The sequence below is a fragment of the Martes martes genome (genome assembly GCF_963455335.1).
Source record: "Martes martes genome assembly, chromosome: 4".
NCBI classification, from domain to species: domain Eukaryota; kingdom Metazoa; phylum Chordata; class Mammalia; order Carnivora; family Mustelidae; genus Martes; species Martes martes.
Window position 1 is genome coordinate 119,728,031 of NC_137891.1, and position 72,089 is coordinate 119,800,119.

The 72,089-nt window shown below is 36.2% G+C and overlaps 1 protein-coding gene across 1 annotated transcript; it reads left to right on the forward strand.

Annotated features, from left to right (window-relative positions):
- Positions 1 to 19,258: 19,258 nt before the first annotated feature.
- ODF2L (outer dense fiber of sperm tails 2 like) lies at positions 19,259 to 55,436 on the forward strand. The gene is made up of 17 exons (XM_080802140.1): positions 19,259 to 19,401; positions 21,091 to 21,187; positions 24,689 to 24,858; positions 27,347 to 27,479; positions 28,206 to 28,334; positions 29,979 to 30,038; positions 30,166 to 30,237; positions 30,757 to 30,873; positions 34,498 to 34,683; positions 37,365 to 37,474; positions 38,434 to 38,569; positions 43,391 to 43,501; positions 45,161 to 45,265; positions 48,790 to 48,875; positions 48,958 to 49,120; positions 52,011 to 52,136; positions 54,605 to 55,436. Exons 2-17 carry the CDS (start codon positions 21,158 to 21,160, stop codon positions 54,731 to 54,733), a joined length of 1,863 nt encoding a protein of 620 aa, XP_080658266.1. The 5' UTR covers positions 19,259 to 19,401; positions 21,091 to 21,157; the 3' UTR covers positions 54,734 to 55,436.
- Positions 55,437 to 72,089: the final 16,653 nt, after the last annotated feature.

Genomic DNA, 72,089 nt, shown 5'->3' on the forward strand with positions numbered 1-72,089 from the left:
TCAATGATGAGAGAAGAGTTTCTTCTTGCCACCGTGCACAGTTGTGTGAGTCGTTCTCTGGCTGAGGGCTGTTGAGGGCTGGCACAGAGCCCTCTCTCCATTTGTTCGTGACAATAGTTACAATGACCGCTGTAGCACGAGGAGCAGAATGTTGGCTTGGGATGGCATGCTGCTTTATAAAGAGCGACTCCAGGGAGCAATCTTGTCCAATTTCATCTGAACAAGTGCACTCAGGTTTTGCTCCTCCTAGACTGAAGGTTGAGATATGTCCATTTTTGTCTACCTGCTTTTTGCGTCTTTGGGTTTAGAATCCAATGCCTGGATCTGGCCACTCGACTGGCATCCACTTTCATCATCTGTCCCTAGCGGATTCTGGTCACTGACCCATTCTCTGACCGTGTCTGGGGTGTCACATTCACTCCTGAAAGCCTTTTCTCCCACTTCTGTTTTGCCCTCAGCAACTAGGCCTGAGGCTAGGCCAGCTAAAGATCTCTTCTTTCTGCCTTCTGCTTTGACTGGGCCAACCTGATAGGAGACAAAAGTAAAAAGCTCTTAAAATTGACTTGGCTGGGGTGCCTGGGTGGCTCAGTGGGTTGAGCCTCTGCCTTCGGCTCGGGTCGTGGTCTCGGGGTCCTGGGATTGAGCCCCACGTCGGGCTCTCTCCTCGGCGGGGAGCCTGCTTCCACCTCTCTCTCTCTCGCTGCCTGCCTCTCTGCCTACTTGTGATCTCTGTCAAATGAATGGATAAAATCTTTAAAAAAAAAAAAAAAGACTTGGCTAAGGGACTTAAAAGTCATTCCTGAGGTGAGTGTCCATTTCTGATAAAGTGTGACTTTGTAACCCCAAATCCCACAATTTATCCTTTCATTCCCCAAATATTCACCACTCATATCTATGGTATTTTATTATATCTAAAAAATGAAATATACCCAAAGTGAAGAAAAATGGGAATGTAATGTTCAGGCATTTATTTCGAGTTGTAGTAATTCTAGGAATCTGCTCTGCTTTTATCTGTTTTCAAGAAAGTAAGAGTTATTCCATTTCAGTAACTGAAGAATCTAGAGCACATCTTTGTTCTTTTTCTGAATTTGCAGCTCTTCCTGGCCCCAGAAGACCTCTCTGTTTTCAGGGAGTCTGTAGGCAGAGACCCACAGAGTGAGCGAAACATGCAGTTGGTATCGGAGAAGTCAGAAGATCTGATGTCTTGAAGAGTCCAAAGAAGTTTCGAGTGATTTCTTCTCAGGCTTTTGTTTTGTCTCTTTAGCAGTCCTGTTTAGAACAGGAAAGCTCACGATGGGGCAGGGCTACAAAGCCCGTGGATCACTTTAGTTTTGCAACATTTATGAGATAAATCAAAATGGAAGTGAGACAAATTGTAAAGAGTAAGAAATTGAATAAAGCACAGTTTGCCAAGGACTTGGATGGCACATTTCATGGCTCCCTTATTCCATTTTCTTTAAACTTACATTCATTTTCAAAGCAAGTGAGTGAAGTGGGTGGTCCAGATAGAGTCCGGGAAGTCACTGGAGTTTTGCTGAGTCACCACCGTGTCAGAACTTGAAGCACTTATACTTCTACTTCTTTTAATTCTCGTGATGCAGTCTTTCACCCCTAGGCCTGCTGTTAAGCCTCCTCCCCATCCTCACTGTGCCAAGAACCGTGCAGATGACTTCATGCATGAAAAAACAAAAAACCTCTAAAATTTGCCAAAATGAATGGAAAACAAGAACTACTTTTAATGATAACCTAATAAAGAACATGGGAGAAAGTGTATAGAATATTTCTCATTTGCAAAATGGGCATAAAATTGTGCTCTATAAAATACTCTTATATCTATTATGTACCAGATAGTATATAGCATCATGTGGATGTAAGATATTATCATTATTATTATCATTATGTTCCAGGGAAGAACAAAAAGAAAAAGCAGACATGTAGTGGAAATTTTTTAAAGAGATGAAAAATAACCAGGGAGACTCAGAGGACAATAAATCAAAGTAGAAGCACAAAGACTACTTAGTTCTTCCCTAGTCTCCCATTCTGTTTCCTCTCTGCTCTGAGTCTGTCCATCTGTGAACCTCTAAGGCTCTGCCAGATTCCCTTGCTGCCCCCAATCCCAGCAAGGGGTAGCAGGTCTTTCCGTCTTCCTCCTTCTCCTTGTGCTGCTTCTACTACTCCATTTCACTCTGCCAGTGCTGCTAAGAACAGGAACAACGCCAACCCGTTGAAAGACCTGGAATTTGGGGGATTAGGGCTCCCCCTTCTGTTCTCAGGAGGCAGGTACCTGGGGCTCTGAATCTCCAGATAAAACTCTCAGCAAGCAGAATTGACCTGTACAGAACATACCAATGTTACTTACAGTAGTACTTTTCAAAGTTTAATGTACCTAAGAATCACCTGTTCAAATTAAACTCCAACTCTGTAGGTCAAGGGGAGGCCAAGCTTGATTCTGCAAGTGTAACAGGCTCCCAGTTGATGCTGAGGCTGCTGGTCCTTGATCCACGCTTGGAGTGGTCTCCTGGGGTATATCCCGGGCTTTACTTTCTGATTAAAGCTTCTACACGACAAAGAGACAGTGTATGTAGTCTTTACAGATATTTTTTTGCTTTATAATGGGAAAGGCCTCTGCTTTCCTCAGATCTCAGGAGAAAAGCATTGCATTAATTATGCATTTTTATGGTGACACCATTGTTTAAATATTCTTTGTAAAGAAAGAGCTACAAAGTTCAGAGTTAAAATTTAAAAACCAACAGCACAGGCGTGTAGGTTTTAGATTCTTGAAAGTCACAATCACCTTTCTATGATCAGACACTCTGCCTTAAATTTATCTATTTTCTTATGGATCATTATGTGAGCCGTGGTAAGATTATTTTAATGATCTCCAAAATGTAGCCTCAAACAAGAAATTGCCAAGGATGGACCTTATTTAAACAGGGGATCGTTTCCTTAACTTTTAGTTTTCTTTTTTCAATCAGTTATTTATTCAAAAATAAAACTGTGTCAAATACACCTCAATAATACTGTTCAGAACATAAAATCGTGTTTCTGCTAGATACTCGGCACCATTCTAGGTGCTGGATATGTGTGAATGAAATTGAGTTTACATTCTGTCCTAATGAAGTTTATATTTGAGGAAAGGGAGAAAGACAGCAGGCAAACATAATGGGATATGTAATGAAAGTATATGGAAAATAAGAAATGAGGTAAAGGGGAGGAAACAATAAAAGGGTGGGAGGCGAGTTCTGTTATTTTGTATCGGGTGCTGGGGGAAGGCCTCTCAGGTAAGATTATCAGGAGTAGGGAAGGAAATAGGCAAGCATCTGAGAGAGAAATGGTTCAGGCAGAGAGAAGGGCAAGTGGGAAGCCCCTGAGGCTGGAGGGGGCCTGAAGTGAGAGACGCTGGGGACAGGTCCCTGGGCCTGGGGGTCTGTGGCGTAGAGGCCATGTCCTGTGTACAGACCTCACAGGCTGGTAGATCATGGAAAAGACTGCAGTTTATCTGTGAAATGGGAAGTCAGTGGTGGATGCAGAAGAGTGATACAATCTGACTCTCAAATTTCCTTTCTGTGAGGAGGCCAAGTGTGGAAGCAGGAGCCAGTGAGGGCTATCGCTGAACACAGGTGAAGCAGTGGAGTGGACAGAGCTCAGACGACACTCTTGCTTGTCTTCCCTTAGCCTTCCTTCAGCTTTCTAGCAGTTTCCTTTCTCCTCTCCATCGAATATTTTTTGCCGTTAAGGTAAAATAAAAAGCCCTTCACCTTGGAAGCTTATTAAGAGAGGACTCAAGGACTGTTTTGCTTGTCCAGGAATGTGGAGCGTAACGCTGACTGACAGTAGAGGAAATAAAATAAGAAGCAGTGACATGAAAATAATCTGAGGTTATTCATAGAAAAATGACATGAAAATATAGTCCAAGTTTATAACAGAAAGCTGTGGTTCTTGATGTTTTGTCCACAGATGCTCCATAAATGGTAACTACCGTTATTATGAGTTTAGTTATCTTCTGTTGTCAGCTGGGACCCCCTTGTTCCTCAGAGACCTCCATACAGTTGGTTTTTATCAATGTCAATTCCATGACCTGTGGAAAACAAGTCCCCCTCTTCGATTTCTCCAACTACCTGCACGCTTGGCTCCTTAAAATTCCCGTTTCCTAGTTCCACAAGAGCTGCTCCCGTGCTTTGCTATATTGTCCCAAATACAGTGTTATGAGTTTTCCAAAGAAACATGTACATATCGTGTTTGTGAACAATTTAGACTTTATTGAAGGGTTAATAGGTGGAACTAGAGAAGGATTTGTGTCACTGAAAAATAAAACAAAACACTTCCCAATCACTGAAAGCATCAGCCTTCTTGAAATAATTTTCCACAAATGTGGAGCATCCTTGGCCCCCCAGTTGTCTCAGTGTCTTTCTATCCCGAGGGATCTTAGTTTCTCCTCCTTTCTCCCTTCTCCTTACTTTCAACAGTGAAAGGAACCAACTAACTACCACCAACAAAATCCCTGCCTGGCCCCATATGCAGCCAGCGTGCCACTCCTCAGAGTCCTCAACACCACTCAGAAACAAAGCAGCATGGGAAGATTGGAAGGGCTCTCCTTCAACCTCAGACAGTTATAAAGTGCTCTTCCCAGGAGGAATTCTGACCAACGGGGGTTTTTAAAGACTCTTCTGGCTTAGTCACTCATCTTCCCAAATGGCTTCAAAATTCACTTCAGCTCATTTCTATTTCTTCTCTAAATTGGAAGTTAAAATATTTATTCTTCTACCATTCTTTTTCTTGTGACATGTCATTTCAATTCTCTAAAGTTGCCATTTTCCCTTTAACTCACTGGGCCTAGCTAAGATCTCAGAGTTCTTCTCATATCCCCCAGCGCCTAGCACCCTACTTGGATCGCAGTTTTCTTGAATAACCTACATATTTGTATCAAGAGTTTTGGCTGTGACTTGTTTGACAATCCCAATAAATGCTCTGCTTGAACTGAGACCATCTTTGATCTCCTTTCTTTTTCCTTATTATTCACCAATTCTTTTTTGTCCCCCATTTGAATATTTTCTCTCCTGCCTTTTTCTGTTCTCCTCCAAAAAGAATAGGGAGCAACTTTCTTTTTTTTTTGTAAGATTTTATTTATTTATTAGACACAGAGAGAGAGACCACAAGTAGGCAGAGAGGTAGGCAGAGAGCGAGGGTGGGGGAAGCAGGCCCCCTGCTGAGCAGAGAGCCTGATGCGGGGCTCAATCCCAGGACCTGAGATCATGACCTGAGTCGAAGGCAAAGGCTTAAGCCACTGAGCCACCCAGGCGCCTCTAGGGAGCAATTTTTAAAAAAATGATTAGAGCAGTATATGTCTTTTACTACATAGCTGTTTTTATTTTTTTTTCTCTATTAGAAAGTATTTTTTTTTAGTAAGGTCTCTTTAGAGTCACATAATTAGGAAAAAGGAAAAATCAATCAATTCTTTAATATAATGCCATAATTGGTTACTAAAAATACAATAATCTCTTTTTAAAAATTTTATTAACATATAATGTATTATTTGCCCCAGGGGTACAGGCTTAGACATTTCACAGCACTCACCATAGCACATACCCTCCCCAATGTCCATAACCCAGTCACCCCATCCCTCCCCACCACCCCCCAGCAACCCTCCATTTGTTTCCTGAGATTAAGAGTCTCTTATGGTTTGTCTCCCTCCCCCGTCCCATCTTGTTTCATTTTTTCCCTCCTTACCCACCATGACCCTCCACCCTTACTCTCAAATTCCTCATATCAGAGAGATCATTATGTCTTTCTCTGATTGACTTATTTTGTTTAGCATAATACCCTCTAGTTCCATCCACATCATTGCACGATTTCGGTTTTTTGATGGCTGCATAGTATTCTGTTGTATATATATACCACATCTTCTTTATCCATTCATCTATTGATGGACATCTAGGTTCTTACCATAGTTTGGCTACTGTGGACATGGCTGCTATAAACATTCAGGTGCATGTGCCCCTTCGGATCACTACATTTGTATCTTTAAGGTAAATACCCAGAAAAATACAATCATCTTTAAAACTAAAAATGTACAATGGATGCTACATTTTAGCTAAGATCAGATGTTCATAGTATAAAAATATGAAGAGTATTTTAAAAGCAGTGGTTATAAGAAGTGACAAATTTTTCAAAAGAAACTTTTTGGGAAGCATTTTGTCTTTTTCAAAGAAGAATAAAAGGATGAATTTTTTAGTGTCATAATTTATCCTAAGTGTCATTATATCATATACATGTTTTATCTCCACTTGGATGAGTTATCATAATATAAATTATTGGAATGAGTCACACACTGTAAATTGCTTACTGAGTAGGGGATAAAGCCAAAAGAGTAAAATTCCAGAATGTAAGAATAAAATTTTCTGCCACGCCTGTTTTCAATTATATACACTGTTATTGGCATTCATCTTTAATCTTGTATTATAATAATCATGTATAAGCAGCGATTAAATCATTAAGTTTTTGGCTTTGAACGTTAGGCTGATGAGACTGACATCCCAGCTCTGGCTTTTACCAACCGTGTGGCCTTAGGTAAGTTATTCAACATCTCCATGTCTGACTTTCAGCATTTGTAAAATTGGTGTAAAATTTAAATAGTACATGTGGTGATTACAACTTTGTTTAGGTCACAGTAAGGGTTTAATTAATATTAACCCATGTTAATTTATGGCTGTTCTTTGGTGTGCTTGGCACCTGCTTAGGCACTGTTGATTGCCCAGCTAGAGGCTTGCCTCCTTCTCTTTCTTGCGGGCAGAACCCGTCTTCTGTGACAGAGGTCAAACCTGTCTGATGTTCATTTTTCCAAGCCTCCCTTATACTGGGGCACGACTGTGACCTGACTCAAGCCAATAACCAGGATTACTCTGCTAGAGAAGGGAGGTGGAGGAGATGGTGATGTTGAGATTGTTCATAGATAATATTTTCCTTCCTGTAAAAAAAGAGAGAGAGAGAGAGAGGAAGAGAATTACCTAGGAAAATCCCACCCTTCTTTCCTACAAGAGTGCAGGAGCTGAGGGGGACTCTGTGGCCCTTAGCTGGAAGGTGAGGAGGGTAGCCAAAAAGTGAAAGTTAGTAGAGCTGAAGGAAAGAGCCATGTCCCTGATGACATTGGTGGCAGCTGTGCCAGCCTGGAGAGTGCCTAACTCCAGACACCTTACTGTGTGAAGTAGGATGTATCTTTAAGCTGCTGTTAGTCGGCTATTCTGTTACTTTCAGGCTAAAATGTAATAACTGATAAAGACACTTCAAAAAATAGCATTGATAATTTCTAAAAAGTGCCGATCAATATTTGGAAACACGTATATAAAGTGGTTTAACATATAAGTTGTATGATATTTTGAGGAAAAAAATATTAATCTCCTAGATAAAATTTTGGCCAAGCAATTTGCTCTTCCATACAAAAGGGTCAAGCTGAACTTCCATAAACCAGGGGACATAGACCTATTGAAAAAAGCCCATCCAAAGTAAAGAAGCTTAAAAGAAAATAACTTTCTTTAAGATTTTATTTGTTTATTTGAGAGAGAGAGACAGTGCAAGTTGGAGGGAGAGAGAGTCTGAAGCGGACTCTGGGCTGAGCACAGAGCTGGAGGTGGGGCTTGATCCCACTAAGCTGTGAGATCATGACCTGAGCCGATATCAAGAGTTGGCCACTCAACAGACTGAGCCACCCAGGCACCCCTAAAAGAAAATAATTTTAATTAAAAATTTTTTTATTATGTTCAGTTAAAAATAATTTTTAAAAAAGCAAACAACAGGGATGCCTGGGTGGTTCAGTTGGTTGAGCATCAGAAACTCTTGGTTTCTGCTCTGGTCACAATCTCAGGGTCCTGGGATTAAACCCTGTGTCAGGCTCCATGCTGAGAAAGGAGTGTGCTTGAGATTCTATCTCTTCCTCTCTCTGCCACTCCTGTTCATCCTTTCTCTCTCTCTCTCTCTATCTCTCAAATAAATAAATAAATAATTTTAAAAAATTTTTAGATTTTATTTATTCATTTGAAAGGGAGAGAGAACAAGTAGCGGGACCGAGCAGAGGGAGAGGGATAAGTAGGCTCTGCGCCACATAGAGCCCCATGTGGAGCTGGATTTCAGGATGCTGAGATCATGACCAGATTGGAAATCAAGAGTCGGAGGCTTAACTGACTGAGCCACCCAGGCACCCCAATAAATAAATCTTTAAAGAAAAAAAAAAGCAAACAACAAAGCTAATCTTTCAGCTTTTTTAAGATTTTCTTAAAGTGTGTACTAGATGATAATGTGCTAACTTTTCCAATTTCATATTATTTCCCTGCATTATTAATATTCTATTTCCAAAGGATCACATTCTGTTTTCTTGTGAATATTTTTTCTTCATAATTGACACCTAGGAGTTCATCATTTTCAGAGTGTTTCTTACTTTTTGTGGGGTTTTTTTTCTGTTTTAATTTATTATTGAAATATAACTCACATACAATACTACATTAGTTTCAGGTGTACCACATATTATTTTGACAATTCTATACATTACTCAATCTTCATAAGTGTAGTCACAATCTGTCAACATACCATTATTACAATATTATTGATTATATTCCCTTTGCTGTACTTTTGATCTCTGTGACTTATTTATTTTATAGCTGGAAGTTTGAAGCACTTAATCCCCTTTACCTATTTCACCCATCCCCCACCTACCACCTCTCAGGAACCACCAGTTTGTTCTCTAGGACAAATAGGACAAATGTCCTCTGTTTTTTACTTTGTTTGTTTGTTTCCTTTGTTTTTTAGATTTCACATGTAAGTGGAATGATATGGTATTTGCCTTTCTCTGTCTGACTTATTTCACTGAAATCCATCCATGTTGTTACCTATGGCAAGATCTCATTCTTTTTTATAGTTGAGTAATATTCCTCTGTGTGTGTGTGTGTGTGTGTGTGTGTGTGTGTAGCACTTCTTTGTCCATCCATCTATTGATGAACACTTGTGTTGCCTCCATATCTTGGCTACTGCAAATAATGCTGCAACAAACATAGGGATGTATTTATCTTTTTGATTGGCTGTTTTCATCTTCTCTGGGTAAACGCCTAGTAGTAGAATTACTACCATATGGTAGTTCCATATGGTATTTCCATTTTTAATTTTTTGAGAAACCTCCGTACTGTTTTACATAGTGGTTGCACCAATTTGCCTTCCCACCAGCTACAAGGGTTCCCTTTTCTCCATATCCTTTCCAACACCTATTTCTTGTCTTTCTGATAGTAGCAATTCTGACAGCTGTGAGGTGATACTTCATCGTGGTTTTGATTTGCATTTCCCTGATGACTAGTGATTTTGAGCATCTCTTCATGTATCTATTGGCCATTTGCATATCTTCTTTCAAAATGTTTATTCAGTTCTTCTGCCCATTTTTAAATCGGATTGTTTGGTTTTTGGTGTTGAGTTGTGTAAGTTCTTTGTATATTTTGAATATTAACCCCTTATTGGCTATATCATTTACAAATATCTTTTCTCATTCACTAGGCTGCTTCTTTTGTTGTTGTTATTTGTGGTTTCCTTTGCTATGCAATTATGAGTGTTCTTTAAATAGTTAACTAACTCTCATATAAACTTCTAGTTATATTAGTAGATTTTCAAACAATACAAGAATAATAAAATAGTGTCTATACTCTTTATGACCACACAATATCTTTATGCCATGACACCTAAATTGCTTACATTTATTCTTAAAGCCTTTACTACCTAATCAGAGCCAAACAATAATATGTTTTATAAAGGAAACTTCATACTCATGTGCCATTTTCCCTTGGTGAGTCAAAGAAATGTTAACATCTGTAGGATAGAATACCTAGCTTACAACATAAAGATAAGCAGTGTTATTTTCTGCATGATAGTAAAACAAATTTTTTATTTAAAAATTACCTGTATAATATATTAAATGTTCCATACATGAAATAATTCTACTGAGAGTAAATATTGAACATATGCTGCAACTTGGGCTGAATTTGATGGAGTTTATTTAACTGGTCAAACATACTAGATTTTTGCAGTTTGTGGTAATTACTGGAATCACTTATAGTTTAGAAGGAAAAGTAGATTCACATATGCTTACTGTGTTTTTTTGTTTTGTTTTGTTTTTAAGGCTCATATCTGAAGCCTCAAATTCTATGGAAGATATCAGGGTGAAAAGAGATAATCAGATCCAGCAATCCCACTCCTTGGTATTTACCTAAAGAATTGAAAACATATGTCCACACAAAAACCTCCATGCAAATGTTTATAGCAGCTTTATTCATAATAGCCACAATTTGGAAGCAAATGAGATGTTCTCTGGTAGGTGAATGGATAAATAACTATGGTACATCCAGACAATGGAATATTGTGGAAATGAGATATCAAACCATGGAAAACATGGAGGAAACTTAAGTGCATGCTACCAAGTAAAAGAAATCAATCTGCAAAGGACACATACTGTATGATTTCAATTATATGACATGCTGTCAAAGGCAAAACTATAGAGATAGCAAAAAGATCAACGATTGCTAAGGGTTTGGGCACAGGGAAAGATGAAAAGGCAGAGCACAGAGAATGTTTAGGGCAGTGAAAATACTTCTTATGATGTTGTAATAGTGAATACAACATCATTATGCACTTGTTGAAACTCATAGCATGTGCAACACCAAGAGTGAACCCTAACGTAAACTAGGGACTCTGGGTGATAATAATGTGTCAAACCAGCTTCATCAATTGTAACACATGTTCTGTCTGATGGGAGATGTTGATAGTGAGGAGACTATGTATGTGTGTATGTGTATGGACAGGGAATATATAGCATGTCTTTGAATTTTTCCCCCAATTTAGCTGTGAACCTAAAACTTTTCTTAAAAAAAAAAAAATCTAAAAAAAAAAAAGCAAGAGATAATCATTCTTGATTTTTTATCATGTGCTTCACACCTTAGAGCAACCATTTGTACCAATAGTACCACCTATAAGACTATGTGTTCTGTAGATATAACCTCAGTCATCACAGCAATCCTATCAGACAGTAGTAGTCTTAACTTTTTTTTTTTTTTGAGAAAAACACAACTTAGAGAAGTAGAGTAACTTGCACAAGACTTGTAGCTAGAAAACATGTATACTGGTTGGTATGGTCCCAAAGCCTTTGTTCTTTTTTTTTTTTTTTTAAGATTTTATTTATTTATCTATAGACAGAGATCACAAGTAGACAGAGAGGCAGGTAGAGAGAGAGAGAGGGGGAAGCAGGCTCCCCGCTGAGCAGAGCACCCGATGAGGGGCTCGATCCCAGGACCCTGAGACCATGACCTGAGCCGAAGGCAGAGGCCCAAAGCCTTTGTTCTTAACCACTGTTATTATAACAACCCATTTCAACCTCACCCCACACTTATGCTCAGCCCAACCTATAGTGGTTTAAATAGTTAGTGCAGAACTGGAGTAGTTGCCTGTCTCAGTGGTTCCTGGTAAGGACCACTTTCAACAACAGGTAACAGGTTGTCTGCTCCTATAGACTAAATGTTTATGTTCTCCCCAAATTCATATTTTAAAACCCTAATCTCTGTTGTGATGGTCTTTGAAGGTGGGGTCTGTGGGAGGTAATTAGGTCATGAAAGTGGAGCCCTCCTTATGGGATTAGTGACCTTATAAGAAGAGACATGAGAGAGCTTATCTTGATCTTGGACTTCCCTGACTCCAGAACTGTGAGCAATAACTTTCCTTTGTTTAAGTCACCCAGTTAATGGTACTTTTGTCATAGCAGCCTGAACTACACTTTCTCTCTAGGAAAAGAGATGCCTTTCTGTTCCTCAAGACTTTTCTCAGTCTTTGACTTACCCGGTGGACAACCACCCTTACAATAAATGGAGTCTACCTAATTGTAAGCCTTACATAAAACCACAGTAATTAATATGTTGGTTAACTGAACATAATTTAAAAAGAGAGACTATGATACTGGCATGTGTTTAGATTATCCATTATTAGAACAGAATGGATGGTCTAGAAGTAGATCCATTCAGGAATGGTCTAATCATTTTCAGCAAAAGCAGTAAGTTAATTCAATGTGAAAGAAAAAGTCTTTCAAATAAATGATAATAGAATGACTGGATATCTATATGAAATGAAGTAAACCTTAATACCTGCTTCATTCCTTAAAAAAAAAAAATGAATGCAGGATGGGTAGATCTTACAGTGGGTGCCTGGGTGGCACAGTCAATTAAACGTCTGCCTTCAGCTCAGGTGATGATCTCAGGGTCATGGGATTGAGTCCCACATCAGGTTCCTGCTCAGCGGGGAGTCTGCTTCTCCCTTTGCCTCTTCCTCTGCTCATGCTCTCTCTCTCAAATAAGTAAATAATTAATCCTTAAAAAAAAATAGATCATACATTTAAATATAAAAGCTTAGAATCATAAAAACTCTAGAAAAAATACAATTATCTTCACAAAACTATAAAAGGAAAAATGGATAAAGATATTAGATTGTATCAAAATTTAAAATTTCTGCTCAGCAAAAGGTATCACTAAGGAAATAAATGGTCAAGATACAGAGTGGGAGAAAATATTCATTATATATATTTCATAAAAGATTTTTTCAGAAAATATAAAGAACTACAAACCAGTAGTAAAAGGACAACCCAATATTAAAAGACTGAGTAGCACTTCATAAAAGATACACTTACGGTTCATAACCATTAAAAAGGTGCTCAACATCATTAGTCATCAGGGAAATGTAAATAATATCAAAATGAGATGCCATTTCATATTTATTAGAACAGCTAAAATTTTTTTAAGAAGTGGCTATAATAAATGTTGGCAAGGATGTAAAGCAATTGAACCCCACATACACTACTGGTACAACCATTTTCAAGATGGATATAGCATTTTCTTAAAAGTTAAACATAAGTATATCTCATGACCCAGCAATTCTACTCCTAGATAAGAGAATGGAAATGTATATTCATAAAATGCCATTTATAAAATGGGCACCTTGGTGGCTGGGTGGCTCAGTTGGTTAAGCATCTGCCTTTGGCTCTGGTCATGATCCCAGGGTTCTGTGATCGAGCCCCACATCGGGCTCCCTGCTCAGTGAGTGGGGGAGGGTCTGCTTCTCTCTCTCCCTTTGCCCCTCCTTCCTGCTTGTGTTCTCTCTCTCTCTCTCTCTCTCTCAAATAAATAAATAAATAAATAAAACTTTAAAAGGAAATGCCTTTTACAAGAATGTTCATAGCAGCGTTATTCATGATAACCCAAAACTGCAAACAACTAAAAATCTGTCAACAGGAGAATTGATAAATGCATTGATATATTCAGATAACTGAATAATACTATTCCACAATAAGAAGGAATAAACTACTAAAATATGCAACAACATAAATCCATTTTAAAAACATATATATTGAGCAAAGGGAGGCAGATGCAAAGGAATATATATTTTAGGTCTGCATTTATATGAAGATCAAAAATAAGTACATTTATCTCTAATGACAGAAATTAGAAAGTGGTTGTCTTGGAGAGTGCATGTGTGAAGAGTGAAGGTAGTTTTGGTTAATGGGCTGGAAAGAAATGCAAATAAACTTTCTGGGTTCATGTAAATGTTCTAGGTCTTGTAGTTAGTAGCTTTATGGGTTGTATAATTATCCAAACTCATATTCTGAACATTTAATATCTGCGCACTTTATTGAATGTAAATTATACCTCAATTTAAAAGTGGCCTGTAGGCTTCAGGAATTAAGAAATTATTGAAGGAAGTCTTTGATGCGAATGGCAGAAAAAAGAATAAAAGATGGAGGGGTGGGTTTGCTATTTATAACTGCACTAAGACGCTTAAAGAAAAATGTGATAAGCTCAGAAGTTCAGAGAGCTTCTATGATTGCCTTAAAAATGTATCTCTCTGAGTTGCTAGAATGACACATCCAAATCAAGGATTAATGCCGTGAAAGGTTAAACTACAAGGTAAGTTGAATAAACAGACTCACCAGGTCTTTCAGGTAAAAAATTAAGGCATTGATTGAGAAGTTGGATCTTGAGAATTGCAGAATCTTTGGGTCAATTTGCATCATTCTATCATCTTGATAGACAGACCCTACAGAGCTCTTTGCTTTCTGAAGAAGTCTTCCTTCTTGTCTTACAAGGCCGGTCTTGTCTTCTTTGAAAATTCTGAAGTGATTTCAATCTAAGGAATTTACCTTGTGAGGAGTTTGTGATTCTTTTCATAACTCACTGCTATCACTTCTTTATATTTCTAGACTAGCATCACCAGTAGAAATAGAATTTTAGTAGCAAAATTAAAAACTAAATTTAAAAAAGAGATCAATTTAAATTTTAAATATCTTATTTAACTCAACATGCCCAAAATATTATCTCAATGAATGATTATTATAAAAATTAATTTTTTTTCTTTTTTCATATGCAAATTTAGTGTTTGTTTTGCCCATAAAACATGTCTCAGTTAATACTCAGTTAATACACTTTATTTTTAAAGATTTTATTTATTTGAGAGAGAGCGAACACAAGCAGGGGGAGTGGCAGAGGGAGAGGGAGAAGCAGGCTCTCTGTTGAGTGGGGAACCTGACATGGTGCTCAATCCCAGGACCCCTAGATCATGTCCTGAGCTGAAGGTGGATGCTTAGCCAACTGAGCCACCCAGATGCCCGAAGACTACTTGTATTTTAAATGTTCAGTAGCCATAGGTGGCTAGTGGCCTCTACATTCCCTATATTGGACCAGAATTTATTAATGTTAGAACTGTTAATATTTGGACTGAATATTTTTTGTTGTAGGGGCTGTTCTGTGCATTGTAGAATGTTCAGCAGCATCCCTGACCTCTACCTACTAGATGCCAGTATTACAAAGTCTATATATCTATTGAGTTTGAGCTCATATATTCCAGGGTACAAGTAAAAATTCTGACTTTGGAGAAGTGTTTCATACTAAAAAAAGTGTGCATGATTTTGCTGATTTATGTTGGCAGAAAACTATGGAATATGACAATGAATTCCAGGAGTGTTACACCAGGGACAAAGGAATATAATTTTTGATGAGATTGAAATGATCAATATGGATATATTTATCAAAGATAATGGACACATTGTGCTTGCCTGAGCACCTGGAAGTGGTTCAAGGTTTACTTGGTTGGTTGAAACCCAGATCCAATGGTGTTCTGCACGAAATAAAGTTGAGATGCTAGAAATCCCATGATATATTTTAGAGGACTGACTTAAAAGACTTAGGGAGGTAGGATGTTAGAATGGATTTATCATGTGTAACTCAGTCACCTATCTCCAACTGTATCCTGAGAAGGCCTGGAGGACCTTCTCTTTGCTAATGCCTTGGGAAAATATTGGGAGAGGAAGTTGCTGTCCTCTAAGCCCAGGGATGAAGTTAGAAGGTGCTGCAATTGAATAGGACCTCTAATTACCTAATGGAAATAATAGGATCTCAAAATGGGAGTGATCGCACTAAACTATCAGGGATGAGATAACAGATTACCATAATAGGCAGCAGGGCCAGAACAGTAATCATAGTTGTTTGACTGGGAGGGATCTTTAGTGGTGCAAAAGTGATTATGGTGTTCCTGTAATTGAAATGGATGGACAGCCTACTAAGATCTTACTTGATCTATAATAATGAAAAATTGCTGGATCTGATAGAGATCAGAACTTCACTACCTTAGTGGAGATTTACAGCACCTTGACCTTGCTTCTTAATTCATGGCTATTATAATAGGAAGGTCATGGAATAGGTAGGCCATGGAATGGCCCTTTTCTACTGAAAGAGTTAACCTAAGTCCCATACCATATTTCTAGAGGAATTCTAGTGATTAATGCCACCATTAAAGACTTGAAAGATGCAAAGGTGGTGATTCTCACCGCAATCCCTTTTAATCTATCTGGCCTGGGTAGAAGATGAACGGGTCATCTAACATGTGGATCCAGATATAGTCTTTTTATCAGGTGAGTAAGTACAATTCCTAGCATCTACTATGCAGATATCTCTCTGGCAAATATCTTTTATTCACCCTAATATGTGTAGAACAACTGAATTTTTTTTTAATCTGGAAGTGAGAAAACGTGAGAGAATTTATTGCTTTATGTAAGAGATATGTTAGTTCTTTAGTTCTCTGTCATACTATAGTGTGCAGAGACCATGATCATTTCATCGCCTTATGGGACATCACTTTTGTCTAATGCATTAATTGTATTGTGCAGACAGACCCTGATGATCAGAAAATGGCACATACCTCAATGCCTTGTGTAGTAAATTGTGTTTCCATAGATGCAATGTGATTTTGACACTATCCCAACAAGAGATGGAATCTTTTACTTTTTCTCTTCTATTTGGGCTGGCTCTCTAATATATTTTAGATAGCAAAAAGCAGCAAAAGTGGTTCTGTGTAATTTGGGTGGCCTTAGATCTGCAGCTTCTTCCTTTGCTACTGGGGACACTCACTCTTAGGACACACCTGCCATGAACAAAAGCTCAAGCTGGCCACCTGCAGAGCCACATGGATAGGGTGAAGGAGGACTTAGCCTTCCAATTGAGCCCACTTAGTCACCAAACACATATTTTGGATATTCCAGCCTCAGCAGCTATCTGGCTGCAACCCGATGAGAGACACAAGCAATTGCCATACGGAGGAAAAACCCACCCAGCTGAACCCTGGCTGAATTTCTTACCACAGAATAATGAACAAATAAAATGGTTGTTCTGTTAAACCCTAAGTTTGTTAAAACAGCAAAAGAAAACCAAAACATGTTGGAAAGAACACAAGTAAGGGGAATAAAGTGGGGAATAAACCCTAAGAAAATAATTTATTATACAACCAAAGTATTTTTTTAAATTGCTTTTTTATTTTGTTAAATTTTATTTGTATTCATCAAGTATCTTTAAACTACTATTTCATTGTTTACTACTATTTCATTTTACTGTTTACTACTTTTCATTTCATTATTTCAGCTTACTATTTCATGGCTCCTTTTACCATTATAGTATATATTTGTTCCTATGAGGAAGAAAAACAAAATTACTATCCAACATTGCACCTTGCATTCTACACACAGATGTACCACTAATGATGTTTTAAATGCTTTGTATCAGAGGTCTGTATACTCTGTCCTGAGCCAAATCTATCCTGGTACCTACTTTTGTAAATAAAGTTTTTATGGAACACAGCCAAACCATGGGTTTATGTATCCTTTATGACATCTTTATGCATCAAGGACAAAATTAAATATGACAGAGACTGTATAATCCACAAAATCTAAAATATTTACTATGTGGCCTTTTACAGAAAAAAGTACGTTGGCCTCTGCTTTAAATTATGAGAAAATCCTTAATGTGTTATTTTGTAAGTAGTCAAGTATTTAATGATATTTGGGGAAATTGACTGGCATTTTTGATGGGCTGGATGAATTTTTTTCCATTTAAATAATTTAAAATAAGGGATCTTTCTATCCAAAATTTCATTATCCAACCAGATTTCAAATTCAAATTTAGATTAGATTAGATTTAGAAGATGAGAGATGCCATATTTACCTGGGCAGTTCAAATAGTCAGTTTGAGAATCTAATATAATCATCTTGAGATTTTGTAACTGCTTTTCCTTTTGCATGTCTTACAAAGGTGGTTATATCTAACACTGATGCAGTTTAATTAAGTATTTTTCATAAGAGAAGCCTAACTTCTGTGTACAATTATTTTATTATGACAAGCTAGTAAGGTTAGCTAGAATCCCAGGTAAGTGCTGGAAAAACCCTCAAAATTACTTTCCTTGCACCGATTCCACGTGTCCACTTCCTTTTTTTTTTCTTAAACAAGGAAGACTAGCCCAGAGTAGCCGTTAGTTGACTTGCCAGAGCTCATGATCCATCAGTAAGAGATGGATCCGGTCTCCACAGCTTCTTAGCATTTGCATATACGGAACAGTTATATGTTCTTTATGAATGAACTCTTAAACTGCCATGAACTTCTTGCTGGACAAGCAGTACTGGAAAACAAAACAAAACAAAGATAGCTTTGCTGTAATCATCAATGGAAAATGTTCTTAAATAAAACCAATAATGGGGGCACCTGTGTGGCTCAGTGGGTTGAAGCCTGTGCCTTCGGCTCAGGCCATGGTCTCAGGGTCCTGGGATCCAGCCCCACGTCGGGCTCTCTGCTCGGTGGGGAGCCTGCCTCTCTGACTACTTGTGATCTGTCAAATAAATAAGTAAAAATCTTTAAAAAACAAAAACAAACAAACAAAAAACCCAATAATGAAGTATGCCAAGGCGTGGCTAAACTGCTCAACTGACATGAAATTCGCTCTATTTGCTTATCTTCCATGATGGTGCACGATTCTTAACACGAACTTCAAGGTGAGGTGGAGACTTTTTTAGTTTCCCAGGTAAAACCTCGCCTGGCCTGTTCAGGAGCGTAGAGATCATACTCGTTGCCTGTCGTACAGATGCAAAGAATTTGAAGTCTGAAAGTCGCCTTAGATCACCGTCCAGTCCCTAATTTAACAGAAGGAAAGGCCTGGAGAAGATCTCAGCTAAACAGCAATACTATATATTTAAAACAAAGTTCTTTTGTAGTCGCGGTTGCTTGGGCTTTTTCAAATGTCCCCTTTAAAAAACAAAAGCAGGGCAATTCCAGGCCAACTGTTAGAAAATGCGGAATCTATCGGTCTTATTTCCTTTTCTAGGTTGAGCTCAATTGATATTTTTGGTAACGATAGGAAAGTGAGGCCTCCCCCGTAAAACAAAAGGTTTGAAGGGCTGGCGGGAAAAGTTTACCCAGAGCGGCAACTGAGAGACAAAGAGCCTCTCCCAGGCTCCGCCCCCTCATTCCCGCCAATCGTAACAGACGCAGGCCCTTGGTTTCCTGAGCCCGGCCAATCGGCTGCTTAGGCTGTGGCCCGACGCAAAGGGCGGGGCGGCCGTTGCCAGAGAAGCCACAGGAGGTTACTAGCGCGGCTTTCGTTCCACTTGCTCCAGGGCGGGCACCCTTCCACTGCAAGCAGTTCTAGGGATTCGCGTCTTTTGGCTTCCTTTCTAGCTTTTACCTGCGGCACTGCCCCCTGCGTCCCTCTCTCTCCTAGCCGACCCAGGGCCGGAGAGCACAGGTACATGGCAGTGGTTTCCACTAACGTTCGATGAGGCGTCATCTTCGCCGCCCCTTTGGACCCCTTCCACAGCCGAGCGGCACCGGGCTGACGTCACGGCGGCGTGCTGACGTAGCGGTCGGGGCGTAGGCACGCTTTTGGGAGGGGGAAGCTTGGGCTCGGTCCGCTTCCTTGTGGTTACCGCGGACGCATTTGGGGGTTCTGGAGATAAGGGCTGTGGTGGGTCCCGGAAATGAAAGCCTTCACGTCCACCCAGAGCTAAACCGCAGCCCCTTTCTGCCTGTACGTGCCACTTCCCCAAGAGTTGACTGCCTGGCCTGGGGAAAAGGCAGCGAGGCTCGTACTCCTAGGGAAGATGCGGTTCCCAGGACCCCGGGGTAGATCTTAGTTGATGGGCTTTTCCAGAACGAAGCCCTTTTCTGGCCGGCGTTTCCTTGTGAAACAGTTCTCTTACCCATTTGGCTTTCAAGCGACCACCATATAATATATACCCGATTGTGGTAGGCCCTGGGGCCCCTTTAGTGAATAATACTATGGGAAGCCTCGGAAATTAAGTCCTTCTCCAGGTTCCTTCTAGGTCTCCAGACTCTGTAGGAAACTCCTTCATGTGTGTGGCCTTGGACTGGTCACTTAACTTTCCTGGCTTCAGTTTCTTTAACTGGAAAACGAGGGCAATAATAGTCATTTTGAGTGGTTGTAATAAAAGTGATTAAGTAAACCAGTGTCAGGTTTTGAGTACATTTGGGTGCATTTTTTTTATTTTTTTGAAGAATATATTTATTTATTTGACAGAGATGACAAGTAGGCAGAGAGGCAGGCGGGGGGGGGGTGGGGAGGGAGAGGAGCAGGCTCCCCGCTGAGCAGAGAGCCCCATATGGGGCTCAATCCCAGCAGCCTGGGATCATGCCCTGAGCCAAAGGCAGAGGCTTTGGCAGAGGCTCAGGTGCCCCAGAGGTGCATGTTGATTGAGAAAACCATTACCACACCGGGGCTGGTATTTAGGATGTCTATTTCAGAGACAAAGTTTCCCTGTCACCTCACGCATAGTAAGGTTTCGGGTGTTTTTTAATTAATGAGGTGTTTGGAGTAGTTTTAAGCACTACTTGGTTAGTTAAAGGAACAAACTACAGAAAACCTGTTTTTGAAATTAGTTTGCTTTCCTTCTGCTTAGGATAAGAGTGTCATGGTCATGTTCCTAATTCTTCAACAGCTAGGTATCCATTTTCTGCTTCTCTTTCTTCTACCTTCATGGTTAATGTGTATAAATAATATGGTTTTTGTATCCAAAAAACCCAAAGGTATGAGAAAGTGGCTTTGTTTATATTGCACGGATGAATGAGACCCAAGGAGCTGAGTATAGCAGTGAGGTTGACATAACATCTATCCACTGAGGTCAATTCTTTTGGAAGTCCGTTGTTTTCCCTTGGGCTCTGGTTTAGTAGTCCTCAACTTATGACTACTTTGGTGATGATTTGTAATGATTCTGTAAAGAAAAGATCTTGAAGGAATTGTTTTTAAAAGTTGGTTTTATACAGATAACTGAGGCCTGCAAATAATTTAAGGAGTGGGGATTGACTCAGTATGGTTTTTTTTTTTTTTTAAAGATGAAAAAATTTAAAGAGAAGACCTGGTGGGAAAGCAGTCCCAAAAACGAGTCAAAGGGACCCCAAATTTTATTTTATTTATTTTTTTAAAGATTTTATTTATTTATTTGACAGACAGATCACAAGTAGGCAGAGAGGCATGCAGAGAGAGAAGGGAGGAAGCAGGCTCCCTGCTGAGCAGAGAGCCCGATGCTGGGCTCGATCCCAGGACGCTGGGATCATGACCTGAGCCGAAGGCAGCGGCCTTAACCCACTGAGCCACCCAGGCGCCCCGAGACCCCAAATTTTAAAAAAGCCACTCAAGCAAACAAACAAACAAAAACCCCACCTGTAAGTGCTGCTTCATTCTGTTCAAACCTCCCCACAGCTTGGCTAGCAAAGGTTTCTCTCGTGTAGAAGAGGCATCTAAGGCCCACTGTGCCTGAGAGTTGTCCATGTCAGGTGGTTCTAAGGACCAAGAACGGGTGAGTCTGGCTCCGTATTTCATTTTAATATGCTGCCTCTGGGTCAACAAGGATTAGTTAAATTATTTTCAGGCTACCTGTACTCTGAGAAAGAAGAAATAATACTTTCAGGAGATTTTCTTCAAGCTCAGAAGTCACTTTTGGTACGTAAAGGGATACGCTGTCATTTTCTGGAACAGGTATGTGGAGCAGTCCATTCAGATCGTCATGGGTAAGTGAGGTGTTATATTTGGTCACTTTCTCTACTGATCTCTTGCTATTCTAATTCCTTCATTGCTTTTCAAGTTTTTTGGTTTTTTTTTTTTTTTATCAGCAGTGGAAACACCTTTTGATTGCTTTAAAATTTTTTTTAGGAAAAGAATGCTGGAATTTAATCTCTCTGGGACTCGAATAACCAGTTTTACTGCTTCTACTCTTCTCCCCTCCATATGCATGGTCCAGTCTCCAAAATACCACTGAATTTATCCTTTAAACATGCACTTTTGATCTGTTATTATCTTGCTTAAAATGATTTAATGGTCTGTCTTAACCTTTAGGAAAAAATTCAAACTTTTGAGCTTGGCATATAGTGACCACTTCCCATGTGTCCAGTCTCATCCTTTGCCACTTGCCCTTACAAATCATGTCCCTTCATGACTTCCTTCCTCTAGCTTGTACTTGACCCTCTACCTAGAATGCCTTTTTCTCTTCCTTTTTGTCACTCCCATTTGTTCTGCAGGACTCTACAAATTCTTTAGTAAACTTTGACTAGTGTGAAGAACAGTGAGAGAGTCTACTTTGTTGTGTTCTTTGCTGAATATTTCAGTGAATTTTTCAGGAGAAGATGTGTGCTCTTGTTTGAAGCCAGTGGGAGCTCGTTTTCCAAGAATTAATGTTTGGCAAAACAAATTGAAATCTTGAGATTCTTATGCTTTTCAGAGAGATTAGTTTTAAGTACATATTTGTCTGCAGCTGGTTCATTTACTTAGAGCAATCTAGATGCTAAGAAAGGGCCTGAACTGGGATCTTTCTTTTCTCTAACCATGGCCAGCATTACAGTCCCTGAACAGCCATCCCTCAAATGCTTGTTGTTGGCCAAAATGGAACATACTTTAGTGAGTGTAGCTGGGTCAGCATAAACCATGACCATGCCTAGAAAAAGAGTTAAGTACGTGCCTTTTTGATAGGGGACTGGTAAAGTCATCTCTGTATAGGAAATTTAATTCTTTAAACATTAAAATATATTTAAATTGCCAGTCTTTAGGGGTTTGGTTATTAAATATGTGTGCAGAATATGTGTCTTTGTTTCACCACCAAGTTGTACAGAAGTATATTTGTCAATTGGCAGTATATTCCATGTAATTGAAAACATTTTCTTGCAAAACATCTGCTTTTCTGTGAAGAATACACTTGGCTCACTAAAATGATAGCATTTTTTATAAAGGTAGGACTTTTTATGCTAAAGAAAATTGTTGTTCAGCACACATATGTTTTTAGTTATAGTATTGTCACAATACAGAAATGTGGAGTGCCTTGGAACCTCCGAACAATTTTTATCCTGGAAAATATTTCTAGATTATAAGAATATAATTGTTGATAATTTCTATGGATATATCTGAGACTTGACTTATATAGTTCTCTATGTTTTGAGAAATCAGTAATAAAGATAACATTTCTGAATGTTGGGCTAAGAATCATTCTAAGATCTCTGTTTTTACAATGCTTTAATTTTATTTGTTTACCCTTTAAGATAAGACACAGTTACTTTTTACAGGTGATGAAGCAGAAAAATGTAGTATTTCGTCTTGTGATAAAACTTTTGGAAAAATTGTGTAAATGGTTGCCAGTAGTAGCCCCCAGAGCCAAGTAAGAACTCGTTTAAAAAATACTGATACCAAACTGACTACCAGTTGAAGATCCCTAATCCCCTTACATTTATTTTTGAACTTTCATTCAAAATATAGGAAACATTTTTCTTTTAATGATTCCCCCAAAAGGTAAATCAATGAAGTGAATAAGTAAAAAGCAGCTGCCTTTATTCATCACATTAACTGCTCTAAGCCTTGAGTCCTCTCTTTCAATTACTGCTTGGCTTTGATAAGGCTTGTAGGTACTAAGGATTCAAACGTAAATAAGGTATTCTTTCTTTAGATTCCAGTGTGCAGAGCAGCAAATTTTATACAAGTGAATGAATGAAAGATAAATACCAGTTCCTCTGTGAGTGGGGTAACTATTGGAACCAAACGATAGTACCGTTGATTGCAGTGATTTATCTAGATCATATTCTTCTTCATTCTTAGGTTTGGTTTTACATTTGATTTTTTTGTATCCATCTATTTTTAATTCTTCTTTAATTCCTTAAGACTTCAGATAGCTCAAAATATTGTTATGTCCTACTAACAGATGTTTCATATTTGCAACATTCAAGTAGATCATCTTAGATATCTGTAGGTTAGTTAGCAGTTCCATATGTACATGAGTTGCTGGTATTTAAAAAATATTAACATGCTTCTCATTGGTCTGTATCCTAAGTATTTGTTTCTGAAGTGTATAGAACCTTTAGACAAAAATAGTTGTATTTTTACAGACACTTTCAAAGTGTCATTTAGAACTGTAAGTAATTTTCAACCTCTAATTTCTTCACATCTAAAGTCTTGAAAATTCCTGAACAAATGTATAATACAGGTTTATAAAAATAAATTACAAAGAGGTAAAATATCTCTGAAAAAATGCAGAAGATATTAAATATAACATTTGATTTTGTATAAATGTAAGAAGTATAAATATAAGTCCGGGAGACACAATATATTAGAGTTTTGAAAACACAGCCTTAATGATTGCTGAACCACTAATTCATTACTTAAAATGTAACAGTTCCGAAGAAATTCATTGAGTATTCCTGTTTAAAAAAATGACATCTCTAAGTTTGGGTGAAAACAGTTGTTTAGTAAAACTTAGAAGTATTTGTCATCTGCCTATTCGTTATCACCAAAATATACCCTAGATTGAGCTGGGAAATAGGAATAAATCAATTTAATTTTGTAAATTTTGTAAACTTTCAAAAGAATAGCTTAATCTTCTTATAGCTATTGTTGCCAGATACTTTGAAAAATATATGAAATTTCTACTGTTCTAGGCATACATAACATACATTTCCTATTGGGTAGATATGATGAAACTGAGGACCAGAGTTAACCATAGTTTTTATATTTATTTTCTAGTATGACTGGATTAAGTTATTATAATACTTCAAGAAATAAATTAATAAAAATTTCTACATTCTTGTGGTTATGTAGAAAATAACAAGCCTTTTGGAAACTGTGGAATTGGCAATTGTTGAATGGTTGTGCAATGGAATTTTGATAGTTTTTAAATTAGTATCACAATGAATAGCAGTTATAATTTCTGTTTTGTCTGTAAAATATTATTCTTTATACATGTTTAGGATTTTTATCTTATAGGTTAGTGATAGAAAAAAGAACCTACTGAAATGATAAGTTTAATAACTAAAATATTTCTTAGCTTTCACCCTATGAGGAAAAGTTGTGGAAGCCACCTATAAATCCGTTTACCAAGTTTATGGAGAAACCTGCAATTGATAGAAGTCATTCAGAAGAATTATGTTCCCATTTTACAAGAACACCAGAGGACGAACATTTACCACAGGCTGCCAGTGAAAGTCATCTCAGCTGGTATTCTCAATTATAGCAGGGGATATCTAATTTTCTGTTTTTAGCATTTCATATTTTGTCCATACTGTAAATTATTTGAATCAAATACAGCATTCTTTCAATAATAACTTCTTCAAATCTAGCAATTCATATGTTTATTTAACCTGATTACAAATCAGTACTCATTTAGCAGAATTGGGCTAGTTTTTTTGGAATCTTAATGAAAGCAAATAAAAATGAAAGACTTAACTATTGAAAGTTATTAAAGTATTAAGCCTTATAGCTAAGGTAAATGAAAACAGAAACACTGTGGAATTTTGGAAATGTAGTTGATGAGTACTAATTCACTGTCATTTGGAGTATTGCTATATAACAAATACCTGTCATATTTTGCTATCTCCTTTAGAATAGGGAATACATGGGGATGCCTGAGTGGTTCAGTCAGTTGAGTGTTCAACTCTTGTTTTCGGTCAGGTCGTATGTCAGGGTCATGGGATTGAGCCCCACACTGGACTCCACACCAGTTGGGAGTCTGTTTGAGATTTTCTCCTTCCCTCTCTGTCTGCCCCTCCCCCCAAATAAATAAAATCTTAAAAAACATAGGGAATACCTTGCTATTTATATGACTCATTGCTCACTGAGATGACAGTCTTTTTTTTTCTTTTAAGATTTTATTTATTTATTTGAGAGAGAGAGGACACAAGCACATCTGCTCCCCCAGGGAGCCTGATGCAGGGCTTGATTTTAGGACCCTGGGATTGTGACCTGAGCCAACAACAGACGCTTAACCAGCTGAGCTACCCACGTGCCTCCCAAAATGACGGTTTTAAAACACCATTATTGTCACTGTTGATAGTATAGTCCAGCTTCTATTTAACTTGTAAATGACAGTGATATTTGGTCATATATAATCATTCTTGACTTTCTTCTGCCCATGATTTTTAATAATGGACAACTGTCATTTACAGCCAACATCTTACACCCATCATGTTAAGCCAGCAGTAATTAAGAACACAGTCTGCTTTCAGACATAGCCTCTAAGAGCCCATCAGTTGTTGATGAGCCATTATATTATGTTTTGTAAAGAAAGAAAAAAAACTGCCTATTGAAGAAAGATACAGTGCTTTTTTTTTTTTTTTTAAGATTTTATTTATTTATTTGGCAGAGAGGGACACAGCGAGAGAGAGAGCACAAGTAGGGAGAGTGGGAGAGGGAGAAGCAGACTTCCAGCTGAGCAGGGAGCCCGACTGGGGGCTTGATCCCAGGACCCTGGATCCCCCAGGACCCAGGATCCCCCAGGACCCAGGATCCCCCAGGACCCATGACTCGAGCTGAAGACAGATGCTTAAGAACCACCCAGGCACCCCGATACTATGCTTTCTTATGACTTGTTATTTTATTTATAAATATTAAAATAGCTCTTTCAGACTTAATTATACATAGATTTTGACTTCAAATAACTCTATGCTTATATAAGAATAAAATATAAATGAAGTGAAGTAGGGTATACTCAAAATTTTCTTATACTCAAAATCTGACTCTTCTGAGTCACTTTTTGACTCAGAGTTGTCCTAGCTATTAAGAGTATTAGTGATGTGGCATTTCTTAGGAGCATCTCTAACTGAAATAAGATTTACTGGTGCTGGGCTCTTATAATATCCAGCAAGCCTATTTTGGAGTCTTGCTTCTGGAATGTTGCTAAACATTCCTATGTCACCAGCTTCTTCAACCCCTCTATGACCCTCCATTCCTGGGGTTTAAAAAGTTCTACACCCCATCTCAGGTATTCTTGAAAGTATTGGAAGCCTTTAAGTTCTGGGCATGTGCAAGAAAGAACTTACGACTGCTTCTTAACTAACAAAGATTACAAGAAGCATCCTGATTTCAGAATGTAAAAATGTGACCAAAGAGATGTCTCTTACAATGACACACAGTAGTGTCTACATAATCAAGAAGGCAAATATTAATAGTTTGTTTTGAATGATGATAATGTATTATAAAGCCAAGTGTGAAGGATTTTTGAGATCTCGAGAGCTTTAGTTTTTCGTGTTCTGTTTGTTTAGCTTATTTGTTCTTCTGGAGGAATTTTTTGTGAAGGACACGAAAGTTTCAAGAAAGCACTAGGGAATAAGGTCTAGAAAGACAAATCTTTTGGGTTTGGAGAAGGGAGAAGGTAGGGAAGTAAAAAAGACATAAACATATTCCCACAAATCATTTTACAAACCAGAAAAGAGATGTTGAACAATTACAAGCAGCACAGTGAAGCATTGCTGTTGGTGGTTTTTGTGTGTTACATATCTAAATGTTAAAAAACTTTTTCTGTGTATATTAAGTATAGAAAAATAGGGGAGTATAGGAAAAAATTGATACATTTTTAGTGACAACTTACTGTTATATTTTGGAGAGCAGTTTGTGTAACTGATAGTTACACTGTGCTATATTTGCATAAAAGTATAACTACTTGATGTGACAGATTTAACTTAAATTTTATTTGTATATATATAATTAGTCTAAAGCAGGACATCCTAAATGAAAAGACTGACCTGGAAGCAACATTTAAGGAAGCTGAGTTGGCAACCTGTTCTGTACAATTACTTTTGCCATTATTTAAGGATACCATTGAAGAGATTAGTTTTGAAAATGTGAGTATCTGACTTGGGAACATCAAATAAAATGTACAACAAGCATGATACTCAGGACACATTAATTGCAGTTATATCTTAACATAGTTATGGACACATACTGGTTTTTGATATAAAAAATTGAAGGTTTATCAGTCTCCTATGTCATTAACTGCAATTTTTTTCTTCAAAGATAATCTCAGGCGTGCACTTGATAAGAGGCTAAGCTGGAAAGCATATACCTTGGTGCTTGATTTATCTGAAGTTCAACTAGAGAGTCAACTATTTTAAGAGTGAATTTAAACTAAAATATTCTAAGATGAAATATATCTATTTTCTATAGTGTTGTATGGAATAGAAACTTGTATTCCAAAATTTCAGTGTACTAAAGTTTGAGTTAGAGACAAAAAATAAATTGTATTCTATTAGCTTCATTACAATAAATGCCTGAAGTACTTTAGGGCTTAAGCTCTTATTTTGATTTTATTAGTTTAATATGTGATGTACTTTAATATACTATTAATAAACTTGGCAAAATTTACTCTTACCATATGCAAAAATGATTTTGTGGCTAGAATAAAGTATTCTTTGATACTTTACAGCAACACTGTATTTTAGGTGTTTTAATACTGTAATACTTAATACTTAAAATACAGCAACACTGTATTTTAGGTGTCTTAATGTGTCTTTAAAAATTTTTTTTAATGCTGTATCTTAAAAAGGTATGTGGTTCTTACATTTTGTCAGGCTGATCTTTTTGCATCCAATTTGAAGAAGATCTCTAAACAGAAGGAAATATTAACAAAAGAATTAGACACTTTTAAACGTGTAAAACAAACTTTGGAACATCTTCTTAGAAAGACAGAATACCAACAAGTAAGGACTCCTAAGCACTAATGTAATAGATGTATTTCTCGCTTGAAGGATTTGCTATTTCTCAAACTGTAGAAATTGAATTATTGGTAAATTTGAAATGGAAATAATTCTTGAATTTTTGTTTGAAATGGAAATCGTTAAACTAACCCTTACTCTTAATGTTTCACAAATAGTTCTACATGAAAGCTGCATGTATTTATAGGAAAAACACCTGTATTTTCTATCTCAAAATTTTTCATTATTTGTTATAGTTCATCTTATCTGGTTACAATAAAATTTTCTTAGAATTTAAGTTCCTTTGTACCATTGTATTCATACATTCATTAATCTTTGGTGGTTAACAGTTTGTTGAGAGATAATTCACATACCATACAATTCACCCATTTAAAGTGTACAATTCAGTGATTTTTAGTGTATTTGCAGAACTGTGCAGCAATCACCACAGTCAATGTTAGAGCATTTTCTTTTTTTTTTTTTTTTAAGATTTTATTTATTTGACAGAGATCACAAGTAGGCAGAGGCAGGCCAAGAGAGAGGAAGGGAAGCAGGCTCCCCGCCCCATGCGGGGCTCGATCCCAGGACCCTGAGACCATGACCTGAGCTGAAGGCAGAGGCTTTAACCCACTGAGCCACCCAGGCGCCCCTGTTAGAGCATTTTCATCACTACAAAAAGAAAGCCCATGGCCTTTAGAAGTTCGCCTACCACCAAACCCCACCCACCCCTCCTTACCCTATTATCTGCTTTCTGTTTTTATGAATTTGCTGATTCTGGATATTTCATGTAAATAGATTCACATAAAATGGTGGTTCTTCATAACCGCCTTTCATTTAACATAGTACCTTCAAGGTTCATCCATGTTGAAGCACACGTCAGTGCTTCATTCCTCTTTATTACCAATAATATTTCATTATATGGCTATTCCATTTTTCACTTGTCCATTCCTCAGTTGATGGATATTTAGGTTGCTCCACTTTTGGGCTGTTATGCATAAAGCTGCTGTGAACATTTATTTACAAGTTGTTTATACCCAAGAGAAATGAAAATATATGTATGCCAAGCAATTTCACTGTGTTCCTCTATATAAGTCCAAGAGTAGGCTTCATGCAGTCCATGAGCCCTCTGAAATTCTGTGTGACATTTTGCATTATATGTACATGGCATAAATGCTTTTGGGTGAAAGGAATTTATAGCTTTTTCACATTCTCAAGCAGGAGTATGACCCTCAAAATGAATAAACATTTTTCTATGTTCTCATTTAAAATATCTACATAGAATTCTTTTACTAGTGTGCTGTGATTCTTTAAAAAAAATTCTTGGTTGCCAAAATTAAGGTTGTTTATATTTTTTACTATTTATAAGCAGCCCAGTGAGCTTCCTTTGCATACAAGATTTTTGTGGGTTTTGTGTCATTGGCTTGTACTGTGTGAAGTGTTATTTAGAAATTAGTATATAATTTCGTAAACTGGGCAAAAGATGACTTGGAACACTTAGGCAGAAATCCATATGATGACCTTTTTAAAAATCTGAACAGTGCGTAATAGTTGTCCATATTAATTTCTTAAAAGATGCTTATTACTCTTTCTACTTTTATATGTAGAGAAATATGTTTGTTGATACTGATTTATAATATCTTTTTTTCATAGGTAGGGGACAGTTTATCCAGCATGTTAGAGAAACTAACTGATAATGAAAGTGAAAATACTGTAAGTCTTTTTATACTTTGTGTCTGTTCTGACATTTTTTACTTATATGCTGCTTGGTTTTTTAAAATTAGCCAACATTATCCAAATTGTGGTATTTCTTCTAACTCTTATGTTATATTTGCCAAAGACTCTTAAGAAGAAGGTACTTGAAAAGGAGACCTATATTCAAGAACTTTCTTGTTTGTTTCAGAATGAAAAGGTAAGCAAATTTTGAGCTTAATTCATTATATTTTCTTAATATTGACTCCTTCTTTTCCTTCTTTCCATCCTGGTCCCCATATCCTCAGAAATAAGCACAGAAGCGTTTTTATATTATTTGGATATTTTACAAGTTTTTTTGAAATTTCTTCTTTAAAGATTTTTATGGTATTTAAGTTAGGGTAATTGGCATAAATCACCATATATTAGGAACTATGAATAAATTTGTATTTCAATTTTAGTGTAAATTAAAGAAGTTTAGTGTTTGTAGGAGCATTTTAGATATAATTTACTTAGGCTAGGTAGGACTTTTTAAAAGGAGATTATCAGAGCAATTAAATAAAGGGCAGAGGGGGACACAGCCCTATAGTTTTATATACAATTTATAATGGGGTCATAGTTAATGTAAAATGGTACTTTACTTTTTGTCAACTTTTTAGATCATATCTAAATGTGGATAAAGTTAAAGATTGTGGAGAAATATATCAAATAACACATTTTTTTGTTTTGTCTGTTACAGGCAAATGCTTTGAAAGCTAACCGTTTTTCACAATCAGTAAAAGTGGTACATGAACGACTACAGCTCCAAATTAATAAAAAGGAAGCAGAGAATGATAAGTTAAAAGAACACATAAAGGTTATAAATATTCAGTCATTTTTATAGCTTAAGTGATAAAATTAATGAACAACTATAAAGCCCTCCCTTAGTTCTGGAATTTGGTGGTTTTGGAAGAATTCAATTTAAGTGTTGCCATGAGAAATACCTATTTGAGGCAGATATTAAGATTTCTGGCCCTTCTAAAGATTTGGTTCTAAATCCCAAGATGGAAATGCTCTCTCTGTTTAATATCAGTCCGGAGGAATTTACAGAGCTTGAATTACTTTAAAAATCTTTCCCATTATACAGTTAATTTATGTTTATTGTGGAAAATTTATAAAATTCAAGGGAAAAATTTAAGATAATTTAAAAACACCAAAACCATTATTAATATTTTGGGATATAGTATTCCTATCTATTTTCTACACCTACACATAAATAACATACATTTAGTAGTCAGTCAGTAAATGTTTATTATTTTTATGTTTGTCACTAATGGTTTAAACTTTAAAATTAGTTAGTTAGCTTTGGTGTTTAGAAAATTGAGTAATATTCTTGCTGTGCAGTTTGTTTAGCAGTGTCATTAAGGGGAATATTTTGGCTTAAACTCAGTGGTTTTAGTGTTCTTCTGGAAGCCTCACAGGCACTTTGAAATAAGAACTTGAGGTCGCTATGACATGACACAAGCTAACTGGATCTATTGTCATTATTTTTGCCAAAAGAAAAGAAGCAGTGTTCTCGCTTGGAGAAGAGAAGTGTACATTGATAACCCACACTGAGTATGAGGACATCGGTGTTAAATTTCTGGTTGCTTTTGCACCCCTGAATCATGGCAGATGTTTGCAAGCTGTGGCATGTTTCAAGACTGCACTTGGGGTGTTTTGGCTTTTTTTTTTCTTCAAGGGTAAAAAGCTTTTGCCCAGTAAGGGGACATTAAGCAGACTTATGCAAAATTTAAATTTTGTCCTTTGTCCTCTTACATGTGCTTTTAAGCACTTTCCCCCAGGATTCCTTGTGTCCTTTGCATGGGTGTCATAGGGCATTACAGATGAACATGTGAATTGACACCTGAGATAATGATCTGTCACAATTTATCTTTTTTTTTTTTAAGATTTTATTTATTTATTTGACAGAGAGAGCGGTCATAAGCAGGCAGAGAGGCAGGCAGAGAGAGAGGAGGAAGCAGGCTCCCTGCTGAGCAGAGAGCCTGATGCGGGCTCATCCCAGGACCTGAGATCATGACCTGAGCCAAAGGCAGAGGCTTTAACCCACTGAGCCACCCAGGTGCCCCCGTCACAATTTATCTTATACAAGTTTTAATTATGTCCTCAAATAGCAGTTGGGAAAATTTTTGAAAACATTTTCTTCAATTTAAAAATGAAATATTAAGTGATTTTTTAAAGTTAATTTTAACAATTTTCATAGGATAATTTAGAGAATATAAGACTAAAATCTTAAGATTTTGCCATCACATTCTCCTAATACTATGAGTTTAAATTCCTGTACAAAAACCCTACTGTTTAGAAATAATTACAAGAAGTTGCATTAGGTTACTGATTTTTTTTTACCTTCCCTCTAACATGCAATTTTGAAATTTAAGGCATTAAGTTATTGGGGGGGGGTCAGAATTTAGTTCTTCGATTTAGGTTTCACAGGATTCTTTTTGGAGTACAAAGATAATGAATTCAGTTTGACAACATAAATCTCACTTAATAGTTTTGACTCAGTTGAATCAATTCATTGTAGTAGGTCTTTACAAAATTTGTTTTAGTTCTCTGAGAAGTAACCTAAAGATACTTTAACCCATTTTTCTTTCTAGATCTTTATAATATAGCAGTTAGGAATAGAATATATTCACAATTTAGAAGACACAGAATAATTATCTTTATAATATGCAGCATGTAGAGTTCCTTGGAAATAGGGAAAGGCAAATAGTTGACTTTAAAATATATGTCCATTCATTTGGCAAGACTGCGAAGTTATTTATTTTGAAACCACAGAAATAATTTGATAGTTTAGTATACTCCCTAATAGTGCTCAAATGTGAGATAGGATAAATCTAGTGAGGAAGTCCTGACTATCTTGTTCCAAAAAATTTATTTCACCTTGGTGTTTAAAATGGTTTAGTGAAGTGTAGCAATTATTCATGGTGTGCTGATGACACCCTGTGGTTTCCTGGAGGAATGGCAGCTATATTTCCTATGGAGTCTGTTCTCTTAAACACTGCTCTTACTCTTTCTTGTTTTCCCCCAACTACTTATTAAAACATTTTATGGCATTTTTTAGTTTAAGTAGATTTCCAAAGACTGTTTAACAGTACTTTGCTGCTTGTCTTAATCTGCTGAGTTCACTTTTCAGAGAGGGCTCGTCTTTAAATCTTATTTAATATGTACTTCTTCATCTAAATTTTAGTGGAAGTTAAGAAGCATAGTTTTTTCGGGCACTTGGGTGGTTCAGATGGTTAAGCATCTTCCTTCAGTTCAGGTCATGATCTCCAGATCCTGGGATGAGCCCCATGTTGGGCTCCCAGTCCAGCAGGGAGCCTGCTTCTCCCTCACCCTCTGCCTTTCCCCCTGCTTGTGCTCTATCTCTTAATCTCTCTCAAATGAATAAATAAAATCTTAAAAAAAAAAACATAGTTTTTATTAATCATGGAATTAAATAGAAAACTGAGTCTTTTACTGTGACTCCTTCGATTTTTTTTCATTAAAATGATTGTCCAGAAATTTTAAACTAAAACCTTAATTCTGTAATAATTTTTTCAGTATTATACAACTTTTACAAAAAATGTAAAAGTGTTAAAATCTTAGGTCTCTAAATTCTTAGCTATTTAGTAGTCAAATACTTTAAATACAAAGTCTTAAAAATAATTAGAAATAAAAGCATGAGAGTTACCACACTAAATCGTATCCATCATCCGCCCAGCCTATTATTTTGTCTCTAGTTATGTAAGGAAATAGTCATGCCAATTAACACCATCAAATTCAATGGATAGAAACATGGCCCTCGAACATCTTTTCACCCTTACTGTTATGGTTCTGATAGTTATTCATCTAAGCCTGTTCAGTCTCGGAATAGTAACTTCCATAAAGTTACTACTTTATTGGGTAAAGCAGTATGTTTATTGCCCTTGATGTAACTTTTAAGAATCAAGACATGCCCCTTAATTCCAGTAAATTAACATTTGCAAAATAAGCCTATCTCATCTACATCATTTGTGATTTGTAGAGTCTGATCATGTGTCCTTTAAGCCTTTATCATTGCAACTAAGAGTCCTAACATATGTAGGGAGCTACTGATTCCTTTGAGTTTTTTGTATTTTATTTTGAATTATCTCCAGCTCAATTATAGTTCTTTGATTTTCTTAACTAGTACCGTGTATAATAGTCTAGATGTGAAATTTTAACAAGTTCTAGTTAATTACAAAAATTTAAAGAAAGTTAAAGTTTAAAAAGTTTTAAAAAAGTTTAAAAAATGTTTGTATAGTAATTCTATAATGTTACAAATAAACTTCGGTGAAACCAACTTCCTTTACTGTTTTGCTTTTTATTAATCCTATGATAGTTCTTTTGATAAAATCTGTGGAAGATTATTTACATATTTTTACAATGTTGACATAAACATTGGAGTGAAATAATTTAAGTACTACTAATATTTTTTTAGAGCTTGGAAACCAAGATAACTGAATGGAACTTACAAATGAGAAAGAATAAGCATGAAGCTATAGCAATGAAAGAATCAAGTAAGCAAAAAACTATAGCTCTGAAAAAGGCATCTAAAATTTACAGACAAAGGCTTAAACACTTCAGTGGAGACATGGAAAACCTTACCTCCCAAATTAGAGATCAGGTAAGTATATACATTCTTTCTTAACCGTTCTATGTACTTAGTTTCTGTAGTTAACATCCTAATGCTTAATATAATAATCTCTTAATGCTACTGATACTAGGAAGACTTTATTCATACTCTTTTGCTTTAGTCTTTATTTTGAAAGGTTCCAGAAAATGTCACATTTGCATATTGAATTACATCAGTATTTCCTTGGGAACTTTATTAAAGGATATATTAAAAGTGTCCCAAAGTGGGGTGCCTAGGCTGCTCAGTGGGTTAAGCCTCTGCCTTTGGCTCAGGTCATGATCTCAGGGTCCTGGATCAAGCCCCGCATCAGGCTCTTTGCTCATCAGGAGCCTGCTTTCCCCTCTCTCTCTCTGCCTGCCTCTCTGCCTACTTGTGATCTCTGTCTGTCAAATAAATAAATAAAATCTTAAAAAAAAAAAAAAAGTGCCCCAGAGCATCTCCGGCAAGCTAAGGGTACATACAAATTCCCCCTTGGAAATGGACAGTGTACATTAGCATATGAAAGACCCTGAGTAGGCAAAGTAAAACAGCATAATGAAGAGTTTTGAACTCAGAGTTTCTTGCCACTTATTTAACCACATAACTCTTGTTTTACCCACAAAACAGCTCTTGGAACTGGTTCTAAGGAACACCAGTTTGGGAACTGCTGATTTATGTTATTAGACCATATGACTGTATTCAGTAATTCACTTCATTTGAACTCTGTAATGCACTTAAAGCCATTCACTGACGTAAACACACCATGTGAAAGTTATCTTTGGGTGTAGTACAGAGTTGAAAACTGGACTTAGTTCTTTGTTGTTTGTGATGAATTATTGTATTTATTCAATTAGCAGTTAATAAAATATTTACTCTTTTTAATGTCTCATGGGTATTCCACCTCTTAAGAACTGATGTTAGGGCTTATAGAATTATGAGAGGCTTTTAGAAATGAAAGTGGGCTTGCATAAACTTTTGTATAAACAAAACAACTTAATATTTTATAAGCTCAAGTGTTAACACTTAAAGATGAACGACATTCAGAAGAATTTAACTAGACAAAGAATTGAGGACTAAGTTCATAATCTAGAAGGTCATTAAACTGACTTGAATACCTGAAAATATTCTTGAGTGGTGAAAGTTAATCAAGTCATTAACATTCTCAGGATTTTCCTGTTTAAATAGCATCGTGTGACACATATCCCAGATCATGGTATATGAAGGCTCTTCTGCTTGTTCATCTCGTGACTTTGGGTGAGGTACTTAACCTAAGACTCCGTTTCCTCATCTATAAAATAGGAGATAGTAATATTCCTATTTCATGATTATAGGGAGGAATAAATGAGAAAAAGTATGTCAAAGCACAGTCCCTGGCCATCCTACATTTTTGCCATATTGACCTCCTTTCTATTCCTCTAATCTATAGAGTTTTAATGTTTGCTATTACGTCTGGCTGTAATGTTCTCTTTGGGTTCACAATAGCTCGTTCTTTTTTAATCACTCAGGTTCTTTTTAATTGACATCTCTCCAGAGGGGCCTTTCTTGACCACTCCTTTTGAAGCAGTCCCTCAACAGTCATATCATATCTTGAATTCTCTTCACAGCATTTATTTTTGTAGTTAAAATTTCTAAATATCTTTATATTATAATATATTACCTACACTATACACACACACACACACACACACCCCAACTTATATACCTCATTGTGCAAATTTAAATTCATTTTACATAAAATATGAAAACAGAATACTAGGCTTTATTCAACATATCAACAATATTTTTGTAAAAAGGTATAAACCAAGAAATTCTTGCATATAGTATATGCTCAATAAATGCTTTTTCTGTAACTAGATGAATGGTGGAAGGAAAGAAGCCCCCAGTAAATACTAACTGCTATCATTATTACTTCTGGGTCTTCTGATTAATAATTATTGGTATTGTTGTGTTCCCAGTGAGTTTGTCATTCTGTAGAATGTTAGGGGACACAATGACTATAGCTCACTAGGTGGGTTCGTAAAGAGTAGATTCATTTGACAGTTACTTATTGAGTGTCTTCTGTATGTCAGGCACTATTCAAGGCCCTAGCAATGAACAAAACAGACAGAAATCTCTACCTCGGGGAGCTCCCATTCAAAGTGGTTAAGCCACTACAGTTTTCCTTTCTTTGTTGACAATAACAGTGTTTGGGGACCAATGGGGGTGACCTCTACAAAACAGCTTGACATCATTATAGCAACAATAAATAAGGCTGCATTATTAAATGCTGTGGAATTGTGGAATTGCAGAGAGCTTCTATATGTATCAGTAGAGGACTTCTTTCTCCTCTGATGCTTATGTGGTTGTTAGCATCTTCTATATATAGCATGCGGAATGAAAAGTTCAAGAAATAGGAAGGAAGTTATCTTCATTAGTAATGAAACATTGTTTGAAAATCATTATATCAACATCCTTAACATGTTGTGTTAGAACTGCCACTATGTGCATATAAAACGATACTAATATAAAGATATTATCAACATTTACTTTAAAAGATTCCTATATTCAGAGCTGTACACTAAAATTTTCCATATAAAAAATTCCATCCTTTATAGGATAAGTGTTTCCTTGTTTATGTCGTATTTGTGTTTAGAGCCCTGCACAAAACCAAAGTGTTATTCAGTTACAGGATGAGTACTTGATGTATTTTTTAGGAAGCCAAGCTGTCTGAAACAATTTCAGCTTCCAATGCCTGGAAAAGTCATTATGAGAAAATTGTAATAGAAAAAACTGAATTGGAAGTTCAGATTGAAACAATGCAAAAGTAAGAAAAGAATTAAGAATCTTTTTATGGTTTAATAAGGAGTATTTTCAGTTCCTTCCTCTTTAAGCAGTTTGCATTTTGGTTCTTCTGGGTTACATATGGTGAAGTTTGTCCATATGATTTGATATTTTTGCTATTTATAATGTTAAAAACGTTCCTTATTCTATTCTAAAAATACGATAAAATGATTACCCACTGAAAAGTGCATTGGTGTTCACATTTTGAACTTTGTAGGTTGGTATTTGGAATTGGGTATGTGTCATCTATTATTTGCAGTTAAATGTTAACACTATTTTATCTTAAAATGGAAGTGATAGTTCTCTACCAAACAAGAATATGTAAGTAAGAATATATAACAGAGCTTAAAATAAAAGCACAAATGCTTTCAAAATCCTAAAAATTATTTTTCCTTAAAGCACATTAATTGCATAACAAAGAAATTCAATGAGTAAACCTCCTTCTATCTTTTATGCTTTGAAATTTATTACTGATAAACTAACAGTAATGAACCCTGCACATTTATTTTTAAATGTTTTGTTTTCTGTATATTCTCTTAAGTTTTATCATTATAAACTAGCATGTATCATTCACTTCTAAAGCTGAGTTATTGCCTCACTTGATCCTTTTATATAACTGTGGTCCCGAGATTGTGTAGATGTATGTGCATGTGTGTGAGTGAGAAACAGATGGCCAGTGAGGATAATAGTTAAACATTTTACTGAATAGCAAAGAGAATGTTGTGTAATTTTTCACTGGCATCATCAGTGGGTAATTATTGCTACTCAAGGTTATGCAGTTAGTAGCCTGATAGATAACTGCTTTCTGTTTACCTTTTTCTGTGACTTGTACTTTAAAACTGTACATCCTACCAACATAATTTCAGAAACACACTTAAAAAGCACTATTTGAATGAAAATTTCTATGACTTTTATATAAAATGTATCATTTATCTCATAAAGGCAAGTTACAAATCTTTTGGAAGACCTGAAGAAAGTGGAAGACCTTGGAAAAAATTCATGTGAAGAAATTCTTAGAAAACTTCACTCAATTGAATATGAAAATGAAACTCTGAATCTTGAGAATACAAAATTAAAGGTAATGTGTGTTCTGGGGCGATGGCTGGGTCAGTTGGTGGAGCATGCAGCTCTTGATCTCAGGGTTGTGAGTTTGAGCTCCACATTGGGTGTAGAGATTACTTAAAAATAAAATCATTTTTTATAATAAGGTAATATGTGTTCATGTGTGTATGTTCATGTGTCTAATGACAGCTTAGTAGAAGTAGCTGGAATGGTAGCATGATTAGGATAGTACTGTTGTGTCATTTTGTTTTTTGTGTTTGTGAGGGTATTAGAGAATCATTATAATATGCAACTTCTAAAGCTACATATATATCCATATTTATATATCTATATATATATATGCATACAGACACATATTTATATATAGATCTTTAAGTGTTTATAGTTGTACGCAGAGATATATGTTAAAGTTGTTTTTAGCAATATTAAATAATAAGATTTATAGCTTGAATAACTGTCTCAACTTTCTAAAAAATTTATTTATTCTTCAATTTTAGCTGTTGAGTCATTCAAAATTACATTAACTTTAATGCGTAAGATTTTTTTCCTACGTGTCATGGTTACGATAGGATGTAGCCTGTTCTGTTTGAAACCAGAAAGTATGTTCCTGGCTGCTTCATAACCAGAAAGAATTTTCCAACTTAATCAAATCCAAGGGGTGATTGGTTTGTATGTGTACCAGAGAAAAAAATGGAGAAGAAGTTTTTATACTTTCTGAGAAAAAAGAAAATTGAGTTCTCAGTTAGAGATACAAGTAACCAGATGAGACTTGATTAAAGATTACTGCATGGGGTGCCTGGTTGGCTCAGTCCGTTAGGCATCTGCCTTCAGCTCAGGTCATGATCCCAGGGTCCTGGGATGGTGCCTCACATCAGGCTGCCTGCTCAGCAGGGGAGTCTGCTTCTCCTTCTCACTCTCCCGCTATCCTCTCCCTCTCTCTCTCTCTCTCAAATAAATAAAATCTTAAAAAAAAAAAGATGATGCATCATTTTCAGTTCTTTAATACCATCTTTGGAGGACAGTAAATAGAACACAGAAAAGAATCTGTGTAAAAAGGCCAGAGTTGGCAGTCCAAAGCAGATATCACATCAGAGAACCAACCCTCTTTTTAGCTCTCTCTTCTGCCATTCCTAGGTTATGACCCTCATAATCCAAAATGATTGCTGGAGCTCTAGCCATTATAGCCAAATTTCAAGCAGTAGGATTGCAAGGCGAAAAAGATGAGTTATTACTCACCCCCCTCTTTTTTTTTCATCTCCTCTTAGGGAGACTTCCTGTAAGTTCCATACCACTCTACTCTTCTACTTATTCAGGCACATGGCCCCAACTAGGTATAAGGAAGACTAGGGAGTGTAGTCTTCTAGTTATCCTGGGTTCTAGCCAAATATGAATACTCATTATTTCCTGCAGTTTATTCACATTTTCCTATATCTTGTCCTATAGTTTGACTATATGTACAATTTGGAATCATTTTTCCTAGTACCGAAGACCTGCCTTAGTTCAGCTCAAGTGCTTCTTCCCCCCAAAGTCTTTTCAATTAGGATGAGTCTCTCCTTATAAACTCCCATCTTTGTATGCCCAGAATGCCCAGGGAAGGTGTCATATACACTTAGCTCTCCATGAATATTTATGAATGAATGCTTAAAATGTTTATCTTGGAAGAGGAAGCGATTTTGTTATGTTTATTTTCTTAATTTCCTTGATAACCTCCAGAGAGAAAGGATTAGAATAATATTTCATCAATTATAAATCTATAAATTATAAATCTATAAATCTAATTTTTCATCAAATGGTAAGTGGAATTAATTTTAAATTACATAGGGATAAGAATCATCAAGTTAAAGTTTACATCTTACTTTCTATTAATAATTCAGAAACATGTACTTTTAAAGCATTATTCTTTTGATTTTTGTTTAAGGAAAAAACCTAGGTGCATTTGGCATATGTTTCTGCAATGTAAAATTGCCTAGATCTTGTATTTTGTTACTTTTAATGACTTCAGAATAATTTTAGATTTTAACATTTCAAAAAAGGATCTAGCTGATATTCCTTCCAAGACCCAGTGACCTCTTCTATTGAAATTGCAAGAGGTTATTTGCATGGTTATAAGTTCTATTTGTTCATTATAAAGAGTTTAAAAAAAATAGAAAAGAGTAAAGGGAAAATTTTAAAAATCACTGTAATCTCACAACTCAAGGAAACTAAAGTTACCATTTTACCATATAGTCTTGAGGATTTTGAACTAGTTCCAGTTTTTTTTCTACCATAAGTAAAAATGTGGGTAGTTTCTTTGAGTTTTTTGCCTGTTTTCTTAGGATAAGTTTTTAGGATTGTAATTATATGGTCAAAAGGGAGGTTCATTTTTAGTGTTATGTATTTCCAAATTACCCATCATATGGATCCCTATATTTTTTCCAGTGCAAGACAATTTTAAAACTAATCTCTCCAAGTTTGATAGGTGATCTCATCTAGTGTTGGGGTTTTAAGTACCATCTATATCCTGGGGCTCTCCAATTTATATCTCTTGCCTTGACTTTGCCCCTGAATTCCAGACATATCTTCTACGGCGTACTTGAAACCTCCACTTGGATATTTAATAGGTGTCTCAAAGTTAGCATGTTTAAAATAGAGCTCCTTTATTCCCCCAAATGGTTCATCCTATAGTTAGCCTCATCTCTGTTAATGGCAATATCATCTGTCCTTTGACCTGGTTTTATCCCTGACTCCTTTCTCTCCCACCTGCTTCCAGTCTGTCAGCAGATCTACACCTCTCCCCAGCACCACTGCTGTTGTCCTGGTTGAAGTCACCATCATCTCTCATAGTTACGGTGACTTCCTGAGCCCCCTTTGCATCCGCCCTTGCTGCTATAGTCAGCTTTCAGTTCAACATAGCATAGTTCTCATAAAAATGAAAGACCATGTCACTATTCCACCCCAAACCGTCCAATGATATCTGGATAATAAACACCTACAAAACATTATTCCATCTGGCTTTCCAGTACTTCTCCCACCTCATCTCCTTCCATTCTCCCCATTGTTTTCTCCCTTCCTGGCACACTGGCCTTGCTCTTTTCCCCCTAACTGGCTAGGGCTTGTCCCACAGTTGCCTTTCTCTGTGGGAATTCTCTTCCCTCAAAGAGCCACACATCCTTTCAGTGTTTGCTCTAAAGTCCCTTTCTCTGGACGCCTCCCTGGCCCATCCACAACATGTCATTCCTATTCTGCTTTTGTGTATGGTATATTTTACTTCATATTCTTGGTTTTTGTTCATCTATTCCCTTTTCGTCTATCTGTATGTGGAGTACATAAGCCCCATGAAGGAAGGGATTTTTTTTTAATTCTTCTGTTCGTTAATAGAAGAATAGCCAGTGTCTAGAGCATTTTTAATAACTAGTAAACATATTTTTCATGTATTTATTGATCATGTACATTTCTGCCTTTATGAATTACCTATTCATTATTCTTTGTATTTTTTTAATATATATATAAGAACCCTGTATTAAGGGTATTAATGTTTTGTCATAATTTGTTACTCTCTTTTATGTTTTGTTTGCCTCTTAAATTTTTTGAGAGGGCAGTAAAATTTGGAGAGATATATTTACACATATGTGTGGATACATTTTTTTCTTTAACAGCTTCTGTTAAGTCTGTCACATTTCTGCGCATCTTAGATGTAGAAGCACTGACTACCTGCAATCCAGACTGTCTTTTCAAGGATGTATAGTGAGCATCCTTGGAGGACACCCATGTTATCTTACCAGAGGGTAGACATGCTTACTGCTTGTTATGAGAGATCTGGGTTCCCTAAAGTCAGGGTTGCTCCTCTGCTAGTGCCTCCCACTGCATGTGCAGGTGTCATCTGGCCCTCATTGTGTCATCCTGGGGGACCCGGGTCTTGGGAGATGAATGCAAATCTGACATCTGGCTACTGCTCTTCTGTAATCAAGTTTTGTGTCTCTGACCCAGGGGTCTCATGTCTTCTGCTAACATGCATGAAACTGTTCCAGGCTCACTTGTCAGCTTGGAGGGTAAAATCCCAAACGCTTACAGTACTTGACATCATCTTTTGATTTTACACTTAGTAGGGGTTTTGCTATCCTAAAATCAAAATTTTAGCTGTATCTTCTGTGAAAAATGTTAAAACTTTATTTTTAAAATACAAATAAATATAAAAAATAATGTCAGGTGGAGGCAAGTAGTTCATCTGTTTTCTTTCTAATAGTTAAACAGGTGTCTTGTTACCATTATTTAGTGATCCATATTTTCCTCATTGATTTAAAAATTCAATCTTTAGCATACACTAAATATAACTTTAGTGTATTTTTCTGTTTCTGTTCCATTGACCTCTATATTCTTATGTTGGTATCTTAAAATTTTTAGTTCTTCATACATCTTTATCTAATAAGTACTGAGATTCTCTACCTTAATATTCCTTTCAGTATTATATTAGTATTTCCCATTTATTTTTCCGTATGAGTTTTAAAATTAATTTTGTCATATTCCCCGTCCTCCCAACTATTATACTTTCGGTTGATATTACATTTAAAGTGTTATCCATTTGGAAAAAACTGATATGTCAAATAGTATGAGTCTTCTAATCTGAGAACATCGTCTTTTAAAAGTTTTGGAAATTTTAAAAATATTTGTCTTACATAAGTCTTATTATAGTTATTCATGAGTATTATTGACTTGAAAATTCTTACATTTAAGTGGTAATTATATGCAATAAAAATGATTATTAACCTTTTGATAAATGAGTTATGTTTTTATAATCCTAGCACTGGAATATAGGTGAATTCTAAAGATTTATAAAATCTGTTTATTTTTTCCTTGCTAGACTACACTTGAGGCTTTGAAGGATGAGGTGATTTCTGTTGAAAATGAACTTTTAGAATTGCAAGAAGTAGAAAAACAACAGAAAACCCTTACTGAAGTATATAAAACTCAGGTAATTATTGCACTGATTTTGTTGTTAAATTTTGTAGGCAATTTAGGGGCACCTGGGTGGCTCAGTGGGTTAAAGCCTCTGCCTTCGGCTCAGGTCATGATCCCAGGGTCCTGGGATCGAGTCCCGCATCGGGCTCTCTGCTCGGCGGGGAGCCTGCTTCCCCCTCCTCTCTCTGCCTGCCTCTGTGCCTACTTGTGATCTGTCTCTCTGTCAAATAAATAAATAAAATCTTTAAAAAAAAAATTTGTAGGCAATTTAAAACGCAGTACTTTTTTATAATCTAAAGAAGCAGAATTGAACAAAGGTAGAGCTATTATTTTATGATAGAACATATGTCCCATATTTCTTAAGGTCCCACATATTTTTATAGTAGATGATTCTGCTGATTCTTGATTGAGGCCTTGACTGTGTATGTACTGGCTATTCCAAAAAGTAGATCTAAAGTTAATTATGTAGATGTAATGTAAATCTTATGTATAATCTTGTTAAGCTTAGTTATATTTTAGATGTTTAATGGCATTGATTTAGAATATTGACTCCCTTTTAGGGTCATTAAAACTCAGTACTCCCTCTTTCCCAATAAATAAAATAAAATTCTGATTTACTCACATGAAAGACTTGGATAAGAATTGTGAAAATATATGTGGAATAGAGCTATATTCAGTGGCAGTTTATAGAAAACCTTATATTTTGAAAATGTAGTATTCAAGAAAGACTTTATGAGAAAGATGGGACTTATGCAGGTCCTTAATGATGGTACCAAACTGGTCAATAAATAAGCTAGGTTTTGCTGGAAGAGAGAGCATTAGAATTAAAGAATAAATAACTAAAGGTAAAAGCTTAAGGGGAGGGCATCCTGTAGATAAGTAGGAAGTTCATCTGGATGGTTTAGATGGGAGGATGGAGTCAAAACATCCAGTTAGAATCCTGCAGTCATGCAGAGCTTACCAGAGGTAGGATGGAGGTGTGGTGGACTGTGGGCCTGTTACTGAGAATGCCAGCTGGGTCCTCCAGCTGGGTGTTTGGGTTTAATCCGTCAGCAAGAATAATGTGCATGTTCTGGGCTCTGGGCTTTGTATAAAGGCCTCAGAATTTTTTTTTTTTTTTTTTTGAGCATTGTTTAAGTGTAAAGTAATTGGTTTGGGAGCCAGTTTTATTTATTTATATAATAAATAAAATTTAAAATATATAAAAAATTTTTAAAAATTTAAAATATATAAAAAAATAAAATTTAACAACAAAAAGAAAATATATATATATATTTTCTTTTTGTTGTTGTTGTTGTAATAAATCTGACTTTTCCTAAATCTGCCTGTGGACATACATGTCAGCATATTTCAGTTACTCCTTAGTCTTCAGATTTCTTTTTAAAAATTATTCTTTAAAGTGACCTTGACTTGCAAATAAAGATCTCTAATATTCAGGCTTAAGGGGAGGGTCTAGAAATATGGTTGGGAAAAGACAGGTAAATCATAAAAGGGTTGTAGATTGGAGTAGAACACTGAGCAATTTTTATATTAAAGTAGGAATAACATTAGATAAAGATACTGAGGGTGTTGATAGGGAAATAATGATTTGTTTAAAAATTCAGATGTTTAGTTTTTTAATTTATATTATGGTCTTAATTAAATATGTTGTCCTAATATATTTTATTTTCAGATACAAAAATTACAAGAGGCAGCAGAAATGGTGAAAACCAGATGTGAAAATTTGCTACACGAAAATAACCTAATTACAAAAAACAAAAATAAAAAATTAGAGAAGGTGAGTTTGATATTTTAATCAATAAAATAATATTTATATGTTTTGTACTTTATGAATATTATACATATTCTTTCATTATGTTCATTTTCTCTAGTTTTGACCTAGAAATTACCTGTCTTTAATCTCTGTAGGAGTTTGTTTTCTATGGAGATAATGTTTCCTCCAGGCTTGAAATGTTTGTTTGTGTGAATGTTTTTCTACTTTTTCCTTAGTATTTGGAAAATAGCATAAATGTTTAATTTTTCTGATATAAGAGCAGATTCATATATCTCAAAAAAATGGATATCACTTATCACTGGCTTCATCAGCCATAAGTATGCAAACTTGAATATCTCTCATTTTTAATCCCACCTTTTTGTTTTCAGTACTAAATCTTTTGTGTTTAAAAAGTAAAGTAAATATTCGCTGTTAAATGCTTTTTGGAAGAAAAATAGTATTTAAAAAAGCAGCATCATTTCCCTTTTATCACCCCATTGCAACAGAATGAGGGGAAAGCCAGTGTTGGCAAGTTATGATGTTTTTGTGAATATTTTTAACTTTTTAAATGAAACCGCATCCCTCTTTGGGTCTTCTCATGTTGTTTTGGTAAGGAAGTAGTGAAAGTCATAGGGCACTGACTCCTGGCTGGAGAGGTCATGGGATGTTAGCAATCACTTCCAACTGAGTGTAATAAGGTGACTGTCTCTGGGTTGCCCCCACATCTTGGGATTGAGAAGTCTGAGTGAGGCACAGTGTGAAGAAGAGGTCAGCCAGAGCAGGCATTCTGCTGGTTAAACAGAGATAAAGATAGCCCACAAAACATGCAAGTTACTACTTTCTTAGAATTACTTTTTACCCATTTTTAGCAGCATGTCTAGCATTTTATGTGTCCTGGTCTCTCTCTCTCTCTCATGAGACATAGCACCGCAAAGCTGTCCTCTTTTGCCAGGTAGCACTGTAAATAAAACACCTTATTTACATCAGCCTATTCAGGAGGCTGATGGGGCAGAAGCCTGTGATTTTCAGATGCCATGAGTCACAATGTTTTCTAACTGGTATTAAACCAGAAAAGTCATTTTTTAAGATGAATTTTTTCCTTTTCCTTTTCCAACTGGTTTTCTCATGGGCTCTTAGATATTTGGGGACCCAGAGGTAAGCTTTGTTCTCATTTTATCTTTTGTGATCAAGAATTCCAGATGTGCTCGGTAGCTCTAGGTGTTCCCTGTCTCAGGGAAAGACTCTGGCTCTTGTGTTTTTCTTCCTGTAAACATCCTACATGCCATATGTCTGGTGTTTTTTTTTTTTTTTTTTTTTAATTAACCATGTAAGCATTTCTTAGAGGTGCTTCTTGTCACATCGCCACAAAAGTGCCACGGGGAGGCACTGCAATGGCCAAAGGGGTGAATGTAGGTAAATTTAGAGACTTGCTCAGAATAATTTTAATGATGAAATGACAGTCTGCTGAAGACTGATGATATGAGCTATCTTGGCATAATAAACCATAATCCCACCAGCTGGACTAAGATGAGTGCAGCAGGGCTGTTCTAATTGAAATATCTGAGTTACGAGATTGAATGACAAAGTGACAGTTACTTTAGCCTAATGGCTGGATGGTAGCAAATGACCATACCAGCGTTACTAGTTATGACTATGCTTGAAGGTAAATGACAGGAATCAAAAAGTTTGCTTTCCTAAGTAGGTTAAACATTCTCCATGCAGGCTAATATAACTGTATGCGTTGAGTCAACAGACTTTTTTTTAAGACTATTTAAAAACCTCGAATTCTAATGTAAGTAACATAGAGCGTTATATTAGTTACTCAACAAACTTTTTGAAAACCAAAGTACAGCCCACTTTTGAGATACAGGTTCTCGTTAGCCGAGTCTAACTTACCGTTTATTCATATTTATTTGGTTGCATCTTTTTGTTTAAAACCATTATGCCTAAAATACTTATTATATTATGAGCATATCTAGTGTTTAAGATAGTAAAAACATTAATGCTGAATGTGTGACCTTGCACTTGTTTCCTTAATGCTACAACTCAGATGAGAGGCCAGATGGAGTCTCATCTGCAGGAGTTAGAGCGCGTCCGCGACTCGTTGACGGCGTCGGAACAGAGGCTTCACGAGTGTCAGGAGAGTCTGCAGCACTGCAAGGGGAAATGTGCAGACCAGGCGCGCACCGTTAGGGAGCTGCAGGGCCAGGTGTCCGGCCAGCATTCTGCTTTCTGCTAGATAGGTCCAAGGAAACTTCAGAATGATTTCACCAGTTGAGGGCACTCCTGTCGGGGGTTGATTTTTTTTTTTTTTTTAATTCCCATTTCCATCAATTTATCAGTTTATTGCAGATACTGTAATATTCTGCAAGCTATTCTTTCAGTATTGTGAAAAATTGTTAACTAAAATTGCTCATTTTAGTTTATTCGTACAAATCTACATTTAGATGTCTCAGAACATGGTAATAGCATGACAGAAGGAGCAATGCTGTGTTTACATACATATTTTTTGACATCAGGATAAGCTAAGTTATTGTAAATTACCTGACAAAAATTACAATTTATTTTAATTAGAATCGTGCTTCAAGCTCATTTGGATTATTCTCACGTTTTTTTTGCCAACATATACTTCTGTACTCCATCAGAACAAAGATCATGGGTGCCCAGTTAGTCACCACTTAGCCACCTCCTAATTCAATGCTTAGCACAGAGTAAGTGCTTAATAAATATTTCTTTAATTATTTTTTTCAAAGATGCATGTGCAAGGAGGTAGCAAGTGTTTTTATTTGTGAAACAATTTTTAGGAACAATTCCCTATATTCCAAATGTAATCTGGATTTTAATTTTGAAATGCATCCTGTTTTTAAAAAGCATGCAAACAAAATTTTGCTAAATTTAAATTTCTGAGAAGAGATTTTTCTAGGAAAATGCCAAATCTGCATAGATAACCTGAATTATTAATTAAAAAATATTGGAATTATTGGAAAATTTTATTGGAAAATAAATATTGGAGAATTTTATTTTCCAAGCTTCTTAAAATAAGTATAGCTTTGAAGCAATAGGAAGAATATTCTGTCTTGGTATCCACAAATTTTCTGTGGTTGATTTGCTTGTTTTATTTTGTTTCTCATAAATATGATTTTTACTTGTAGTTACAACTTCAGAGTAAATTATCAATCACTATCTTTAGGTAAAACAAGAAATTGTAAGAGTACCTAAATATCCAACAATAGGAGATTCGTACTGTTTGGTCTTCAAATTTACTTAATAAAATAAATGTCCTTTTTCAAGAAATCATTGTTCAGAATGTATTAATTGCCATTGTTCAGAAAGAATTTTAGTAGATGATTTTTCATGAGGCACTAAACAGAAATTCAAGAGCTTGTGTTTTAACAATGTAGTGTTTCTTTGTGTCTCTCTGTGTAGGAGTATTAATAATACTGATGTTTTCTTGTTTTTTATGATTATTCTAACGATAAAGTATATAGATTTCTTTTGAAGTTGCTTAGAAGAAAATAACCAAGAAAACTTTATTTTTCCCCTTTTAGGTTGATGCAAATCATAATCTTCTGAGAAAGCTTTCTCTGGAAGAGGAAAATTATCTTATTCAGTTGAAGTGTGAAAACCTTAAACAGTAAGTATTAAATTGACTTAAAATTGGTGTTACATTTTTCTCTACGCACTATAATTTTAAAATATATGTTTTCTGTAAAAAGAAAATTAGAACAGATGGATGCGGAAAATAAAGAGCTTGAAAAGAAGCTGGCAAACCGAGAAGAATGTCTTAAGCATAGTAATCTTAAGTTTAAAGAGAAATCTGCAGAATATACAGCATTGGCCAGACAGCTGGAAGCTGCTTTAGAAGAAGGAAGACAAAAGGTACAGATGGCCTTTATTTAGAAACTTTTTAATTAGTTTATCCAAGAGTCGTCCTTTTAAACAGACAATATCTCATCTTACCAAACCTACAGTTATTGTTTTTATCCTGATGACAGGGTAGCTGTGTTACTGGTGCAGTTACTTCAGTAGGTAAATGATGGTGTGGCAGGGTAGAGGCATAGATGGAAAACATAGAAGGAGCTCCCCCACCTCCTCTTTCTTTTGTTTTTTGTTTTTTTACATAAAACCAAAGCATTGTTCAAATTGTTGAGCATTTTGGTTTCGATCAGGATCTGGTGAGCCGTAGAGCTCAGCTCCCTTTTCTTTTGGCCAATATTGTTACATTAAATGCATGTAAGAATTAAATTCTAGTTAAATCCATTTGGTTAACATTTAATAAACATCTCACTGTGTGTCAGCCACTCCGCTACTATTTGAGATGAAAAGATGAATAAAACCTTGTTAGTTTACAAGCTCCTCGGCAGTTTCCCTAGTGTTATGGGAAACCTGTGTACAGAGGGCATGGGGAGACTGTAGAAAGAGGCAAACCACTCCAGGTTGGAAGGTGACAGGTTTAATAAGCGAGGGAACGCAAGAGTTTTCTTGGATGGCCACAAGATGAGTAGATTTCCACACCTGACAGGATCTTAAAAGTCTATATAGAGGGCCTTAACTAGGTTCAGTCACGTACCCAGTCCAAATAGCCTCAACACCACATTCCTTTCTCAAGGCTCCTTACTTGGAGTGGCTTCTGGGAGCAGGGCAGGAAAGCAGAACAGATATCTAAAGCACAAGGGAGAGGGTGGGGAGCTTATAATTGCCCAGGTTCAGCTCGTGAGTCAAATGGAGGTCACATCTTTTTTTTTTTTTTTAAGATTTTATTTATTTATTTGACAGAGAGAGATCACAAGTGGGCAGAGAGGCAGGCAGAGAGAGAGGAGGAAGCAGGCTCCCCACTGAGCAGAGAGCCCGATGCGGGGCTCGATCCCAGGACCTTGGGATCATGACCTGAGCCGAAGGCAGAGGCTTTAACCCACTGAGCCACCCAGGCACCCCAAGTCACATCTTTTTGATAACCTCCTCCAACAGACCTGGCCTCAACTCTCAGGACACTCATAGTCCAGGGGAAAGATAATATATAAACAGACAAGTGTCATCCAGCATGTCGGTGCTATAACAGAGGGAGGGTACAAGGTACACCAGAGGACACTGTTAGTTTATTGTCGGGGGTGGTGGTTGGAAATAATGCAGGAGGGTCTTAACAGGTAAATTTATCCAATGACTTGAAAATGTAGTCTTGAAAGGACTTAAGGTGGGCTTTGGAGTCTAGCTAGAACTGGATTTGAATTCTGGCTCTGACACATTACACCCTGACCCAGAGTGAATCACTTCTTGAAATTCTAGTTTCTTAATTAGTGAAATGGGGATGATGAGTTTCCTCATCAGATTGAATGATGCTAAAAAGAGATTGTCTATTCCATGACGACTCTCAGATGTATATCTCCACCCCAGACTTCTGTCTCTCCTGGAAACTAAAGTCACATATTATGCTGCTTACGTGACATCTCAAACTTAACATGTCCAATACCAAATTGTCTTTCCCTCTAAACTCTCTTCCACCCACGTCTTTCTCAAGTTTGTTAATGGCAACTCCATGTAAGTTAGATAAAATCTGAAGTGTGGCTCTTACATCACAAGTGCTATATACATACATCATATATACACACACATATATATGTATGTGTGTGTGTGTGTGTGTATATATATATATATGTATATTTTTAACTCTGGGAAACTAATTTAGATTTATTTTGAAAGATACATCCTTGGATAAAAGCTAGGTTGTAAAATGTATTGCCGATGATAGAAATGTAATCCAGATTTCTCAGCCCCATCAACCTTTGGGAGGAAAATAAAAGACTTTCTCCTAGAAATGCTAGGTGTCTAAGATTCCTTCTGAGAAGTGTTCAGAGTCCCCAGTGATGTGTCTGCCTTCTTTCTCTCCTGCTGCACCGAATGTCAGGCTGTTTGTCTCTAGTTTCTGCCACGTGAGGAGTGCCATCACTGCCTTGTCACTATTGTCCAAACTGAGGACATTGTCAAAGGCTCTTTCTCCTATAGCTTCAGATCCTGCTAGCATCCCTCATACTGCTGCCCTTGGAATTGGTGCAAAGAAATTTTTGTAAATTACTTTATAATAACTTAGAACTGGGTTTGCAGGAGCATGATTAGAGGACAGTCCTTCCCACTAGCTCCTTGCTCCTTAACTAGTTCTTGTCTCAGCTCTTACCCTTGTGGCTCCAACCCAGCATTCTTGCAAATAGGCTACCACATAGCTGAATCGTTGGATGAACATAGCTAAGCTAGCTTTCTGCTAAAATAAGCAATCATAGAAATAAGAAATCTCAAATTCAGAGCACTCTGCAAGTGAATGAATGAAAAACCAGTCTCTTGTTGTATATGTGAGTGAAGTGTCTACATCCCATGCCCTGCCCCTATCTCATCTACCTAGTCTGCCGTCCGCACTGAATGAGAACTTGCTGTGCTCTACCCCCACTCTGAACACCACGGTGAATCTAAATCTATGCAACATGCCAGCTGTTCTCAATAGGTTATAAAAATATAATGTTGGGCAGAACACCTACCTGAGTCACAGAGGACTGCAAATATGTATACTTACTCCATCTCAGGCTAATTTTGCAGATACTTTTTACTGCAAAGAGAAGTAAACATACTTACGTTATTTTTGTTTCCTCAGGATAGAACATCTTTAAATATTTTGTAATTAAACTGTTCAGAAAAAGAAGTACAGTCTAAGTATGTCAAGGCTTTAGATCATACTCAAAAAAAAGCATATTTAGTTATTTTGCTCTTTTAATGAAAATTACAGGTTTCTGAAGAAATAGAGAAAATGTCATCTAGAGAGAGGGCTTTACAGATTAAAATATTAAATCTGGAAACTGAGCTTAGAAAGAAAAATGAAGAACAAAATCAACTTGTTTGCAAAATGAACAGTGTAAGTATTAGTATGGCTTAATATATTTTCATAAAAAATAAATTAGCAGTTAACGTTCTTACCCTGTAGTTTAGTTAAAGTATGAAGTGAGCAGAATCAGGACTCGTGCTTTACTGGTAATATTAAGAATAACAAATAATATAAATCATAAAAATTTTAAATGTCATGATTATGCCAAAGAATAACTACACTGCATCCTTGGTAGCTCCCAGCACGTTTCCCCAAAGTCTCATGAGGCCCTTTCCTGCATATTACTTTCACACAACAGCTGCTTAGTGAATTATACTGAGGAATTTCTGGTACGAATTTTTCATTTTTTAAGATATACAATTTAAACTATTTTGAGTTAGACTTTGATATCTGTCTTGAGTAATGAATATTATACTTTAAAAAGTGATGAGTTTGTATTAAGTAATATTCAGTGTTGTTATATCTGCGTTTAAGATAGGTACTGTGGGCCACTCAGCCATGAAATGAGAATCCCAAATTCACTGTGTTTAATTAATCTTCTGATGTCTTTTCCAAAGTATTCATGAAAATAGTCAATTAGCATAAGATACTATGGAAGCTAAGCACTAGTCGTGACTAAATTACTTGAAAACGGTCTACTTGATGATATAGAAAATGATGATACTTTATCTTTTCTGGGAGCCGGAGGTGCAGCAAACACTATTTTTTCATTTCCAAGTGTCTAGAAAGTTAAAAACGTGAAAGGTTCAAAAGTTAAATGATTTTTGTTATGCAATATTAATTTAATTTTATCACCATCAAAATTTCCGTGGCAGTTTAATCAGAACAAACATTTCTCACTTTTAATGTAGCATGGGTCTGCTCTTTATTCTAAATCTCTTTTATTTATATATATATATTTTTAACTTTCTTTTCTCACCATCAGAATTTCTGATGCTATAAAGCATGTGTCATTAAAGCTTCTGAAGAGGGCGCCTGGGTGGCTCAGTTGGTTGAGCGACTGCCTTCGGCTCAGGTCATGATCCCGGACTTCCAGGATTGAGTCCCACATCGGGCTCCCAGCTCCTTGGGGAGTCTGCTTCTCCCTCTGACCTTCTCCTCTCTCATGCTCTCTCTCACTCATTGTCTCTCAAATAAATAAATAAAATCTTTAAATAAATAAAAATCTTTAAGCTTCTGAAGAAATAAGTAGTGAGATGAGTTGGATTTCTCTATAATGTTCTCACTGCTTGATTAAATCTGCAAAATAAATAAGTTTAAGACGTGGTGTTCTATTAAACTTGCTAATTTTTATAGTAATAAAAATCTAGAATTCTAAGCAAAGATTTAGACATAGCTGAGTCTGTGTGTTCCGTCCCTTCCAGGGGACAGTTCCATCCGCAGGTCAGTATTTATTTTGTATACATGTCCTAGCTCCAGTTGACTTGTAAGCAGCCTGAGAGCCAGTGTCATAGTTGGTTATACTCTAGTGTCCTCTACAGTGCCCTGCCCACAAAGCAGGCTTCTTTGGATTTTCTGCCCCAGTGCTTCAGCTGGAGCAGGGTAAATGCACAGACCCAAGCTTAACCTGGGCTGCCCTGCCTGAAGCCTGAAATGCTTGGGAGTCTTAACAGGTTATCCTAAAATCCATGAACATTTAACATTCTCCCCTATAATAGAGGTGTGTTCTTATTAATATTTTTCCCTCCAAACTGTTGAGTAAAACTGATGTTTCACAAAGATTCGCTGTATTCATTCTGTATACTTTGTGTAGCCCAGCCTAGCACGTTGCTTCATACCACTCCACTGCCCCCAAGGGGTATTGCTCAGTTTCAGAAGGTATCACATGTCATTGACTACCAGATAGGAAGAAAATAAAAGATTTCTCTTCTTAAGGTGCCTACATTTCAGTTGGAAGCTAGATGTTATTTGCAGCCTGTCTATCTGAAGTATTTTCAGTGAATAGATCTACTTGAGAATTTATATGCAACCGAATATTTTTTAAAAATATATTAGACTTTTAATTTTTCCCTCAGAGAACACCTATTATAATAATGAGAGTTCTTTTTATTTTTAAAGGATTCTAAAAATAAAATGCTCATATTATCAAAACTAGAATTATGTCACTTTTTAAGATAATAAAAGTCTTATAGTATAAAATACAAAAATGGCAAAAACTGGTATTAAAATAGGTCATGTTAAATGTAATGAAAAATAGTTATACTGGTTTTAAATAAAATCAATTATGTTAATCATGTTAAATATGTAATCATTTGGCGTTGGTTGTATTACAACAAACTATATCACAGTAAGATCAACCATGTGTGTACTTTAGTTATGCTGGATTTTAAAGAAAAGTGAGCTCTAAGGTAAGTTGTTAATGCACGTATCAGATGTTAGAACTCCCTTAAAAAATTGAAAGTCATGTATTTAATTGTTGTATATATAAGTTTTACATTATAACTCTACCCTTTGATATGAATGTCATTATTGATTATCTTTATTTTTTCTTTATTTAGAAAGCACAACACCAGGAAGTGTGTTTGAAGGAAATACAACATAGTCTTGAAAAGTCGGAGAATCAAAATGAGAGTATTAAGAATTATTTACAGTTTCTTAAAACTTCATATGTAACAATGTTTGGATAAATGGTTGGATTTATTTTCTAGAAGCAATAGGATTTTACTCTAAGTCTAAAACGTGATTAGGTACAAAAATAATAATAAATATACTTTAATTTATGGGTGGTAGTAGTAGAGTTTTTATGTAGTTTTCTTAAATACAATTTATTATCCATTTGCAACTTTAAAATAAGATACAGTTGTTAGTATTCCTTTTTGCTGGATAATTTTCATCTAGCTCTGGTTTAAATACCTATTTAAATTATATTGATTTTTAGAATGGTTTTCACACACACAAAAAAAGCCAGAATCATTTTTTGTGACTGTCTGTAGCCATCATTTAAGTGAATTTGTAATAAATCTAGGCCAGTTTTAAGCCAAATACATGATTTTGAATAACATATATAACATGTATAGTTGTTTTACTTTGTGGTAATATATGTGTATTTTTTTCCTTGATTTTATAGATACATATCTATACATATCTATAAAATCAAGGAAAATATTCTGGATATTAATTGTTAATAATAGTATAATTATATGGGACACCTGGGTGGTTCATTCGGTTAAGCGGCTGCCTTCAGCTCAGGTCATGATCCCAGGGTTTTGGGATCAAGTCCTACAACGGGCTCCTTGCTCTGTGGGGAACCTGCTTCTCCCTCTGCCTGCTGGAGGTCCCCCTGTTTGTGTTCTCTCTCTCTCTCTCAAATGAACAAATAAAATCTTTTTTAAAAATAGTATAATTATATGCTTTCTAAAGATACCAAATGTCAAATTAATACTGTTTCAAGTATGATGCCATTATAATTTCTATGAGGCTTTTAATAGAGAATATTAACTCATAGTGACAATGAAAACATGTTGGCATGCATTGTTTGTTTATAAAGAGTGGGCATTTGGGCTCTCCTGTGAGTTTGTAGTCTCTTCTGTTTCATTTTTTATTAGTGATTGTCTTGGATTGTCACTGTAGACCTTCTAAGGCCCTAAATTAACTAAAAGATTAAAGGGAACGACTTGTTCCATCCCTTTCCATAGCCAACTCCCTTGGGATGATCAAAATAAGCACTGTTAATACCAAGAAGTTGTAGGATAAGGTCTTCATACATAAAAGAGATACCAAGAACTTACTCCCCCCAGTCTCCTACCTGATGTGCAAAGGCAGGATCCTCTAAAAGGGGACTGATGTTGTCAACAAGGAATCAGGTAATAGGATCTCCTCTCAGAAAATGGCTTGGGGGCTGTTTATTCAAAGAGCACTCAGGTCTCAAAAGATCATTCAGAGAAGCAAATTGTGTACTACATGGTCCAGCCTATGAACAGAGCTGTCTCCCCAAGAGGTTTTATCCTCTTCTCTGACTAGAAATGGGATCCTGCTTCTCTCTGGTCGGTCCCCCTCATTCCTAAAACTACCATAGGAACTACAGGAGCTATTTGTCAATGACCCAACTGCTTACTAGTATTTTTCTTAAAATTGCTTAATATAGTAATTTCAGGAACTGGCCATGTTTTTTGCCCAACAGTTGCTAACAATATTAATGTTGCCTTTTTTTTTTTTTTTTAAATCATACTTCTTTTACCAAAACACAAACTTGACCCTTGTGGTCCTTTCTTCACCCCCTGAGGCAAAGAGAGATTTAAGAAATACTTCAACAAAAGGAAACTAAGGTTCTTGAGTACTGTGCACTAGACTGCACTCTTGAAGGGCAGAACTATACCTTCCTCATATTTCTATTCCAGCCACCACACGATAGCCAGTACATAGTAGATGCTTGGCTGTTCATGGATAGATGGATGAATGGATGTTGAGAGAGAAAGGTATTTATATTCCTCTTTTACATATGAAAAAAATGTAGGTGTAGAAGGATTAACTACCATAACTATGGCATAAAATTCTTAAATTTTAAAGTTGACTTTTGAGCTCAATTCTTCTGATTCTAAAATTAAAGTTCTGCATACAGTGCTATTTTGCTGTTGCAAGCGGCAGTGGCATTGCTCTTATTTACTGAGGACTCATCGTGTTGCAGGACAGAGCTCCCTGTGTGGGATATGTACTAACTTATTTAATCTTTACACTTAGTAGCGCTTAATGGGTGCTATTAGTTCCATTTATTTTTCAGGAAACCCAAACACAGAAAGGTTTCTTGTCCAAGGCCACAGACTTAGTAAGTGGCAGGCATCCAGAGTCTCTGCTCTTAACTTTGACCGTACTACCTTCATTTACGTTTCATAAATAAAGGTAGAGGTTTCTTAGAACTATCATGCATTTAACTCCTCTATGAATATTTCCTTTTTATTTACTTTTAATATTTACCAAGGTAGTTTGTGCCTGTGTGTTAAGAATTAGTCACTGCAGTGTTTCAGATAGATTGTGGAAGGAAATGACTACTGTGGAGTCCCTGGGGTTGGTATTCAGATGCTTCTGACAAAGGACAATAGGAAGTGTGCCAGACCCTAGGAGAACTGTAGCCTGGAGGACAGACATTGGGCTCTTCTGGTGCCAAACTCGGCATCAGGGAGGCCCAGAGTCAGTGCCCTAGTGTTCCTGAGCACTGTCCTTTCTGCCAGCTCTCCACCATCCCAGAAACTTGTCCCATGGTGCTGACAGCCTGACAGGGTTTTCTCTATCCTTGATATTCAGGGCCTCAAGTCTTTCTTGAGTCCTAAAAGTTTTTCCCATTATTTATGCAATTATTACCTCTCCACATGTTCCTTTCTTCCTCCTTGTTTTGTCTCCTGGATGTGATCTCCACACAACTTGCCTTTTCCCCTGGGGTCTGTCACAGGGTATCTTGTGAGGTATTTCCACCTGATTTTTCTGACCACTAATGTGGTTCTCAAGGGCAGTCATTCTCTTTCTGTTGGATATTGAGTTTCTAATTAAGAACTCATGTTTTTTAGTTCCTAAAAGTATTGGGTTTGGGGTTTTTTTTGTTTGTTTGTTTAGTACTGTAATTCTATTATATTTTCATTAAAATTCTCATCTGTTTCTTCCATTGGTTCTACTACAGTGGGAACCTCGAGTTTCTGTTCTGCTGGCCATCTTTCTTTCCAAACCCCATATGAGTTTTAATTTTCCTTGCCTCCTCATGGTTGTGGTTCCCTCAATACCTGTCAGCAGCCTGCCCTGCACATTTCTTGGGCAGTAGCAAACCAGGTGGTGAAAGGCAGATGGCTTCTGTTTTCATGGCCTGAGATCGGCTACCCTCAGCTGAAGGGCTGTGAAAAACCATCTGCTCCCAGATGTTTTCAGTCATGAGCATCAGTTCTTCTCAACTACCAAGACTGGAAGCACTTCACTCCACTGAAGAGCCTGCTTCAAGGTGTTCTGGGTCCATAAGTTTGTTGAAGCGAACAAAAAGCAAAAGTCCATGGTGGAGGGGAACCACAGGCATTGTTGTCTGTACCGAGAATACTGCACGGCAACTTAAAGAATGAATTCAATCTATATGCTGGTTTGAGATTTGCTCATAATTTTTATTTATAAAATTTTTATTTTAAACTTAAGAGTCAAATAATTATGTATTTGGTATGATTCACCTTTTGTAATAAAAAAAAATGTCTCATGAATAAGTTGACATATGTTGGTGTAAGCATGGAGAAAGGTGTTGAGAAGCCTACATGCCTTGGTAGGGATGGAGGAAATAGTATTTATTCCACTTATTCCAGTGTGATTATTTGCTAATCCGTTAATAAAAAATTTTAAAGGTTGGAGGACTGTCATGTTAGGGAGTAGAAGAGTAGGACTAGTGAGAGGTTATGGTCTGACAATGAAGTACTGGAATTAGGTTTTCACAGGGGGGATTAGTTAGGGACAAGGAAAAAAGTGAGAAGTCAGTTTGAGGTGGAATAGAGGTCACTGGCGTGCAGGGTGCCATGTCACTGAGAAGGTGTGGGCGTTGAAGCCCTCTAGAATGTGGAAGGGATTGGAGTAGACCTGAACGGCAAGCATCCTGGTTAGATGTAGGCAGATGAGTAGGTCACCGTGCTAAGGAATGAAAGTTTTAAAACTCTACCACTGGTTTCTGATGACATTTAGAATAATATCCAAAATCCTCAACAGAACCCTTAAATTCTTGCATGTTTTGGCCCTCAGGTTCCTGGCCTCATGGCTCTTCCCACTTCCTCACCCTCTCCTACCATTTTCCTCCTCACCCACCATGCCCAGTTGCACTTGGTTTCCTTGAAAACTGAGTTCATTCCTACTTTCCTTTTGAAATACTCTTTCCCCTACTTTGGCCTGACTAGATCCTCCTCATTCTTTCAATTCACTTCCTACTCTTTTCTTTCAGAATTGGCAATTTTTTATCTGTGTGATCATGTCATATTTGTCTTACTAGACTTTAACAGTGGGATTTACTGTTCTGTAGCCTACATCTAACAGGGTGCCTGGCACATAGCAGCCACTAAGTATATATTTGTTGGATGGTTAGGTAGGTGGAGGGATGGTGATACTGCCATTAGTTCTGGGCTTCAAAGTAGGGTGAGAGGAGTTGCCGGGAAAAGTAGGGGAGTTATATAGTCTTGAAGAATGAGTAGCTCTCTCTCCTGCTGGCTGCAGGAGAAGCAGTTTCCTGGGTGACGAGACAGGTTTCCTTTCAGGCAGAGGTGGAGTCTGAAGAGAATCAGGGGCCAGGGGACCTTGCCTATAATCAGATGTGTGTCCCAGAGGCTACAGTGGAAAATGGAGGGAGTTGTCATTGGGAGTGAGTCAAGAAAGTGGAATGGATTTTAAGAGGATTTTTTTTTTTCTTGTCTAAGAATTAATAAAAGTCCCATGTGGTATCTTCTTTTCTTCTGGTACTACTCATTTGGGAAAGTTGTTTAAGTCCCAAGTATAACATTAGTGTTTTTGATTTAACATTGCAACCAATTGTGGTACTTTCCAATAACACTTCCGCAAGAGGAAAACATATTAAAAATAAGTAAATAATTGTTTTTCCTTAAAACAAGATTTCCTTAAGATTGTAAAGTTTAAGTACATTTAAAAAAATGAGTATCTTGTTTGTTCTTTCTTTGGCATGGCATGAAGTAGGGTTAGAGGGAAGGAGAACTGTTAGGAGCCCTCTCTATCATTTGTTATTTGATGAAGTTAATACTGACAACAGACTAAACATAAAACCAGAGAAATTAAGACTGTAATTAGCTGTCACATTATTTTAAATAAGTATTTTAATTATAAACTGTGACCCCCTTTATGCAAGCTTAAAGTTTATTTTTTGCAATGTCTTTGTAAAGTAGATCTCTTTCCTATCATTAAAGCTCAATTTTTTTAAAGAACTGAATAGAAAGAATGTCTGAATCCATTTTAAAAAATGGCAATTTCATTTTCATAATTAATGGTAACTAAAACTTCTTGAATGTCACCTGAATACTATCTAAAACTTTTTTATACTTAAAAGATTTTGTTTTACTTCTATAGACAAGTACAGTCAATTCTTTAAAACTTCATAAGTTTTCATCTCCATGCCAGAAGTCTAACTTGGTTCTTACTATTTTGAACTTGTCTTATTTGAGAGTTCTATTTTAGCCTTTCTGATAGTGTTCATAAAATTGAAATGAGAAATAAGAATTTTAATTTTAAATGAGTTGACTCCTATTAAAACACTAAGCCTAACACTTAAGAATACAGTAGACACAAAGATTTCTATACTTTCTTTTTCCTGCCCAACATATAAATAGGTCTTACACGTTAATAAAAATATGAATGTCCATCCAATACAATGGCCAAAGGATAAAAACAGACAAAGCATAAGAGAAGAATTGCCAATGGCCAACAAATATATTTATAAGATGCTCAGTTTTAGTAGTAAAAAAGTGTAAGCGAAAACGAATCTCTTTACTTCCCCTACAGTCATTTTAAAGAGGTAAATCCCACTTTTGAAAAGAGGTAAAATGAGAATTCTCACTACTAATGGGACTTACTGTTCCATTTATCTCTGGGTATTCCATAATATATTATTGTTCCACAGTTGGAGAGTTGTGTTGTTTTCATGTTTTCTCTGTTACAAACTTTTCTGCAGTGGACATCATCCTGCCTCTAATTATGACTTTAGGATAAATCCCTAGATGTAAATTATAGTATCAGATGCTGTGCAAGTTTTCAAGGTTCTTGAAACAAAATTGTTCGTGTTATTTGCTACAATAATTTTCAACTTGGGCATTTATCCTAAGGTAATTAGAAGCTGGTGGGAACTACTTCTGTTTAGACCACTTCATTGCTTAGCTAATGCCTGGCACCTAGTGACAATTAAGTCTTGTCATTCAACATTCAAATGAACAGCAGTATGGCCAAGTCATCTTTCAATTTTAGTTATAACTATAAAGTAGGAATGTGAACATACTCTGAAAATTACAAGGAGTTCTGAAATTATAAGTATTAGTATTTGTTTATAATTTTAGAAGTGCTATACTTTTGTTTCTCGTTTTTAGTAGATGTCAAGGCAACTGAACCTGAAGCTGATGTTTACTTTCCTACATGTCTATTTATTTGATATTCATTTATATTATTTCTTTCAGAAATTTTATTTATTTTTGAGCTTTTAATTTTATTTTTTATTAACATATATTATTTGTTTCAGGGGTACAGGTCTGTGATTCATCAGTCTTACACAATACACAGTGCTCACCATAGCACATACCCTCCCCAGTGTACATCCCAGAACTACCCCATCCCTACCACCCCTCTCCCCTCCAGCAACCCTCAATTTGTTTCCTGAGATTGAGTCTCTTATGGTTTATCTCCCTCTCTGGCTTCATCCTGTTTCATTTTTTCCTCTCTTCCCCTATGATCCTCTGCCTTGTTTCTCAAATTCTATATATGAGTGAGATCATATGATAATTCTCTTTCTCTGATTGACTTATTTTGCTTAGCATAATACCCTCTAGTTCTCTCCGTGTCGTTGCAAATGGCAAAATTTCATTTCTGATTGGCTGCATAATATTCCATTGTATACTTACACACATCTTCTTTAGCCATTCATCTGTTGATGGACATCTAGGCTCTTTCCATAGTTTGGCCATTGTGGACATTGCTGCTATAAACATTGGGGTGCATGTGCCCCTTCGGATCACTACATTTGTATCTTTGGGATAAATACCCATTAGTACAATTGCTGGGTTGTAGGGTAGCTCTATTTTCAACTTTTTTGAGGAACCTCCATACTGTTTTCAAGAGTAACTGCACCAGCTTGCATTCCCACCACCAGTGTAGGAGGGTTCCCCTTTCCCTGCATCCTTGCCAACATCTGTTGTTTCCTGACTTGTTAATTTCAACCATTCTGACTGATGTGATGTGGTATCTCATTGTGGTTTTGATTTATATTTCTGGGATGCTGAGTGATGAGTACTTTTTCATGTGTCTTTTGGCCATTTGGATGTCTTCTTTGCAGAAATATCTATTCTTCTGCCCATTTCTTGATTGGATTTTTTGTTCTTTGGGTATTGAGTTTGATAAGTTCTGTATAGATTTTGGATACTAGCCCTTTATCTGATTTCATTTTCAAATATCTTCTCCCATTCTGTCGTCTTTTTGGTTTTATTGACTGTTTCCTTTGCTGTGCAAAAGTTTTTTTATTTTGATGAAATCCCAGAAGTTCATTTTTGCCATTGCTTCCCTTGCCTTTGGCAATGTGTCTAGTTAGAAGTTGCTGCGGTTGCAGAATTTTTTTTTTAAATTTAAATAATCTCTACACTCAATGTGGGGCTCAAACTCACAACCCCAAGATCAAGAGTTCCATGCCCTTCAGCTGAGCCAGGCAGGTGCTTCCCTTTATTAATTTTTTTTATGTTGATAAAAGTCAAGTTAGGTTGTAAATAGTATAAAATGAATTCTGGATATGAATCTTTGTTGGAGGTAGATATATAAAGTATTTTCTACTTCTCTGTGAGTTGTCTTTGTACTTTCTTTTTTGTGACTTTTGATTATCAGAATTCTTAATTTAAATATTGTATTGGTCAGGTTTCTCCAGAGAAACAGAATATCCATGGTATTGACTCAATTTGACCATGGAACTTAAGAACTCCCATGATCTGCTGTTTGCAATCTGCAGTCTCAGGAAAGCTAGGGGTTTTCATTGGCCTGAGAGCCAATGGTATAGATTATGGTCTGAGTTTGAAGGCCTGAAATTCAGGAGTACTGAGGGCAATAGAAGATTGCTTTTCCAGCTTGCATAATCATACAGACCCCCAATGAACCCTCCCTCTACATTTTTTGTTCTATTCAGGCTCTCAAGGAATGAAATGATGTCCACCCACACTGGAGAGGGAAATCTGCTTTATTCAGTCTACCAATTCAAATGCTAATCTCTTCCAGAAACACCCTAACAGACACACCCAGAAATAATTTTAATCAGACAGCTGAGCAGCCTGTGATCCAAACTGACATAAAATTAACTGTCACAAATATAGTTCAATTTATCAGTTGTTCCCTTTATGGTTAGCATCTTTTGTGTCCTATTTCAGAAATCTTTGCCTATTCCAAGCTAATGAGCATGGTGTCCTATGTTTTCTTCTGAAAGTTTTATTGTTTTACCTTTCATACTTCCATCTGCAATCCATCTTGAATAGATTTTGCTTATGGTTTGAACCAGGAGATAAGATTTTTTTTCTATGGATATCTAACTGACCTGGCAACATTTATTGAAAATCAAGCATTTATTGAAAAAAAAAATTTCTCACTGTACTGCAGTGTCACTTGTGTCATGAGGCAGATAAACTAGATGTTATAAATCAGATATGTAGTTTCTGTTCGAAGTCTATCCTATTTCATTGTTCAATTTTTCTATCTTTGCACCAATACCACTCTGTCTTCCAGCTCTTTTCTTCAAGACTGCTTTAGTCATCCGTGGCCCTTCTTATTTCAATGCAAATTTTAGAGTCGACTTGTAAATGTCTACCTAAGAAATTAAATGTTGGGGTTTTTGATTGAGATTGTGTTGAGCTTCTAGAGCTATATAGATCAGTTTGGAAGAGATGACTGACATCTTTACTATTGGTGAATATTGTATATCCTTCCGCTTATTTAGAATTTTTAGAAAAATCTCTCAGTAGTTTTCAAAGTTTTCAATTAAATGCCTTGCTCATATTTTGTTAGGACTCGGTGTTTGATTTTTTGATGTTCCTACCAATAGTATTATTTTTAAAATTTCATTTTTATATATTTGTTGTGATATAGCAACATATATATAGAGTTTCTATATAGAGAGCAACAATATAGAGTTCCTTTTTATATACATACCTTATACTCAGATATTGATGAAATTTAATTCTAATAGTTTATATGTTCTTTGGGATTTTCTTCATATACAATCATATCATTTGCAAATAAAGACTCTAATTTCTCCTTTCTAGTTTTTTTTAAATTTTTTTATTTTTTTATAAACATATAATGTATTTTTATCCCCAGGGGTACTGGTCTATGAATCGCCAGTCTCCTTTCTAGTTTTTATGCCTTTCTCTTATCTTTCTTCCAGTGTGTTTCCTATACAATTTTGAATAGAGATAGTGACAGGAGATACTGTTTTTTTCTTTGAAATCTTAGAGAATAGCTTTCAATAATTCATTAAGTATAATGTTTTCTGTGGGTTGTTATAGATATATTATCAGATTAAGAAATGCCCTTCTAGTCATAGTTTGCTAAGAGTTTTCATTATGAATGGATGTTGGATTTTATGAATTGCTAGTTAATCTTTCAAAATAATTAAATGATTTCCTCCCCTTTTTGGTTAATAGTGTTAATTAGATTAATTGATTTCAAATATTAAATCACCCTTGCACTTCTGAAATAAACCCCATTTGTTCATCCTGTATTATCTTATTTTGTATATTGCTGGATTAAACTAATCTGCTAATATTTTGTTTAGGATTTTTACCTCTGTGTTCATCTGAGAGATTGGTCTGTAAATTTTTTTTTTCCCTAAAAACATCCTTGTCAGTTTTAGTTATGGGGGCGGTGCCTTAAGGCAGAAGAGCAATTTTCTCTACGTCCCCCAATGGTATTAAATTTTGGAATAGTGAAGATACATAAAAATCTCCCATCATTATTGTATATTATTTTTCTATTTCTCACTCTGTCAGTTTCAGCTGTGCCTATTTCTCATTTCTTAATTCTGTCAATGTTCCCTGTATCTATTTTGACCTATGTTATTGTATACATACAGAATTTAGAATATAGATTGACCCCTTTTGTCATTATTAAATGTCTTTATTCCTAATAATGCTTTTGCCTTAAAGTATGTTGTCTGATATTAATATAGTCATGCCAGATTTCATATTTAGTGTTTGTTTTCATAGTACAGTTGACCCTTGAACAATCCAAATTTGAACTTCATGGATCCACATATATTTTTTTCAATGAATACAGTATAGTACTGTAAATGTATTTTCTCTTCCTTATGATTTTCTTAAGAACATTTTCTTTTCTCTAGCTTCTTTTATTTTAAGAATATAGTGTGTAATACATAATACATATAACATAGAAAATATGTGTTAATTGACTGTTTACATTATTGGTAAGTCTTCTGGTCAGCAGTAGGCTATAGTAGTGAAGTAGTTAACTTACATCACAAGTTTTACATGATTTTGGACTACACAGGGGGTCAGTGCCCCTAATCTGCATGTTGTTCAAAGGTCCACTGTATATCTTTTAACATCCTATTATTCCCAACATGTTGTAGCTTTATATTTTATTTTTTAAGAGGCAAGATATATTCTGTTTTTTTGCTTGTTGCCTTTTCAGTTTGACAATTCTCATCTGAATATTTTAGCCTATTTATATTTAATTTTTTAACATACTTGGGTTTTTTGTTTTTTGTGGTTTTTTTTGGTATTTGATCCATTTTTTTCTAACCTATGATATTTTCTTCTCTTTTTTTGAAGTTTTTATTAGATTCCAGTTAACATACAGTGTAATATTAATTTCAGGTGGGCAATATAGTGATTCAGTGCTTCCGTTCAACACCCGGTGCTCATCACAAGTGCCCTCCATAATCCCCATCACCTATTTCACCTATCTCCCCTACCACCTCCCCTCTGGTAACCATCAGTTTGTTCTCTATACTTCGGAGTATTTCTTGGTTTGCCTCCCTTTCTTTTTTTTCCCTTTGATCATTTGTTTCTTAAATTTCATATATGAGTGAAATCATATGGTATTTATCTCTGTCTAATTGACTTCACTTAGCATTGTACTCTCTAATACCACCCAAGTCATTGCAAATACCAAGATTTCATTCTTTTTTTATGGCTGAATAATACTCTGCTGTGTGTGTGTGTGTGTGTGTGTGTGTGTGTGTGTGTGTCACATCTTGTTTATCCATTCATCAATCTGGACACTTGGGCTACCTCCATATCTTGACTATTGTAGGTAATGCTGTTATAAACATCAGGGTGCATTTATTTCTTTGAATTAGTGTTTTGTATTTGGGTAAATACCCAGCAGTACAATAGCTGGATCATAGGGTAGTTCTGTTCTTAACTTTTCAGGGAACCTCTGACTGTTTTCCAGAGTGGCTGCACCAGTTTGGATTCCTACCAACAGTGTGAGAGGGTTTGCCTCTCTCCTCATCCTCATCAACACCTGTTCATTATGTTGATGATTTTAGCCATTCTGACAGGTATGAGGTGATGTCTCATTGTAGTTTTGGTTTGTATTTCCTTGATGCTCAGTGATGTTGAGCATCTTTTCATGTGTCTGTTGACCATCTACATCTTCTTTGGAAAAATGTCTATTCATCTCTTCTGCCTGTTTTTTAATTGGATTTTCACGTTTGGGGTGTTGAGTTTTAAAAGTTCTTTATATATTTTGGATACTAACCCTTTATCAGATATGTCATTTACAGGTATCTTCTCTGTTTCTGTAGGTTAACTTTTATTTTTTTTTTAAGAATTTATTTATTTAGGGGCGCCTGGGTGGCTCAGTGGGTTAAAGCCTCTGCCTTCGGCTCAGGTCATGATCCCAGGGTCCTGGGATCGAGCCCCGCATCGGGCTCTCTGCTCAGCAGGGAGCCTGCTTCCTCCTCTCTCTCTGCCTGCTTCTCTGCCTATTTGTGATCTCTGTCTGTCAAATAAATAAATAGAATCTTTAAAAAAAAAAAAAAAAAAAAAAAAAGAATTTATTTATTTATTTGACACACAGAGAGAGAGGTCACAAGTAGGCAGAGAGGCAGGCAGAGAGAGATGGGGAAGCAGGTTCCCCACCGAGCAGAGAGCCTGATGCAGGGCTCAGGACCTGAGCCGAAGGCGGAGGATTAACCCACTGAGCCACCCAGGCGCCCCGGTTACCTTTTATTTTTGTTGACTCTTTCCTTTACTGTATAGAAGCTTTTTATGTTGATGAAATCCCAATAGTTTATTTTTGCTTTTGTTTCCCTTACCTCAAGAGACATACCTAGAAAGATGTGGCACTGGGGCACCTGGATGGCTCAGTTGTTAAGTGTCTGCCTTTGGCTCAGGCTATGATCCCAGAGTGCTGGGATCAAATCCGAGTTGGGCTCCTTGCTCAGTGGGGAGCCTTCTTCTCCCTCTGCCTGCCACTCCCCCTGCTTGTGGTCTCTCTCTCTCTTTCAAATAAATAAAATCTTTAAAAAAAAATAAAAAGAAAGATGTGGAGATGGTCGATATTAAAGAAGTTATTGCCTGTGTTCTCTTCTAGAATTTTTATAGTCTCAGGTCTCACATTTAGGTCTTTCATTATTTTGAATTTATTTTTGTGTATGGTATAAGAAAGTAGTCCAGTTTCATTCTTTTGCATGTGACCATCCAGTTTTTCCAACACCATTTGTTGAAGAGACTGTCTTTTTCCCATTGGGTATTCTTTCCTGCTTTGTCAAAGATTAATTGACCATATAGTTGTGGGTTCTTCCTTTCTGGGTTTTCTATTCTGTTCATCGATCTTTGTGCTTATTTTTGTGTCAGTACCATATTGCCTTGATTACTACAGCCCTGTAATATAACTTGAAGTCCAGAATTGCAGTGTTTCCAGCTTTGCCTTTCTTTTTCAAAATTGCTTTGGCAATTTGGGGCCTTTTGTGGTTCCATACAAATTTTAGGATTGTTCTAGCTCTGTGAAAAATGTTCTTGATATTTTGATAGGGATTACATTAAATGTGTTCATTGTTTTGGGTAGTACTGACATTTTAAATATTTGTTCTTCCAGTCCATGAGCATGGAATGTCTTTCCATTTCTTTGTGTTGTCTTCAATTTCTTTCATCAGTGTTTTATAGTTTTCAGATTACAGGTCTTTCACCTCTTTGGTTAATTTTATTCCTAGGTATCTTGCTGCTTTTGATGCGAATGTAAACAGGATAGATTCTTTACTCTCTCTTTCTGCTGTTTCATTATTGGAGTATAAAAATGCAACAGATTTCTATACATTCATTTTCCATCCTGAGACTACTGAATTCATGTATCTGAGCAGTTTTTGGTGGTCTTTCAGGTTTTCTGTATAGAGTATCATGTCATCTGCAAATATTAAAAAGTTTTACTTCTTCCTTGCCAATTTAGATGCCTTTTATTTCTTTTTGTTGTCTGATCACTGAGGCTAGGACTTCCAGTACTATGTTAAATAACAGTGGTGAGAGTGGATGTCCACTTTCTTGTTCCTGACCATAGAGGAAAAGCTCTTAGTTTTTCAGCATTGAGGATGGTCTTTATTATGGTGAGGTATGTTCCTTCTAAACCCGCTTTGTTGAGGGTTTTTTTTTTTTTAATCGTGAATGTATGTTGTACTTTGTCAAATGCTTTTTCTGCATTTATGGAAATGATCATGTGGTTTTTTTCTTTTATATTAGTATGCTGTATCTTAGCGATTGCTTTGTGAATATTGAACCACTGTTGCATCCCAGGAATAATTTCCACTTGACAGTGGTGAATGATTTTATTTTATGTGTTGTTGGATTCATTTTGCTAGTATTATATTCAGAAATTTTGCATGCATGTTCATCAGGGATATTAGCCTGTAATTCTCTTTGGTACCTAGGTAATTCTGGATTCACAGAATGAGGTTGAAAGTTTTTCTTCCTCTTCTATTTTTTGGAATAGTGTGAGAAAAATAGGTATTAACTCTTTTTAAATTCTTTGATAGAATTCATCTATGAAGCCATCTGGCGCAGGACTTTTGTTTGTTGGGAGGTTTTTTTATTTTTTTATTATTACTGATCCAATTTCTTTGCTAGTTATTGGTCTGTTCAGGTTTTCTGTTTTTTCCTGTTTCAGTTTTGGTAGTTTCTAGGAATTTATCCAGTTTTTCCAGATTGTTCAATTTGTTGGCATATCGTTTTTCATAATATTCTCTTACAGTTGTTTGTATTTCTGTGGTTTCATTGGTTGTTTGTCCTCTTTTATTTTGGATTTTGTTTGAATCCTTTTTTTTTTTTTTTGAGTCCAGCTAGAGGTTAATAAATTTTATTAATTTTTTAAAAAGAACCAGCTTCTGGTTTCATTCATCTGTTTTTTGTTCGTTTGTTTGTTTGCTTGCTTATTTGTTTTAGTTTCTATATCATTTATTTTTGCTCTAATCTTTATTATCCTTCCTTCTGTTGACTTTTGGCCTCATTTGTTGTTCTTTTCTAGCTCCTTCAGGTGTAAGGTTAGGTTGTTTATTTGGGATTTTCTTAAGGTAAGCCTGTGTTGTTGTATACTCCCCTCTTAGAACTACTTGTTTTATGTTCCTTTTTCTCTCCTTTGATTCCTCTTCTATATCAATCAGGTATCTTTTTTTTCCCCAAATTTCCTTCTATTAAAAGTAAAGATGACTTATTTTTTTCAGTGAGGGTCTGCATTTTTTCTGTAAGCAGATTAAGTGCCTTAATGCAATCAGCTGATGGGAAACTGCGATATTGTTTTGAAAGACACAGTCTACTGGCGAGCCCTTTTCTAGTGGCATATCTTTTTTGGAATTTAAATTGAGAGTCTGAGGGTCTTTCCTTCTTAAGCATTGATGGATTATAGGTAATTCTGCTCTGTTCTTCACAGATTTTCCGGTTAAGATTTTAGCCAATTACCCCAAATAGTCCTCAGAATTCAGGAAGTGGCTTGAGGAAACATGCTGTGTATTTGCCACCCTTTAGTCTCCATTGTTTCCCTCCAGTTTCCACCCACCACCAAAAGCTCTTCTGCTTTCTCTGACCCCCAGAAGCAGTCTTCTCCCAAGGGCCACGCCCTAATTTCCAGCTTCTAGCCATGGCCATCATTGGCAACTGTCCCTCAGAAAATGTAGCTGCCGGGGCGCCTGGGTGGCTCAGTGGGTTAAAGCCTCTGCCTTCGGCTCAGGTCATGATCTCAGGGTCCTGGGATCAAGCCCCACATCGGGCTCTCTGCTCAGCAGGGAGCCTGCTTCCTCCTCTCTCTCTGCCTGCCTCTCTGCCTACTTGTGATCTTTCTGTGTCAAATAAATAAAATAAAATTTATTAAAAAAAAAAAAAAAAAAAAAAAAAGAAAATGTAGCTGCCAAATACGGAACATCAAAGATGATTAAGACCTATTTCTTCTCATACAGCAGAGTTTTCTAACCTTTTTAAAACCATGACACCTATGGAAAATAATATATTTATTATACAAATAACTTATTTATATATAAATTATATATATGTCAAACTATAGTAAATAAGAGGAGGATGCTTAGAGCCAGAAATTTCTGGCCCAGAGCTCTAACCAACATAGGTCTTGACCAGACCACTCCACTTTACAAGTTGAGAATATCAATACTTTCTCACATTTGTAACCCCTTTGTGGCACTGATTGAGACCATTTGCCTTAGTAAATTTGTTCCTCTTTTCTAGTCTTTTGCTTCTGAAAGACTGAATATTTTCTCAGGCTCCTTGGGGGAGAACTGGTACTAATTCTGAATGCCTTTTGGATCTGACATGATGTAGGTGTGCCAGAATCCCTTCTCAGTCTGGGTCTCTATTCCGAGGCTCCTTGAGACCAACTTGATAGCTGTCATTTGGAAGCAGAAATTAGTTAACCCGTTTACTCACCTCAGTTTCTCTTCTGTTATTTCTCTGTATTACAAATTTTCCTCATTCAGAGGAACATACAATTTCCATTGTGTGGAGGGCAATCTTGGCTTTGAAATAACTGAGATACAGTTATCATTTGCAGTGGGAAGATGACTGAAACAAAATGATATGTATGGTTGAGTTTATGCTTATTTGTTGTTTTATTAACTTAAGTTCTAAGTCTGTGGATAACTTAGTATTTTAGTTGCTAAATGCAGATCTTCTGCAGTTCCAGAAAATCTCTTGGTTTCTAAAAAATGTAAGCTTGCATCTACTTCACAAACAAATGTTTTATTTAATTTATAAATAGTTGAACCAGTAACAAGCTGAAAACTAACTATGATACTTTGCTGAGGAACAATGTGGAAGGTTATTAGAATGTATTCACACATTAGAGTTTAATTGAGTCATTGTGATATTCTTCATGGTATGGTAAATATGTAGAGAGAACCATAGCCTATAATTATGGCATTCATTCCTGCTATGATTACATTATAATTGGACAGCAGAATCACTGTAAATACTCAGCTTAGGGGAACAGGAACATCCAGGACAGCAATATTCCCTAAGCTAGCTTAGTCATCAGGTTGCTGCTGGTGGTGGGGGCCTTGTAAATGGAACATAGCAGAACTGTTTAATGACACTAAGCCATAGGAGATGATAAAGGCTGTGGCTCCCATAGTGGAACTTTATGAGGCTGTAGCACTTCCTAATCCTACAAAGTTCACAAATTAATTTGCAAACCCTGAATTGTTAAAGGCAAAAGGATCCAATTATGATTCTCTAACTGCTAATGGTGAGGCCATCCTGTCATTATATACCTTGGTTCATGATTTTGGGATTCCCAAGTAAAGAGATTATTTTACTAACATAAGCAAATAATCAAGTTAACTGTCATATGTTACTGATTAGTAAATTGACAACAGCATATAGAACCAGGGTATATGGTAAATGGGCTAAAGCACATTTAATGTTTAATGATTATTAAGGCAATGGAGGAGAGTTTAAGTAGAGTGTTTTAACTCTAATTCTCGATTAGTTTAAGCATTTATATCTATCAGTATAAGTTTTATAGTTTTCCAACTGCTTACACATATTTCACTGTAGAATTATTTCCAAGAATTTTGGATTTTTTTGTATAGATCAAGAACTGTTATCTCCTTACTAGTGATTAATAGTATATGTGAAAAATATCACTTTTGTCTTCTATTTAGTCACATTGCTAATTAATTCTGTTAGTATTTCAGTTTATATTCTTGCTTTTTTGAATAGACAGTATAAGATTGTAATTAACAATATTAATAGTTAACATTGTACTTTCTTAAAGTATTATTTGTGTTTAAAATGTCTTCTTACAAATGACTTATTCATATCAGGATCCAAAAAAAAT

Excerpts from the sequence above, each read along its gene's own strand:
- ODF2L (XM_080802140.1), top strand. The coding sequence starts at position 21,158 with ATGTCAGGTGGTTCTAAGGACCAAGAACGG. Across the intron at positions 49,121-52,010 it reads TAGAAGAAGGAAGACAAAAG|GTTTCTGAAGAAATAGAGAA; the intron begins GTACAGATGGCC and ends TGAAAATTACAG. Across the intron at positions 52,137-54,604 it reads TTGTTTGCAAAATGAACAGT|AAAGCACAACACCAGGAAGT; the intron begins GTAAGTATTAGT and ends TTCTTTATTTAG.